Source organism: Lampetra fluviatilis, chromosome 33, assembly GCF_964198595.1.
Source record: "Lampetra fluviatilis chromosome 33, kcLamFluv1.1, whole genome shotgun sequence".
Classification (NCBI taxonomy): Eukaryota; Metazoa; Chordata; class Hyperoartia; order Petromyzontiformes; family Petromyzontidae; genus Lampetra; species Lampetra fluviatilis.
In genome coordinates this window covers 11,559,238-11,630,760 of record NC_136307.1, presented here as the reverse complement: position 1 = coordinate 11,630,760, position 71,523 = coordinate 11,559,238, and the positions used below count along the sequence as shown (strand labels likewise).

Below are 71,523 nucleotides of genomic sequence, written 5' to 3'. Positions count from 1 at the left end.
CGGCCACGTGATCCGCATGGCCTGATTACCGCCTCCCCCGTCGAGTTCTCTACGGCCAAATCAGCGCAGCCAAACCCTCTGCTGTAGGACAGAAAAAGCGCTTCAAGGACCACAGCAAGGACCTGCTGAAGCGTTGTAACATCAATCATTCTAGCCTGGAGCCCCTGGCGCTGGACAGGTCCACCTGGTAGTCCACCTGTGCCAGAGGGGTTCAGAAACTGGAAGACACCATCTCACAGAGTAGATGTGAGAGACGCACCCAGAGACACCAACACAAAGCTGGGATAACGTCACCCGACATCCAACACACGTGTCCCAGCTGCAGCAGAGTGTGTGGCTATCGCATTGGCCTCCACAGCCACATGAAGTGGCACGAGCACCAAAGGCGCTAACCCATCCCAATCCCTCATCCACAAAAGGAGCAACGTCATCATCGTCTTCGATGGACAGCCAAGGAGGTTGTAGTTGTCTCGGTGATAGTGTATATGGGATGCGGTAGTGTAGCGGTTTGCTCGCTGCACTACGAACCCGGCGACCTGAGTTCGATTCCCGTTCACGGCCAACACCATTACCTGAATCGGCCCAGGGCCTCCCCTAGGTGGACTTAAAGCCTCAAATGGTGAGGTGTAAATATCGACACTGGGGAGACAAAGGCGGGCGGGCGTGGTGCTGGCCACCAACCTCCTCGTGTGCCGTGTCGGCCTTTATAGGTGCTCGCTAATGACACTTTCCCCAACAGTCTGTTACAGGCTATACGGAGGAACTTTGTCTTTGTTTGTCTATGATCGTGTTGGTGCTTGCCATGGCCATGATGCTGGTGACCAGCGCTAATGGTTCATTAGGAGCTGGGACATTACATCACATTCGGCGGTGATGGTTCACGCCGTCCCCGATGTTTGGGGTAAACAGGCAGGTGCTGAACAATCAATCAAAGGTGAGGCACAAAACGTGGCTTGTGGAATCAACACTTGCTTACAAGATCGGCTACAAGCGAAGTCCACAGTTATACCTCAAAATACGAAGTAGATGCGTTACTGGAGCTTTGCATATCGAAACTTCGTATTTTCAATACCTTATAACATTAGTACTCTGAGGATGCGTTCCCAGCCTGCGTAACTTACCATTTAAAACTATAAACACATTAAAATTTAAAATAAACTGACACAAGTTAAAGATACGTAATGTACTGTATCGTAAAATATATGTTACACTCACCAGTAGTGTTTGGTGCAGTCACGAGGTTGTATTGCCACAGCTCCGTCATAGCGCGTTGCTGCGCTTTGATTGGCCGAGGCGAATGCAAACAAACTTTCTATGACCCATCGCGATACGCAAAGGTCAACAAACATAATTACATTCCTATTCATGTAATATTGCAGATTGCTATATTTTTTTATTCGTTTCAGTGTACAACATTTGTTATTTTAATTAATTTGTTACGATTAATATCATACTAAAGTAATACATCCAAAATTCGTGATATTGAAACTTCGTACATTGTATATTCGCATGTCCAGGTATTACCGCATTCCCTTATAGACTACACTTGTATAGTCAAGAATGATCACACTCAGGATTATCTTGTAACAGTAAAAGTAATTAGTTATGAAAAACATGGAATGCACAACCGTAACACGCAGCTGTACAGCAGCACAACCATGGATCCCCCAAACTGCACAGTACAATAAAACAGGCCTCTTTAAACATGAGTGTAGTGTGGCAGTTTTACACCCAAGGCGGACCGACATGCTTGTTTGTGTTTAGTTTGTTATCCTTCCCCCGCATCTCCGACGAGCACAGTTGGCTACGTACAGTGCGAAAGAAGTTCAACATACATGTGCAGTGTCAATGATTCGGAGACGAGGTTTGTAGGAGGCGCTTTATTAACGTTCACGGTCTCGTCCACACACTCTCCACAGGCGCTTCGCCTCGCCTGTACACAACACTAGCCGTCTAACACTGACGGTGCTGACTGAGACAGCCAACAACTATCCTGCAGCGCAATATCTAGCGAAGACGGCAGCGACGACGACGGCGACGAGTCCAATCCCAGGACCGGCAGCCTCGAGCTCCTTTTATGCTACCAGCGCGGCCTGGCCCCGCTCTGACCACGCCTCCCTTCTCGAACCTACTGGCAGGTTCCAGGGGCCTCCAGATGTGGTCGTCCACAACCCTTGCCCTAGTTCTTCCGCTCTGCCAACACAGCCGTGCACACGCTCACCGGCGTGAGCGCTGTGTCTGTCCACCACGACTGCCGCTGGTGTCCACCAGCTGGCGCTATGACACTACACATGCAACATACACCGGCCTGACCAAATACAGTTATCTTGAAATCTCTCCATGGACTTTCCTCATCTCGTTCACAATCTTCTTTCTCTCTGTCCCTCCTTTTCCGCCTGTGCCCAATCATATTGTCGATCTTTGTCCCTCCTTTCACACTTCCACTAGAATCAACGTCTCCTATACACTAAGCAGTCCCCCTGCTTAACCACGTTTCTTTCCCCTCTTAAAGCTCACCTCTTCTCTATGTGTAATTCCCTTTCTCTTCTCTCCCCTCGCCCCTCTACTCCTTCCCATGCCTCCCCTGCCCTTCCAAATACAACAGCAGCAAGGTGTTCTCAGTGATGCTCAAGCTGGAGAGGACGGTTTGGACCCTCAAATGCTATTCCCATTTATAGAGGGGGTACAGCTGCTCCCCCCACTGCCCCCCCCCCTTTTATGTCACGGCCAACCCTCCATGAGTGTCCGCCCGTTCTGTGCTGCGGGCGCAGCTCGTCGTGGAGGCGCGGATCTACGGGGTGATGGGCGCCGACGGAACTATCTCCAACCTCACCAATTGGGACTACAACAGCGCCATCTTCTTTGCAGGGACCGTCGTCACCACCATTGGTACGCTGGGGAGCCCTCGGGGCGAGGGCCATCCATGCTATGAACCTGGCCACCTGAGTTCGATTATCGGTTTTGGGCATCCTATTATCTTATATTTATAGAGCACCTTAGCTCAAGGCACCTCACATAGTTTGATAGCGGTAACACAAATCAACTGATTTAGATGGCAAGGGGTGTGCAAAGGGCCGAAGAATGAGGGATGGGAAGGAGTGGAGGGGGGAGAAGAGGAAGGGATTGGGCAATGGAAAAGAGGCGAGGCTTTAAAGAGAGGAATGCAAGGAGGTTAAGGAGGGGGATTTCTCAATGTGCACGGGAAGTGAATTCTCGTGGAAGGGTGCAAGGAGGGAGAAATATCGAAAACGGGATTGGGCACAGGGAGGACAGAGATACATAAGATTGTGAGCGAGGTAGGGAAAGGCCATGGAGAGATTTAAAGACGAGTATACGGTATTTAAAAAGACAGTGGTGTAGTAAACGTGAAATCAGTGATGTTGAATGAGGAGAGGTGAAGTGTGAGAATTAAATGGGAGATTCTAAATAACGAGAATTGGGGTTTCCCATTTTTCTGACAACAAAACAGGTGTTAAGTTGTTAAAACACCAACTGCCTTTTTGGCATACCTCTGGTCTAACACCGTTTCAGACGAGGCTCAAAAGAAAGCTGTCTCTGGTGTGGACCAATCAGTTTCAAAGACGATGCATATATTATCAGAGTATGTTTTTTGTTTGCATTCTGACCACAAGTATTGTGGTTAATGCAGACATGATTCGTTTTCAAAGGTTTCAGTTTGGTGTTTTAACTTCTTAACGCATTATGGGAACCTCATTTGCCAGTAAAAATATGATAATTGGTTCTTTACCCTTCTATCTGGCAACAAAACTGACACCTTTTTTTTTTTACAAGGAGTCATGTTTGCATAGACCGCAATACCTGCAGTCATAATACAAACAAAAAAACATAACTCTGATAATGTGCACTGTCCTTAAAGTTGATTGATCCACACCCGAGACAGCTTTCCTTAGAGCCTAGTCTCATATGGGTTAGACCAGATGACGCCAAAAGGTGCGCCTTTTGGCGTCATCTGGTCCAACCCATATGAGACTAGGCTCTAAGGAAAGCTGTCTCGGGTGTGGATCAATCAACTTTAAGGACAGTGCACATTATCAGAGTTATGTTCTTAACGCATGTTTTGTTTCCAGAAAAAAGGGGAAAAACCTATTCTCATATATTGGTACTGGCAAAGGAGGTCCCATGATTCAAAATAACTTTTCCAGAAACATTTGTAATTGTTGGAGGGAAGTGAGGGTATAGGCAGGGAGACCGAGGAGAAGAGAATTGCAGCAGCAGTCCAGATGGGTAAAGACCAGACACTCAACCAGGAGGAGTGGGTCTTTGGTAATGCAGTTAGAATGTGTTGTTGTCCTTCCCCCGCGTCTCCGATAAGAACGGTTGGCGGGAGACTCGCCACTGCATTGTGTCGCTTGTTCTGTAAATTTACAAAGACAATCCAACATTGGATGCACATGGCCATGTTTCATGAATCCGAGGCCCCTGGAGCTGCTTTGGGCCTAAGCAATGCCGAATTATGGTTTTGTATACAACCCCTCCAACCTCCAGGCTATGGGAACCTGTCCCCCGCCACCGTGGGGGGCAAGGTCTTCTGTATCATCTTTGCCACCTTCGGGATCCCGCTCAACGTGGTGGTGTTGAACAAGGTTGGCCAGGTCATCCTGCGTGGCCTCGACTGGATCGCGGAAGTCTTGAGAAAAAAGGGGCTCAAAAAGGTACGGACGGGGGTGCCTTAGTGTCCAACATCCACCTACATTCTCTCACGCACAAACATTGTATCATCCGCCCACACCCAACCACCCAAACTCCACTACTGACTCAGCCCCAACCACTCAAACTCCACCACTGACCCAGACTCAACCACCCAAACTCCACCACTGACCCAGACCCAACCACCCAAACTCCACCACTGACCCAGCCCCAACCACCCAAACTCTACCACTGACCCAGCCCCAACCACCCAAACTCCACCACTGACCCAGCCCCAACCACCCAAACTCCACCACTGACCCAGCCCCAACCACCCAAACCCCTCCACTGACCCAGCCCCAACCACCCAAACTCCACCACTGACCCAGACCCAACCACCCAAACTCCACCACTGACCCAGTCCCAACCACCAAAACTCCACCACTGACCCAGACTCAACCACACAAACTCCACCACTGACCCAGCCCCAACCACCCAAACTCCACCACTGACCCAGACCCAACCACCCAAACTCCACCACTGACCCAGTCCCAACCACCCAAACTCCACCACTGACCCAGGCCCAACCACCCAAACTCCACCACTGACCCAGTCCCAACCACCCAAACTCCACCACTGACCCAGACTCAACCACACAAACTCCACCACTGATCCAGCCCCAATCACACAAACTCCACCACTGATCCAGCCCCAAACACCCAAACTCCACCACTGACCCAGCCCCAATCACACAAACTCCACCACTGATCCAGACCCAACCACCCAAACTCCACCACTGACCCAGCCCCAACCACACAAACTCCACCACTGACCCAGCCCCAATCACACAAACTCCACCACTGATCCAGCCCCAAACACCCAAACTCCACCACTGACCCAGCCCCAATCACACAAACTCCACCACTGATCCAGACCCAACCACCCAAACTCCACCACTGACCCAGACCCAACCACCCAAACTCCACCACTGACCCAGACCCAACCACCCAAACTCCATCACTGATCCAGCCCCAATCACACTAACTCCACCACTGACCCAGACCCAACCACCCAAACTCCACCACTGACCCAGACCCAACCACCTAAACTCCATGACTGACCCAGACCCAACCACGTAAACTCAACTACCCATTCCTCATCACCTTGACTTCCAAAACCGAAGCCGAATTCTGCTCCACTGCCCGAGCTCCTCCACACCCAAAACTCCATACCACCTCTTCTGCTCCTCTTCCAGAGCTCAATCCGGCTCCTGACCACGATGGCCTTCGTGGGCCTGGGGTTCATGATCTTCGTGCTCTTCCCAGCCGTAATCTTCATGGCCGTGGAGGGGTGGAGCTACACCGAGAGCTACTACTTCTCCTTCGTCACACTCAGCACCATCGGCTTCGGGGACTACGTGGTCGGTGAGGTCACCACTTCCTCGTCGTGAGCCGTGGGCCGTGGGCAGGGGCTACCACCAGAGATCGGCCGAGTGCTAATGATGTGGTGGCTGCGGTTATAAATCGGGTTAGAGTTCGGGTCAGGGATGAAGTTAAGGTTAGAGATACCCCAGGTCTCATAGGGTGAAATTTATTAACATGTTTGGTTTGACGGCCACCCCCATTGAAGACCACCAGTGCCCCTTCCTCCCGCCTGTCTTCAGCACTGGTTTCACGTTGTGTACTAGTGTGTTTAGTATTAGTAAGGCACTGGTTTCACGTTGTGCACCAGTGTGTTTAGTATTAGTAAGGCACTGGTTTCACGTTGTGCACCAGTGTGTTTAGTGTTAGTAAGGCACTGGTTTCACGTTGTGCACCAGTGTGTTTAGTGTTAGTAAGGCACTGTTTTCACATTGTGTATCAGTCTGTTTGGTGGCGCTAACTCTCCCCGCACATATAAAAATCCTAGCCATGGCATAGCCTGCGCTCCCCTACCCCTCCAACTTCCACTCAATAACTCCGGTTCACATCCCAGTCCCTGCGTGATCCCCCCTGCCATGCACGTTCTCCTTTATTTATAGCCCACTGCTCCTCCTCCTCTCTCCTCCCCATGGACACTCAGAAACAGAACGCGGTGGTAATGAGCAGCCCGCAAGGCTCCAATTTGGCAACAGAGCGGGTCCCCAGTTCCAGGTTCATTCCGAGGTTTTCTGTTCCGGCCCACAGGAAGCAACCCGAGCGTCCACTACACGCCGCTCTACAAGACCATGGTGGCCATGTGGATCATCTTTGGCCTCGCCTGGCTCTCCGCAGTCTTCAACGCCATCACCGCTCTGCTGGAGCGTGTGGGCGAGGACCTGGCGAGACGGGACCGAAGGGACCTCGGCTCGGAAGGGGGCATTGCTATTGTGGACCCTGGCCACCCTAGCCATGGAGATACAACGGGAGACCATGGACAGATGGGGGAGATGGGGAAAGAAATCCACCAGGTCACCAATGCTGGAGGAGAAACAGGAGGAGGAAGCCCTATTCCAGGAGTGAGCACAGAGAAAGGGGCCATCAAGGACCCTGGTCCAGGAGGTGGTACGGAGAAAGATGACCTCAAGGACCCTGGTCCAGGAGGGGATAAAGAGAAAGATGACCTCAAGGACCCTGGTCCAGGAGGGGGTTCAGAGAAAGAGGACCTCAAAGACTCTGGTCCAGGTAGGGATACAGAGAAAGGGGACCTCAATGCCTCTGGTCCTGGAGGGGGTGTGGAGAAAGGGGACCATGGTCCTGAAGGAGGTATGGAGAATGGGGGCTCTGTGGGCAGTGATACCCCTGACAAGCCCAACCTCGCTGAGGCACAAACAGAAAGGGACGACATTTAAGCATGGACATAAGAGGTGGAAACCACGTGGGTGGAGTTCCTAGCGTGGGAGGCAATTGGGATGCACTTGCATGCGATCACATTTCAGTCTTCCTGCACACTGGATGTGCTGCCGGGTTATCACGGTTTATCTCGCTACTGGGTCACCCCAGAGCTCAGACGGGCCACTGACGTTGAGCCACGTCCAATCAGGGTGCACCTAAAACATCACGCAACCACAGCCACCTGGTCATAGTTGCCAAGGCAACGCGGCCCCTCAAGAGGCTCTGCGCTTACAATGGCGGTGGTAGCCAGGCTCGGTGACATGGCTGGGTGGTGTACCCCACGACTTATTCTGAAAATAAACTGATGTCCACGTTCACAGTCAATTGCACAAATGATTTGGTGGGTGAGAATCAAGTTGAGTCCGTGCTGGTCGAATGGTGGAATATTCCGGCGACCACGAGCCACGGGAACACTGAGAAGAGATGAGGGCGGGCAGATCACACCATTGGCAGGTCGGAAAACAGAAAACAAAACTACAGGGGGTCCTCGACATACGACGTCTCGATGATATTAATTGTTTCACACTCACGTCGATGACTTGTTGAGGAACCCAACGTAAATGTCCCCGCACACACGTGGTTATGGAATGTTCTACATGGTTCAGCCGAGTCGACAACGTACTGGACCAACTCGTATTTCGTGCATGCACCACCATCTTCTGTCCCATCGTGTCGTCTCGCATGCGTAGTGAGCGCTCATTGAAGATTGGCGCGGACTTGATCACAAAATATCGCCGCAAAGCTTCAACAATGAGTAGCAAGTGTAGTGCTAGTGCAGGTGGTGAGCATGTGAAAAACTGCAGTAGTAATATGCTCGATGTTAAAATGAAAGTAATAATGTGTAATCTAGATTTGAAGCTTTCGTGACTGCAGGAATCCATACTCTTTGGTTCTTTCGGTAAAGTCACGTAGGTATAAAATAAAATAAATCACGACGTTTCGGGCACAACACAAGCGTCCGTCATCAGGTTGGAAAGCATGGTCTGCTGCTGAGGCAGACTGTTTTAAAAGGTTTGAAATGGGTGTAGCCCAAGGGTCATAAAGAAGTGACCGGGGCTAGTGATGTTAATGTGAGAAATTAGCATGTGACTGTAAGATAGGAGGAGAGCGGCCTCCTCGACGAGGGCACGGAAGTGGCTATGTTAATGTGAGAGATTAGCGTGATGTTAATGTGAGAGATTAGCATGTTAATGTAAAATCGAAGAGTGGTGCAATCCAAAGGCATGAGAGAAACCCAAAGGGTGCAATGCAAAGGGCATGTGACTATCTGAGTGCAATGCAAAGGGCATGTGACTATCTGAGTGCAATGCAAATGGCATGTGACTATCTGAGTGCAATGCAAAGGGCATGTGAGTATGAGTGCAATGCAAAGGGCACGTGAGTATGAGAGTGCAATGCAAAGGACATGTGAGCATGAGAGATCTAAGAGAGAAGCATATAGAGACACAGAGTCGGAAATAACAGCTGACATAGGCAGTTAGGATGGAAACATTACAGTCAGTTAAGACGTTACCTGGTTAATAACGTCCTTCCAATGATTGCTCAGATTGTACCCATCCTATCGGTTGAAGTTGTGTCTGTGTTTATATATCTGGATGGCTTCATGAACAAATCTCTGAAGGTAGCCGGTAGGTTTGCAGAGTACCTCCGTCTTGGAAAAATCTATTTCGTGTGAGCCCACAGCATTAAAACAATGATCAGCAACGGCAGAGGTATTGGTCCTACCGTGTTTCAAATCTGCCTTTTGTTCACAAACGCGGTCAGAGACATGTCGTTTCGTTTCCCCAATGTAACCATAACTCAGTTTGTAGACACCAGGGTATTGCATGTCAGGAATCACATCCTTTACATATGGGATTAAATCACGGATTTTATGTACTGTGTTGAAATGAACCTGGATCTTGTGTTTGTTTAAGATTTTGGAAATATTTTTATAACCCCTGCTATGTATGGTAAAGTGATGGTTTTGGTTGGATCCTCAGAAGGTTGTCTCCCCATGGCTGGGGAGACAGCTTTGCGGATTGTACGGTCCGGGTATCCGTTCATCCTGAGGGCTTGGTGTACGTGCTCCAGCTCACTGGCTAGGTGGTGCTGGTCAGAGATGCAACGGGCCCTGTGGTGTAGTGTTTTGATAAGGGAATTCTTCTGGGCTGGATGGTGGTGGGAGTCAGGCTTTAGATAGGCATCCGTGTGGGTGGCTTTCTTGTAGACCGAATGTCCCAACGAGCCATCAGGTCTCTTGTCGATCAAAACATCCAGGAATGGTACCTTGCCATCCTTTTCCACTTCCATGGTGAATTTGATAGCCAGGTGTATGGAATTGATGTGGTTGAGAAATTGATTCAGTGCTGGCAGGCCATGTGGCCAGATGACGAACGTGTCATCTACGTATCTCTTCCACAAGGACGTAGGCGATAAGGAAGAACCCATCGGGGTACCCTCATTTTGTTTGTAAAATGTACCAGTCCAGGTGAAGTATGTGTTGGTAAGGCAGTGCCTTACCAAAGTTGGTACATCTGGATTCAGTCCTTGTTGGACCAAGTCTTCAATTATTGCAATGGTGTCAGGCACGGGTACATTGGTGAACAGACTACATCGAAACTGACAAGCAAATCATCTGGAGACAGTGAGATGTCCTTGATTAGAGAAACCAAGTGAGCTGAGTTAAGTACAGCTGAGGTGGACTTGCCCGTGAAAGGAAGCAGGGTCTCAGACAGAAATCGGGCCAGTTTGTAGGTGGGTGAGTTAATGGAGGTGACGATAGCCACTTCCGTACCCAGTTACACGCTAATTTCTCACATTAACATCACTAGCCCCGGCCACGTCTTGATGACCCTTGGGCTACACCCATTTCAAACATTTTAAAACAGTCTGCCTCAGCAGCAGACCATGCTTTCCCACCTGATGACGCACGCTTGTGTTGCGCCCGAAACGTCGTGATTTATTTTATACCTACGTGACTTTACCGAAAGAACCAAAGAGTAATAATGTGTAGTATAAAAGTTTAACGTGCGCTTGATATTGAGCACCGTTTTAATCTTCCTCCAACGAGTGTTGTATGAGAGTGAAGAATGCCGATGGAATAGAAGATAAAGCGAAGCATGTTTTAAAGCATTCAAAGATCAAAATTTCTGGCATTATGGAACAGGGATCTGCACACCAAGAACGTGTGATCAGCTTAGCTCTCGTTCACGAGAAAACCCTGAGGTTGTATGAGGACTTGAAAAAGGAGTTGGGAGAAGAAGCAGAGAAAGAGAAACCATTCAAGGCCGCCCATGGATGGTTTTACAGATTTCAGGCCACGGTATAGTTCCAAGAACGTACAGATTTGGTGAAAAAAACAAGCTTTCGCATACATGTCCACGACGTAATAATATACGAGCTATACAAAGCAGCGATCCGACACGTCTGCGTGGAATCAGAAATCTCCCGTGTTTGTATTCTTTGCGGTTGTAGTTGTTTGACCGGCTGTATCTGCACGTCTATTTGTGTCGGCGCACTTTTTTGATGTGCAATTGTGGTTCAAGTTGTGTACGGTTGTGGTTCTTTGAGCTTTTTTTTTGCGGTGTATGGTTGTGGTTTATAACATTACTCTATCTCGTATGACAAACGATAACATAAACAAGATTACTTTCGACTATATTATCAGCGTTAATAACATTCCTAACATGGTTAACATTACTACTACAGTAAATCCTCGTTTAACGCGGTAGACGCTTTCCTGCAAAATGCTGCGTCAAGCGAAAAATTGCGTAAAGTGAAAATTATTTCCCCATAAATAATGTATCGATGAAGTTTGGCGAGATACGGAGTACACAGTGAGATGGAACAAATAACTGAGGGTACGCAGCCGCGTTGCCGTATCATTCCGTGTACTGTATCGCACTGCTCAGAAACCGCGTTATAACGGGCGCATTCTATATTGTGCAAAACATATTCCCCAATGGAAGAACCACACGTTAGTGTGAAAACGCGTTGTGTAAACACGTGTTAAGCGAGGACTTACCGTATGCCATCACATGAACAACATTGCTGTGCTTACCTCTGCCACGCGTGCTTTCTTCTCGCGTGGCTCCCACTGCTGCTGGGCTAATTTCATGGAGGTGGACACCACCCGCATTCAAAATATGGGTGTCCACCTCATCACACGTGGAGTTCGCTCTTCTTGCCGAGAAGTGGAGCTGCAGATTCTTGGAACAGGAAAAGCATCGCGAGTGAAAATTGGCACCAATTTCCCCGTTGCAGCCGATTAGTTAGCTGGTGGAGCGGAGTGATTACATCATCCAAAGCAATGGTCGTGACGACATCCGTGCCTGCAAAAACGGCAAGTTTTTTCACTCTGATTTTCGTGTCGTATGCAAATCACTTCATGCTGAGATTACATCATTTTTTCTGCACTCAGGCCCAGGATATGGGCTCACATTCGCTGTTCCGCCACTACATATTCCAGCAGATGTATGGATGCGCCAATGGCAGAACAGCATGTTGGTGATTACAAGCTGCACCAAAATCTAGCAGCACTCTTGACCCACTCGAGAAAATAAGTTACCCAATAAGATGATCTGTCCTGAATGGCCAGCCAACATCTGGGAAAGGTCAGGACTCATTATCTTTGCCTTCATCATTCTCCACCTACTGTTGATGAGAAGGCACGCTCACAAAACCATGCGACTCCGACACCTCGCCAGCACCAAGCTGCCAGGCTACCCCTTCGGTCTTTTAACCACTCCCTGTTGTTTGATGCCATCCTGCCCGAGTAGATGAATCTCCATCCCGCATGTAAAAGGAGCCAGGATCAGTCCACCAGTCCTCCTGTATTCCATAGAGATCCAGGTGGGACCGGTCCAGCTCCCGACTGAGGAGTGGCAGCCTCTCCCCCTCCCTCGTCCGAGCCGAAACAAACCCCAGGCGACGCAGGTGACGGAAAGCGGAAGCCCGCGGGACGAACACGACGATGGAGTGCTGGGAAATGTCACAAAAGTTTATTTCTTCAAGTAAATATGAAGCGAACACTAGGGCCCCCACAGCGCTGTGACATAGTCGCACAGCGTGCGTATAAAAGGCAGACGCTAAGTTAAAATGGCGAGAAGAAGAAATCCGACCGAGGGCGTGGACATCGGGCTTCATGGTAAGGGGAGGCGGCGTGCTCAAGGCAACGGTCTGAGCGGAGATGAGATCCAAAAATAGAGTACTCTTACTTCTCATTTGTTGCATTTGCTCATTTGTTATTCAATTCTTACATTGCCACTCTTAAGGATCAGGCTGTGTAAACATAAACCTATATATCCACCACTGAACAGGACGATCCTTCTCCAATACTGCAAACACTGAACGCTCTACAGACACCCGACGACCCGGTCTGTTTTTGGTTTGTATTGCCTAGGTGAGAGTTTCAAGTGTGCACCACGGGATGACGCGTCAACGTAAGAATGCCTCGACAGATCCTCCGGAGTCCGCGCGTCGTTCTCTCGCCCATACCTCCCGAACCGGAGGCTACGCAGCCTCCACACAGCCCCCCCCCCACACACAGCCTCCACACAGCCCCCCCCCCCCACACACAGCCTCCACACAGCCCCCCCCCCACACACAGCCTCCACACAGCCCCTCCCCCCACAGCCTCCACACAGCCCCCACCCACAGCCTCCACACAGCCCCCCCCCCACGTAATCCAGACACAATAGACGACAGAAAAACAGCACATGTTGCGACCGTGAAACGCCGAGGAAGCAATGACAGCGAATCCCAGCGGAAGCTGAAAGGGATTCTGGGTGACGCACAGGTTCCTAGCAACGACGCCTTCCAGCCGTCTTCATACGACGACCGCGTTGGCGCCTTCCTCTCCCGGTGGACGCACTCCGGGGGGAGATTCCACGAACTCGCGTGTGGTACCGCCGTCCCCAAGCCCCCCGCCTGAGCACTGTATGGAGTGGGCGCGAGGATCCTGCCCGCTTGCCTGCGCCGCGAGGGCACTCTGCGCGATTGTCACAGCGGGCCTCTTAAAGATGTCAATGCGCGGCGCTCGCGTCAACGCGTCGTAGGGGACGCGGGGAGGGGCATCTGGAGTCTGCTCCAAGTTCGTGCAACGGGCGAGGAGGATGAAGCAGATACGTGCGCACACACAATGGGCAAAAACATTCGCACATCGAAGACTTGACCATCGTGTCCGGTCGTTCGCTGATGGAGCATGTGTCGAAAAAAAACGTGGAGCCCCCCCCCCCCCCCACAAATAAAGGTGGTGCGCAAGGGGGACGGGGGTGACCTGCGGCCAGTGCAAATCAGGTTTTGGGTGGAGGATGGGTGCTTTTGGTAAAAAAAAACGCCGTATGGGGTGTGGGGGCACACGCTGCAGGGGGTACACTCACAAACTGCACTCATTCAGGTAGAGGGTCCCACCCACTGTAGCGGTCGGGTGGGGGGGGGTGTGAGGGACGCCGCAGGCGGAGCCCGTTGGAGACGCGCAGCTAACGACCACGTGCCGAGAAGGCCCCCGTGGCGGCGCAAGACCGGGGGGAGCGGTAGGGGAGCGGGCCCCACGGGGCTCCTCGGACACAAACACCCGTCGCACAGACAGCCGAACGCTCGGGGGCACACGGACCGCGTCCGAGATGAGGCCGGACACGGCACCGACGTCAGATGGAAGGATGGGCGCGAGCGTTTCTCGCCGGGGGTCGGGATCCCAGGAGTGACGGCGCAGGGAAAACAGCGCCAACGATGGGAACCCAGGCGTCGGTGGTTACGGAAGTTCTGGTTAGGGATGCCCTCGTGCGGAGCGAGCCATCACGTGCCCCGCAACGCAGAGGCCTAATGCAGCAGGGATGGTCGCGCGCTCACAGTTGCGCCTGTTGCTCCGTCGGCTGCGTCGGCTGCTGCGTCGGCTGCTGCGTCGGCTGCTGCGTCGGCTGCTGCGTCGGCTGCTGCGTCGACTGCTGCGTCGACTGCTGCGTCGACTGCTGCGTCGACTGCTGCGCCTGGGCCCGCGGGCACCGCGCGTGGGGGTCCCCATCGGGCAGGGCGGGCGCGGGGCCCCAGATGCGCACGGTGCCGTCGTCGGAGGCGCTGGCTAGCATGGAGGGCACTCGCGGATTCCAGCTGACGCAGCTGACTGCGCGCGTGTGCCCCGCCAGCACCGCCACCGGCTGCTCCTGCTTGCGGTGCCACACGTACACCTTGTGGTCTGTGCGCACGTACAAAGACAAAGATCCCCCCCACCCCATATAGGCGTCGGGGCAAGTGCTGTTGGGGAGCAGCACCCGTGAAGGCTGCAACGGCACACGAGGCGGTGTGGCCAGCACCACGCCCAGCCACCTTGGTGTCCCCAGCGTTGACGTTTACACAGTACCAGGTATTCATTTAAGGATGAGTCAAACGTGGGTACGTTCACGATAAGGTTCAGTTATTCAGCACTTATATTAGACATGAGCGAAAATCGAATTCGGGGCATCTGGGATAACCATTACGTGCCACCGCTACCCACAATATCAGCAAAGACAAAGATCCCCCATCTAGCCTTAACAGACTGTTGGGGCAAGAGCTGTGAGCACCAATGAAGGCTGGCATGGCACACCAGGGGGTGGGTGGTCAACACCACGCCGGGCCACCTTTATCTCCCTAGTAGTGATGTTTACACACTGCACCAGGTGCTCATTTGAGGCTGAAATGACCTAAGAGCGGCCCAGGGCCGGTTCAAATAATCACTGATCTAGCCGCGAGCGGGAGTCGAACTCGGGTCGCCAGGTTCGTAGTGCAACGAGCTAACCGCTACCCCACCGCTCCCCACAATGTCAGTACACGCGAGCACACTCACCCCCCCGGCCCCTGGGGGGGGAGGGTGGGAGAGGGGAGGGGCAATGACCCCCCCCCCCACCGTGTATCCACCATGCCGGGACCTGCCTTCACTGCCGCTCGCCACAAAGTCCTCGTTGGGGCCCCCAAAGCACGAGTGGATAGTGTAGAGGCCCTGTGTGATACCCTGGTACTTCCTGACGAGCGCGCGCTCATGAAGGTCCCACAGGTGCACGCCCTGCACACACGTACACGTACACGCGCGGGACACGCACGCAAGTGTATATGCACGAGCGTGTGTACCAGGGCACAAAGATCCCGCGCAATGCCTTCAACAGACTGTAGGGGCAAGTGCCATTAGCGAAGACCTATAAAAGACCGGCACAGCACACGATGGGGTGGGTGGGTGGCCAGCAATACTCCCGGCCAGGCCAGTAATACAGATTTTTACGCCCTGTACCAGGTATTCATTTTATAAGGCTGAGTCACCATAGGGGAGGCCCAGAACCGGTTCAGATATTCTTCAGATGTTAATAATAGTGTTAACTTGTCACGCGACTTGAAGGCGGGAGGGATCAGACAAGTCAGATGGCAGCTACACGATGAGCTGCCGCCAACAACTGCCGACGCTCTGCAGTCCTCTATATATAAAGATGTTTTCAGCCTGTGGGAGGACACCAGAGCGGACAGGCCGTGAGCAGGAATCGAACTAGAACCACTGCACTACCAGTACAGGCAGACCTCGCTTAGCGCAATCACGTGGACAGCTGATTTGTTATAGCGCTCTTTGTCCTGGAGAAAATTATTACCTAGAAAAATGTCATTAAAAAAATCTAGACAGCACTTACAAGTGAGAGCACGCAGCAGCGCCGACCGAGAAAACGTCACCTCGCCCCCATCGTCCGCTCAGCCAATGAGAGCGACGCACACACGCTCTCAGCCAACCAGAGCCCACCCCCCGCGATTCGATTATCCCCACAGGGTTTTAGACCGGGGGCAGGTCCTGGAGCTCTTCTCTGAGAATGATCTGAGCCTCGGAGCGTAGCGGCAGTGGTGGGGGAGCTGTAATTATATTAGTAAATATGATGTACTGTACTCAATGATGTAATTAAAATAAATTATTTGTATTTAGGAAATAATATTTACCATTTGTATATGAGCGCTATAATCAATACCTCAATGCAGCCCTCATATTTCTCATACGAATGGAATAACCTTGTCGGGAATGCGTCGCCATGAATACAAATGTATGAGTGCTTTTAGTGCTATTTCGTACAAACCCAAAAGATCCCTGTATATCCTTTAAGACTGTTGAGGCAAGTTCTGTTAGCGAGTCGCAACTATGAAGGCTGGCCCGGCTCATGAGGGGTTAGTGTGGCTAGGACCATGCACGGTCGCCTTTGTATCCCCAGTGCTGACATTTCACACATCAATCCAGGTACGCATTTTAAGGCTGAGTAAGCCTAGGAGACGCCTAGGAAAAGGTTCAGACTACCATTTATTGGCCGTGAGCGGGAGTCGATCTCGGGTTTCAGGGTTTGTAGCGCAGTGGGCTAACAACTACGCCACCGTTCCCCACATCGCAGTATAAACACGCACAACACAAGTACGCATTTCCTACTCGGGCACACTGCTGTGCGTCTTGTCTCGGCACGAAGTGAGAACCGGTTTCCCCCTTGCCTTCTGCATGCAGACTCGGCTCAGCCAGGCCACACAGCGTCATCGCGTGCAACAATCAGTGTTCCAAATCGTCCCTCCAGTCTACCCAGAGGGTAATCCTCCTCCTCTACAGCACCCATTCCAGTCTGCACCTGTCCTCTGCATTCACACTCTGGGCGGTGTCGGGTGCCCACTTCGAACGTCACTGGACAGCAACCTCTGTGGAAACGGGATGGAGGAGGAGGGGGGAGGATGGTGGGGAGGTGGAGGGGGGAGCGGTGAGGAGGGAAGATGACACCGCTGGCACGCTCACCTGTGTGGCCACGTTGATTAGTGCCAGCCGGTCATCCTTGGACACGCTGAAGGTCATGATGGGGTGGTCCTCCTGGATCCTGCGTGCACAGCAGACACAGCCTCCGTCGCGCACGTCTCCGGCGTCACCACGCCGGAGACGTGCGCTACACCCGCAGCGAGCATCCGCACCCGGTGGCACCGACCAAGTGCGCAGCCCCGTTCAGTCGCTTCCCGGCAGGGCCAGGGCCCTCCCTCCGTCACACAGTGGCGGTAATTTTGACCGCGATCCACCATGCCGCTCGGTGCGGGTTGGCGAAGGCGAGGAGAGCATGGATGCGGGAGTACGGTACAGTACAACGATGGGTTTTGCTGCCAGTGCTGCCCAGCAATGTAGGTCCTCGGGTGCCTGCGATAACCCTCTGCACGCACGGTGGTCACACGAGGGCCAAATCGCGCGGTCGTCTTGGAAACCACGTGTGACGAGTTCATGTGTTGCTGCTGCCCACGTGCCGTGGTCGGTTCAGTTGCGAGTTCACTCTGCCAGCGCCGTGGGACTTGGGTTACGTTTGTGTGCGAGGAGCGACGCCCATCCAGCAACGAATGACGATGGTGATGAATGAATGAGCCCATTCTTTCGTCAGATCTCACAAGCCACGCGGGATTCAGCCTGGACTGCAATAACCGCGGTGCAGAGATCATCATCCTCACAGTGGACTTTTAGCGAGCCATCGAACAAAGATGGTCACTGCACCTGCAGCCGTCTGGAATGCTCTTCCGATATATCAGGAAGCCAATGGAGCTATAAGCACTTTTAAATCTAAATTAAAAACTAATTTCTGTCGAACAGTTTTTAGGACAGCTGGGTACGTATGATGTGAAATAAATGCAACATACATCAAAGCCATTTTATTATTCTCGTATGGCCAATGAAGAGCAGCCACTAAAGCACAATTACAGATGCACATTCACACACAGAAAGTAGTTTTATCTCATGCACACACTTACACACTAACACAGACACCCTCACCACACAGCCATATACAAACACTGCCATAAACGCACACAAAGACCCCCCCCTCCCCCACCGTATAGCCTGAACAGACTTAGCTCCTATGAAGGCCAGCACGGCACACGAGGGGGTGGGTGGCCAACACCAAGCCCGGCCGCCTTTGTCTCCCGAGTGGTGATGTTTACACACCGCACCAGGTACTCATTTGAGGCTAAGTGGACCTAGGTTCAGATAATCGTCACTGGTATTGACCGTGAGCGGGAATCCAACTCAGGTCGCGGGGTTCGTAGCGCAGCGCTCCAGCCGCTACACTACCGCTCCCCACCCACATATCCACCCACCATCACAGACCAGAGACGGTTTCTAAGTTTCCACTTGTATACATTAGGACTCCGCATTGAGGCTACGAATGATGGCAATGGGGGTACCGAGAGGAGGGGGAGAGAGTGGGTGGTGGTGGTGGGACGGAGAGGCGGGGGGGGGGGTACCCACAAGGCCCGGTCCGTGACGTCCTCGAAGTTGTAGCTGCAGATGCGCTGGTGCGTGTCTGACGCCAGCACGGATTTCCCGTCGGCAGAGCACCAAACGCACTGGATGCGCACGCCCTGCCACGACTCCAGCACCGTCCCGTTCAGGTCCTGTCGTGCGCGGACAATCGAACAAATAACAACGATCGTCTTGTCAGGGTCGTTGTCACGATGAGGGTGTCTTTGTGATCGGGTGCCTGTCGCGCCGGGGCGAGTGCACGCCAATCGGCGACAATGCAACTATGCAGCTCGCAACGAGCGACTACGCAGGCCGCGACCACGTAGCCCGCGGACGAGCGACGACTCGAAGCGCATCGCGCTACGCGACAGCGCACACCGCCGACACTTACCACTGGCCTGGAAGGCCGTCGGCGGAAATCAAACTTCATCTCTCCGTCAAGGCACAAAGTGCTCCTCTTCCATGCTACTACACCAAGGGTATACATACGCGCTTATTCTAGTACACGACATATAGGTCCGCATTATCGACGTTTGCGTAACATATATATGCGCGCGACAGAAGGATATGTTATGTTTGCTTGATACATACAGGCTATACGTACGCAATGCACGCACAGAATATAAACATAGGATGTAAGTTCACGATACATGATATACGTACACAATATATGTACAGGGTATATGATATATGTACAGGGTATATGATATATATGCCACCGCACCAGCAGGGCTGGAATACCTACACTCGCACCGGTATAACTGAGCACGGAAAATCACAGATGCACACACACAGACTCGTGGACTCGCACACACAGACTCGCGCTCACCAACTCACAGACTCGCAAACGGACTCGTCGACTCACACACTGGTAGAACTGTCCACGCTGGCCGCCTGTGCAGAAGCGACGGCTGTCCGGGAACCAGGAGGCGCACACGAGGCTGTCATCGTGCGACTGCGACATCTTCACACGCAGCACCCCGGTCTGCAACGTCCACAGCACAACCACATCACCACTCATCATCACAACACAACCACACCACCACTCATCACCACAACCACATCACCACTCACCACCACCACACAACCACACCACCACTCATCACAACCACATCACCACTCACCACCACCACACAACCACACCACCACTCACCACCACATCATCACACACAGCAGCACAACTGCATCACCACTCACCACCACAACACAACCACACCACCCCTCATCACTACCGCACAACCACATCACCACTCACCACCACTCATCACTACATCACCCCCGCACAACCACATCACCACCACAACACAATCACACCACCCCTCATCACCACCGCACAACCACATCACCACTCACCACATCACCACTCACCACCACAACACAACCACACCACCGCTCACCACCACAACACAATCACACCACCACTCACCACAACACAACCACACCACCACCTACCACCGCTGCACAACCACATCATCACTCACCACCACCGCACAACCACAACACCACTCACAACCACAACCACAACACCACTCATCACCACCACAACACAACCACATCACCACTCATCACCACAACCACACCACCACTGCACAACCACATCACTACAACACAACCACACCACCACTCATCACCACTCCACAACCACACCACCACCCATCACTACAACACAACCACACCACCACAACCGCATCACCACTCACCACCACAACACAACCACACCACCACAACCGCATCACCACCACAACACAACCACACCACCACTCATCACCACCACAACACAACCACACCACCACAACCGCATCACCACTCATCACCACCACAACACAACCACACCACCACTCATCACCACCACAACACAACCACACCACCACTCACCACCACAACACAACCACATCATCACACACAGCAGCACAACTGCACCACCACTCATCACGCACACACACCTGTGTGTTCCACAGCCATAGCTCGGAGCAGTCATCGGGCCCGCAGGCGATGAGGTGCGTGTCGTCCGGGCTCCATGCGAGGTAGGAGACTCCGTACGTGTGTCCCTCCAGTGTGTGCGCCACCTTGAGCTGATGGCTCTCCTGCCACGCGCACACGTGCCCGCTCAGCGCCGGTGGCGCGCAGGGGGAGACTAAACTAAACTATAAACTACTTTTTTATTTGACCAGGTAAGGCCCACTGAGCTGTAAAGCCCCATCTTATTTCAACTGACGAAAAGACAAATAGGGGGGAACTCGGCTCTTTCAACTCGCCGAGTTCTGGCCGTTCACCCCGATTCTGTTAATTTCCGGCTGTCCATACACGGTCCATTGGGATCTATGATAGGAATTCGCCTTCCTAAATTATATTAGTATTTTGATTATTGAGTGAGTCGAAACTAAACACTAAACCATTTTTATTTTACCCGGCAAGGCCCACCGAGCTGTATACCTCTTTTTCAGAACCGACCTGGCCACAAACGATAGCTGAACAAAGTGGCTTATCATCATGTGGACATTTGTTGTAGGCAAATACTCTTAAACACAAGTTGATTCTAAATGTGGAGGGAAAAACTGGACCCGTACAAAAACCCACATGACCACGGGGAGAGAGAGACACACAAAACCCCAACTATACAGGCGTCAGGGTCGGGATTGAACCCACGACCTCCTGTAAACCAGGCGAGGTAGTTAACAAGACGCCCGCGACCCGCACGCCATACTGCGCCACGTTCAGGAAACTGTTCCTATGTGTCAACCCCGCAAACGCGGAGCCAGCCGATCGCTTACTCAGCGCAACAAGTGGGGGGAGGGGCAGACTGAGAACTGGCCCCCACCTGCTCCACCAGCCAGATGATGACGGTGGAGTCCTTGGAGCCCGTGGCGAGCCGCGTGCCGTCGTTGGAGAACTTGCAGAACCACACCTCGTTGCAGTGCTCCGTGAGCACCTGGCGCGTGTGGCTCGGGAAGTTCTTCCTGCGGGAAGGAACGCGCACCGGGGTGGCGGCGGGGGAAGACACGCGGCCGCGGGGTCAATGGTGCTCAAGGATGGGGGGCGGGGAGTGGGAGGGGGGGGGTGTAGGACGACAACCCGAGTAAGATCACAACCGGGGTCTTCAACAAAATAAAAAAAAGACTGCCTACTCTACCTGGCTCATCTATACGTGACTTCTTGACGGCCAAAGTGACTGTCAAAGAGAACGCAGAGAGAGCGAGACGAAGACCCTGAGTTGGGGCCTGGGTGAGGGTCACGGTGCACGGGTCGGACTCTTGTGAAACACTGCTGGTTGGACAGGTGGAGAGGGCGAGAAGGTCTCTGGGTGATCTTCTCGGCGTGTGTTTGATTCGTACGCGTTGCTCCCAACGGATCCACGCTGCTTCTGCTGCAGCCCCGAGAGGTGCTAGTGGCTGCAGCAAGGTTGCGAGATCAAACCCGTGTTTGGGGTTTACGCCGCCATCGTCGCACCCTCCGGGGTTGATAAAATGAGCACCACATTTGGTATCAACGGTGGTTGTCCTATGGGGTAGACTAACCCCCACCAAAGGAATTTGAAATTTGCACCTCTGGCTAAGGGCAATAAACAGGAAATGAGCACCAATGCCTCAATGCTCTGACTTCGACAACCCCACAAAGGCAGTGTGCCCCGATGTGTCCCACGGCGCGGTGTGTCCCACAGTGTGGTGTGTCCCGCAGTGTGGTGTGTCCCGCAGTGTGGTGTGTCCCGCAGTGTGGTGTGTCCCGCAGTGTGGTGTGTCCCGCAGTGTGGTGTGTCCCGCTGTGTGGTGTGTCCCACTGTGTGGTGTGTCCCGCGGTGTGGTGTGTCCCACTGTGTGGTGTGTCCCACTGTGTGGTGTGTCCCGCTGTGTGGTGTGTCCCGCTGTGTGGTGTGTCCCGCTGTGTGGTGTGTCCCGCTGTGTGGTGTGTCCCGCTGTGTGGTGTGTCCCGCTGTGTGGTGTGTCCCGCTGTGTGGTGTGTCCCGCTGTGTGGTGTGTCCCGCAGTGTGGTGTGTCCCACAGTGTGGTGTGTCCCGCAGTGTGGTGTGTCCCGCAGTGTGGTGTGTCCCGCAGTGTGGTGTGTCCCGCAGTGTGGTGTGTCCCGCAGTGTGGTGTGTCCCACAGTGTGGTGTGTCCCACAGTGTGGTGTGTCCCACAGTGTGGTGTGTCCCACAGTGTGGTGTGTCCCACAGTGTGGTGTGTCCCACAGTGTGGTGTGTCCCACAGTGTGGTGTGTCCCACGGTGTGGTGTGTCCCACGGTGTGGTGTGTCCCACAGTGTGGTGTGTCCCGCGGTGTGGTGTGTCCCGCAGTGTGGTGTGTCCCGCAGTGTGGTGTGTCCCGCAGTGTGGTGTGTCCCACTGTGTGGTGTGTCCCACAGTGTGGTGTGTCCCACGGTGTGGTGTGTCCCACAGTGTGGTGTGTCCCACAGTGTGGTGTGTCCCACAGTGTGGTGTGTCCCGCTGTGTGGTGTGTCCCACTGTGTGGTGTGTCCCGCTGTGTGGTGCGTCCCGCAGTGTACCCCGCAGCGCACCGGCTGCAGTAGTGGTCGTGCAGCAGGCAGGCGTCCGGCAGATCCAGCTGCAGGCGCGAGTTATGGTAGAGGCAGCGCTGCTGCTGCAGTTCCACCGCCTGCTGCAGCAGCGTGTGCAGGCGGCGCGGGGGCAGCATCACCGACGGCGGCAGGAATGCTGCGCTCGCCGCGCCCACCGGGAACAAGCGCACGCACACAGGTCAGCGCCCGTGGACACCATGGGGTGAACGGTGGTGGAACAGGAGGTAGTGGAGCAGCCCTGCTCGTGCCACAGCCCTGCTCGTGCCACTGCTGGTGGAAATGGTCTCCAGATACCCGCCAGAGCCGCGGTTCCCTAACCCGGCTGGACCGGCGCACCACTGCCAACCCTCGATGCAATGTGCGCACCACCCTGCACCAATAGCAGCTAGATCATACTCTTTGTTAGAGCAAAAAGTTTTGCTGGCTGCCTGGCAGGCTGATGAGTGGGCGGGCAAGTGCGCGGTGGTGACATCACCCGCATGCCACAGCGTTGAGTAGGGTTCGTGCGCGCTGTCACGGCTCCCCCCTGCACACCCACCTTCCACCCGGCCGTCTATCGTGCGCACATGCGTGTGCCGTGCTGGCCAAGCTCAACAGGACTCTTAATCGTAGTTAAATTCCTCATCTGCTACTGCTGCTCCGCTGGCAGTGGTGCATAAGCACAAATAACAACAAAAATGCAATAATAAAAACACTGGAGCCTTAAAAAGAAAATCATATACAATTGCCGACAGTTTGGGCAATGGCTCTACATCATAGTGCATAAACCATCCTCTACAGTTCTTTGAAGATAGATTGCGTAAATATAAATGTGTGGTTAAACTGTTAATGTAGTCATATAATGTCATCTACTGTATGACTACATTAACCCACCCCCCCATAGTCTTCACACCTGAGAGGCTCAAGTGATGACATCACCTTTACTTCCCTGTTTAAGACCGAAACAGGAAGACTTCTTTACAATTCTGGCTATGGCCTGATGAGGGCGGTTGTTGTAATCACCAGCGAAACGTCACGCTACTCGAATTGTAAATGCTGTGGGTTTACTCTCCAACACACCGGTGTGCTGAACTCGCAACTAATTGGCACGTTTTCTTTACGTGACAAACTTTACTAAGTGGCTGTGTCGGGTGGTGGCGGGCTTAACGACACATTTATATGTTTCTTTCGGTTAAGTCACGTCTAAAGATAAAATAATAAATTAAATTAAATAATAGAATACGACGTTTCGATTGCAACACAAGCAATCATCATCAGGTATAATGAAATAGCGACATAAAATCTAACCAGAAAACTATAGACAGACATATTAGCAGACAGATATCACCAAGATACATAGCGAGAGCAACACAGGTAACAGAGAGGGGTGATCGTCTCTGTGGGGTGGCCTTAAATAGACAGATGGGGGGGGCGGAGGCAGAGAGAGGGAGGAGGGTTAGAGAAAAAATTAGCATATCAATGAGTGGTCAACAGACGTGGTGCTGCGAATGCGATGGCACGGCAAGCAAGCCTGAAAATCAGGAGAAGGACACACTAAAATTAAATAACCTAGTAAAATATCGAAATGTAATGTAATACAACACAGAGGGTCGGTCAACACACAATTAACGCATAGCCTGGTTGATTACGTATTTCAAAGATTGCTAAGTTAGAATTTAAGTGTGAACAATCTAAAGAGAGGACACAGGCAGATAAAACAAGTCGCCAGAGAGAGAGAAAAAAGATAAGCTTAAAACTTCCCCGTAGAAGTGGTTCAATCTTAATTTTAGAACTTTCGTGACTGCAGGAATTATTATTTGTTTCTTTCGGTTAAGTCACGTCTAAAGATAAAATAATAAATTAAATTAAATAATAGAATACAGTATTCTATTATTTAATTTAATTGATATAATAGAATACAGTATTCTATTATTTAATTTAATTTATTATTTTATCTTTAGATGTGACTTAACCGAAAGAAACAAATAATAATTCCTGCAGTCACGAAAGTTCTAAAATTAAGATTGACACATTTATATTTACGTGATCTAACCCAAAAAACCTTTGTGCTATGGAAACTATTGGTCGCGAAAGCCTCCTACGTGTTAAAACTTCTACAGCTCTACTCTCATGGCCTTGCGGGGCGCGCCAGTGGTCCGCAGACTGCACGTTGAGAATCACCGCTATACAGACGGTCATTTGGCCTACTCTTCCACGCTGGACAGAGCGGTGGGGAGTACCCACATTTCACCCTACCATACCGGACCTGCCGATCAACTGTGGGAGACTTTTGTGAGAAAAGGTGGTGGAGGAGGGCGAGAAGGTGGGGTCCCATGTGAGAGGGGACGCTGGGCGAGAGAGTGACAGGCCTCACCCTGCAGTTTCTCCAGGAGCCGGCATCTGGAGGTCGGGCCCTTGCCGTCCCAGGAGGCCTTGTCCCTCAGCTCCTCGGCGGTGCTGCACATCAGGTACCTGGGGAGTGGCACAGGTATCCAATCGACACTCAGCGGCGTCCACCATGGCTGCGCTGCTCCAGGTGGACAACGGTAATGGCCACGTCACCCCGACACAGCACTATCAGCGTGAACAAAGTCACCGCATGAATAGCGTGCGCGGCGTCGCTCAGTGTGTGTGTGCGTGGTCATAGGGTGTGTGTGCAGTGTCACTTGGTGCTTGTGCGCGTGCGCTGTCCCTTGGTGTGTGCTGTGTCACTCGGTCTAAGTGCGGTGTCCCCTGGCAAGGCGTGCGGTGCCCACCCACCCGCTAAGCTCGTGGATTCTCTCCGTGTTGTGCTTGAGTGGCGTGAGGTCCTGGCGTAGCACGGTGAGTGCTTCCAGGAGTTTCCCGTCCTCCAGGTGCTCCAGGTACTTCTGCTCAAGCAGCAGGAACTTCATGTGCTGAGGGCATGGGACCCACGGGGGGCAGCATCGAGGACGGCAGCCGGAAGAGCAGTGGGGGCAGCATTAGGGCACCGAGTTACGAACACAACCACGCGTCTCACCGGACACGGCATTACGTCACCCCAACACTCCACTGGCTCCCAAGCCAACCCAGTATCAATTTCAAGATCGCACACTCACCATCTCAAACATCCTGTGGACCCACTCCTGCCAAACACGTCCTACGTATCTCACTCTACTCCCCTCCACACACTCTTCCCTCTCCGCTCTACCCTCACTCTACTCCCCATCCACAGTCTCCTACCTCTCCCCTCTCATCTCACTCTACTCACTTCCATGCACTCTCCTACCTCTCCCCTCTATTTTCACTCTACTCCCCTTCACACTCTCCTACCTCTCCCCTCTGATTTCACTCTACTCACCCCTCCACACACTCTCTGACCTCTCACTTCATTCTATTCCCCTCCACGCACTCTCCTACCTCTCCCCTCTCATCTCACCCTACTTTCTCCATGCGCGCTCCATTGCAGTAACCAATGTTTTACATCTTAGCCCCCAGTAAACCTTCACTCAGTGTGACGCCGCTCATTCTCCTCTGCTGCCCCCATCGTCTGTCTGGAACGTCCTCTCCCTGGTTTACATGCTGCCAACTCGCTACCCCTATTCAAGGCCAAACCCAAGTCCTCAGATGTGGTTGCATTTACCCCCTGTACAAGTCCAAGGAGTCTCCTGCTTACCACAACTCCGTTTGGTGAATTCATCAGCAGCTTCAACTCACCGAGGTCCTTCTCAGCCTAAAACAAAACACAGCAACAATAACAGCCGCTATTCACCACGAATTGGCGGTGACATCACCATCGTGCTTGTGCTAGCCTAGGGGCAATTTGAAGCTATCACGTGAAGTGTGGAAGGCTTGCTGCTGGCAGGAGACCACGGGACAACCCCAGGTTGTTATGGGTTGACTGACTTGAGTTGACTGGCAGATGCACCACCTGTGCTCCTCACTGTGCCATATTGCTGCGTTTTAAATGCTCTGCACCCCACTGGTTGTGAGCTTCACTCCTCTGCCCTCCGCTGGAGTTGGATGGAAACTGCCTCCAACTGCCCTGTAGTATTCTTCACAAACCTCATCCAGACGCCGATTTTGACACTGCTGGCAGCAGTCATCGGCAAGTTCACTCAGCTCCACATCCTACTGGACGATATCAGTCCATATTTTGTCTAGACCATACTGTGCCAGTTTAACACCCTCTATCCAGCCAAACAGAAGCTGCTTGGCCATGCAGTGGTTGGGCAATGGGTTACATGAAACAGACAATGCAGCCTTGGCTCCTGTGGGAGCACACTTACGGAACTTTTGTTCAAATTTGCGAGCTCCTCTCACAATCCAGTTTGGTGTGTGGTGGTGTGATGCCCGTGCGGTGCAGTGTCCGTGCCGTGTGCCTGTGTGATGCGGTGTCCATGCGGTGCGGTGTGTCCATACGGTGCGGTGCCGGTGCGGTGCTCATGCGGTGCGGTCCCCGTGCGGTGTGCCCATGTGCCTGTTGGGTGCACCGTGTCTCGCGAGCGAGCGTGCTGGTTGTGCAATTTGGCAGTCCGTGCCTTTTCCCACTCCCCGTCCATCGCGTGGCTCCGGAACCTGGATGCAGCCGGGTGCTCCAGTCGACAGCCAGACTCCTCCACGAGCCTCTGCACCGTTTGTCTGTGGGGGGAGGGGGGTGGGCAACCATGGCACGTGCAGCGTCAGCCCCCTCCCCTGCCGGGCGGTAGGGACTACGCACGTGGCCTGTAATCCATCATGGAGGAGGCGATGTGTGCGAGCAGAGGTGCTACAGCCTGGCTCGCCAGAAGGTGCTCCGATATCCTTCCACAAGCGAACACTCATCATCAACTGGCCGATACCACCTTCATATACAGAGGACTGCAGAGCTTTAGGGTGAATTTGGTGGTGGCTGCTGCTGCCTTCCCACTTGTATGGTTCCTCGTGCTCTCTTTGAGTGAACGAATACGGAGCGGTGGCTGCGTGTTACAAATTTAAATCATTACGGGTGGCCACTGCAGGAGCCTCTCCCAGGATCTCTCCACCTGCCAAGGACATTAAGTTTGCGAATTCCCCATGGTGGGGGGAGGTGGGGGGTGAAGCTATGTTGAAGTTGGTGGCCACGTGGCTAGAGAGACCCACGTCAAGGAGCAAGGGGCCTACGGGGTCATGATATGAATTCAGGGGCTCAAGTCTATATATGGATCTTAATGCGTTCAAGGCTGATCTGGTGGCAGTGGTTGGTTTGTGATGCACAATTGCAAGGCCATGAGTTCAAATCCTTGTCAGGGGCTGACTCAGCCCTTCGTCAACATCACCAGCCACCATCAATCCACTGCTGGTTTAGGGACATCAAAAGGCCACGTCCCTCTCATGGTCCTGCGATGTAACAATTCGACATACCCCCCAGAGCGCAGCCTGAAACCCATCCGTGCAGGGTGGATGAAATAAGCACCGTATTGTTGCAATTCAATTGTGGCTCTCTTATGTACGTCCACCTTCGGCTCACTCTTGGCTGAGGACAAGGAGAGTTGGCGATGCCACGCTCGTTATGGTCGATCAGCAACGTGAGTGTTTAACTTGAGCTGTCCACAAGTGTGCGTGGAAGGGAGGCTATTACACCGCCCCCCATCTTCCTATTCCACGCGGCCCTTCCGAGCCTATGGGGGAGCCCAGCAGGTTAAACATTCATTGGACTGCGCACGCAGCGGAATTCACGAGCACACACACCACACACAGCTCCAGAAAGGCCGTTCACAATATGGTGACCTGCTTTGGCAGTAGCCCTGCTCCTCGTGTGCGAACGTGCCCGCTACCCGAAATGTAATCTACGCAGTCACCGTCCATGGTCCTACCCACTGCCAGACGAAGCCCCCCCCCCCCATTGTCACGACAATCACACCGCGAGACGCCGCTTCTCCACTGCTGGATTCCGCTGACCAGGGCAGCATCCCACCCCCCGCTCGCCCCATCACTTGGCGGTCGCGAACCCTGGGGGAGTGGGGGGAGCCTTGGACTCACGTGAGGCCGAGCCCCTGCAGGTGCTGCCCGACCAGACGGATCACGTCCTCGTCCGTGCGGCTCATCCTGCGTGGCCGCGGTCTCCTCGGGGCCCCCTCCCCCGGGGGGTGCCCGGGGCCCAACGCGCCCTTGACGGCCCCCGGCTGCAGGGCCGAGGGACAGGGGCCCTGCATGGCCCCTGCCGCCGCCGCCGCCTCTCGCCTGCGCCGCTTGCGGGGCGGAGCGCCGCTCCTCGCTCCTCCGTCCTCCGAGTCCGAAGACGAGGCCAGAGTGGAGCCTCGCCCGCCCGGGGCGGCGGGGAGGAGGAGGTGGAGGGGGGGAGGATCAGGGCCAGACCCGGCCCAGGATGAGCCTCAGAACGCGAGCCAGCTCGGGACGAGATCGAGACTCGAGCCAGCCCAGAGCCGCCACTAAAACACAACCAGACCTGGACCCGTGCCAGTCCAGAGCCGGGCCCAGACCGAGACCCAGAGCCAGCAGACGAGTCCCAGAGCTGGGCCAGACACAGGGAAGAGTCGCCGAGTGGAACCAGGTTCCAGATTCAGAAGCGCACCTAGGCCAGAAGCGGGTGGGGGGAGTGCGAAGCCACCGAGAACCAACAGCCCAGACCGAACCAAACGCGACCCGGATCGTAAAAGACCGATAACCAAGTCTCGTTGAGTCGAACCCAGAGCCGAACCCAGAGCCGAACCCAACAGCGAACACAGCGCTAGACCCGGTCACCGAGCCTCTGAGCCAGACCCGGACCAGAAAGGATCCAAGGAGACCCGGACCCAAAGAAAGCCGAGAGAGTTCCACCCGGAGCGGAGCTGGCGGGACCCGCGCGCGCCGCCCCCCCTGAAACCCCCCCCCCACCCACCACACACTCCGCGGCTCGCTTCATATTCTCTAGTGCGCACGCGCGGTCGCCTCGCGCAATCGCCGCTCGCCATTGGTTTAGACGTCTGCACGCGGGATCACGTGACAAACAGAGCCAATGAGCGAAGGGTGAGGGAGGAGGGGCGGGGGGGGTGCCACTATCCGTGCTGGGGAATGTAAAGCGGTGGTGTGAGGTCACGTGACGATGCTCGCGTGCTTCCCACGTGTGCGGGGCGAGCCGCCCCCTGGGACTCGAGGCGACACTGCTGATGAGACGCTGAGAGTCGAACCCAGCCCTCGCCTATCACAACTGGCGGCTCAGCATTGGTCCAATGAAGGGCGACACTGCTGATGAAACACTGAACGTGAAAGCCAGTCCTCGCCTATTATATCTGGAAATTCACCGACATTGGTTCAATGAAGTCTGACACTGCTGATGAGACATTGAATGTCAAAACTTTCCCAAAATCTGATCGTGGTGAATCAATGGTGCTGAAACAATGCACTCTTGAAATGGCCGTGTGGCTGATGTGGTGTGTCAAAACATACTCTCCGCAATTGTCTGTCCCCCAGGGTGGTGCAGCAGTGCTCACCGGAGGTTCCCCGCGCTCCTCAGCCGCTCGCAATATCTGGGAAATCCACCTCCCTCCCACTCGCCCAACCATTCAGGATGTGCCCTCGGTAAAGGTTCGCGTTGATTACATGTAGCTACTACATGTGTAGCTACACATGTAGTAGCTACGGGCCCCGCACTTTCAAGGGCCCCGCGCTAAATGCTATCAAGCTATCAACTCCGGTTCAGTGATTCTGCACTTGCTCTATTACTATAGTACTATACCGCCTTCAACTTTTATGAACGACTGGGTGTTTAAGGTTAGCGATTTGTCGTATTATCTGCCTGTATAGCAAATGAAAAATACAATTTCTTGACTGTGCAAGTAAAAAAATGTGTGTTTTTATTTATTTATTTAGGGCCCCTTGAAAACATATACTTCGGTCCACGCGTGTCCCCAGTGTGTCGCGTGCACGCGCCTGGACGCGGTGTGTGTTACTACTACTACACGTGTGTGTGTGTGTGCGTGAGCGCTGTGCATGTGTTGTGTGTAGTACGTACGCGTGTTATATCTAGACACAGCAGAGTGGTTCTCAAAGTGTGGTCCCAGCACCACTGGCGGGTCCGCGACCGTCCTCAAAGTGGGGGCTGTGATGGGAATGCAGCTTGACCCGCACAGTGATTGCCTGGCGGCCCTTTGGTTGGCGTAGACCCAAGGCCGGCGTCGTTGTTGTCTCCTGCATTGGCATCAGCTGCCCCGCACATGCAGCTGCTGGTGCTGCTGAGACACTTGGAATACGACCATCTCCAACCTTTATAAAGAGTTTGCCTTTTAGAGGCTAACCCCCCTTTTCCTGATGACGACCGCGTGTGTTGCGATCGAAATGTCGTGGCTTTTTGTTTTTAAATATATTTTTCCGGCTACAGTCTACATTATAGACTGTCAGTACACTCACCGATGTTAATAACCAGGCTACAGTCTATATTATAGACTGCCAGTACACTCACCCAGCTTAATAACCAGGCTACAGTCTACATTATAGACTACCAGTCCACTCGCCAAACGTAATAACCAGGCTACAGTCTACATTATAGACTGCTAGTCCACTCGCCAAACGTAATAACCAGGCTACAGTCTACATTATAGACTACCAGTCCACTCGCCAAACGTAATAACCAGGCTACAGTCTACATTATAGACTACCAGTCCACTCGCCAAACGTAATAACCAGGCTACAGTCTACATTATAGACTACCAGTCCACTCGCCAAACGTAACAACCAGGCTACAGTCTACATTATAGACTACCAGTCCACTCGCCAAACGTAATAACCAGGCTACAGTCTACATTATAGACTGCTAGTCCACTCGCCAAACGTAATAACCAGGCTACAGTCTACATTATAGACTACCAGTCCACTCGCCAAACGTAATAACCAGGCTACAGTCTACATTATAGACTACCAGTCCACTCGCCAAACGTAATAACCAGGCTACAGTCTACATTATAGACTACCAGTCCACTCGCCAAACGTAATAACCAGGCTACAGTCTACATTATAGACTGCTAGTCCACTCGCCAAACGTAATAACCAGGCTACAGTCTACATTATAGACTACCAGTCCACTCGCCAAACGTAATAACCAGGCTACAGTCTACATTATAGACTACCAGTCCACTCGCCAAACGTAATAACCAGGCTACAGTCTACATTATAGACTACCAGTCCACTCGCCAAACGTAATAACCAGGCTACAGTCTACATTATAGACTACCAGTCCACTCGCCAAACGTAATAACCAGGCTACAGTCTACATTACAGACTGCTAGTCCACTCGCCAAACGTAATAACCAGGCTACAGTCTACATTATAGACTACCAGTCCACTCGCCAAACGTAATAACCAGGCTACAGTCTACATTATAGACTACCAGTCCACTCGCCAAACGTAATAACCAGGCTACAGTCTACATTATAGACTACCAGTCCACTCGCCAAACGTAATAACCAGGCTACAGTCTACATTATAGACTACCAGTCCACTCGCCAAACGTAATAACCAGGCTACAGTCTACATTATAGACTACCAGTCCACTCGCCAAACGTAATAACCAGGCTACAGTCTACATTATAGACTGCCAGTACACTCACTCCGATTAAGAACCAGGCTACAGTATTATTTTGTATTATTTTTATTCACTTTATTTGTATTATGTTTATATCTACGTGAATTTACCTAAAGAACCAAAGAATATGATAACAAACTAAACACAAATGAAGTTAGGTTAAACTACCTTGATTAATCGACCCTAAGGGGCCGTCCATAAATGACGTCACGCGATTTTGGAGGAGTTTTGACCCCCCCCGTCACACGTCGTCACAAAAAGTTCAGACCCCCCCTCAAATATGACGTCACAAAGCTCTGCCCCCCAAAAAAATTCAACATGCTTCAAATCGCTTTAAACTATTGTCATTGTAGTGCGTATATAATGTGCCGCTGCATTCTGATGTTGTAGGAGAAACATTAAAAAGTCTATTTAATTTAGTAGAACGTGTTGTCTATTTATTTAAAGTTGCGCATTTTGATGTGACGTCACATTTCTCACCCCCCCCCCCCTCGTCACACATCGTCACAAATGTCTGACCCCCCCCCCAGGTGCGTGACGTCATTTATGGACGCCCCCTAAGATCTAATGCCACCCCTAAAAAACGTATACCTGCGTTTACATCGTTATTGTTCCGGTAATGAGTCATTGTGTATGAGCAATGTTTGGAGAGACAAGTGAACGCGTTTTGCCACCAGGGGGTGCTGGGTAGTCCGCAGAAATGTTTGCATCAGCTGAGTGGTCCACGTGCTCAACAAGTGTGAGAAACACCGACGTTGCTCACCTCCGTGTGTGTGTCGTGGTGCTAGCCACCCACCCCTCGTGTGCCGTGCCGGCCTTCATAGGTGCTGCTCGATAACGGCACTTGCCCCAACAGTCTGTGAAGGCTAAACGGGGGATCTTTGTCTTTGTGGATGTGCTGTGTGAACCTCATCACCGTCTTGTACACTTCTGCCTTCCAGGTTTGGTTGATGGGAAAAGTGCACAAGACGGTGGTGAGGCCGGTGCTGTTGTATGGAGGGGGCCGAGTGCTGGGGCACAATAAAGAGGGCGGACCACGCTATGGCAGTCACAGAGATGAGGATATGAGATGAGGATGTGCGGTGGATGGGGTGGGGTTCGGGGTGACATTTAGATCTTCGGGTAGTTCCACTGCTGGATTCTATTTTTTCCGCCTGAGGACGACCGCTTGTGTTGCGATCGAAACGTCGTGTGTTTCATTTTATTTCACACCTCCGTGACTTTACCGAAAGAACCAAGGAGTACGAGAGGAAGACTCAAGGTGGTAGAAATCACAGAGAAGTTGAGAGAGAAAAGGCTCTGGTGCGGTTCGGTCATGTGGAGAGACCGCAGGAAAAGTGTGTGTGGCTCAGAAGGTGCCAGCGATGCAAGTGGAAGGAAAGCGATCGAGAGGAAGGCAGACAACGAGGTGGGTGTTGTGTGAACCTAGCCTGGCACAAGCGCCGTGGTGACGGCACTGCCACTTTGTGGTGAATGGCGGTGTGCGTGTTGTGTACCAACATCGGTGACGAATATCTGAACTGGTACTGGGCCTCCCTAAGATCGACTCGGCCTTAAACGAGTACTGTACTGTGCACCTGCTTCGGTGTGTAAAGATCAACACTGGGGAGACGTGGGCTGGCCACCCACCGCTTCCGTGTGTAGTGTTGATCTTCGTAGCTGCTCGCTCACAGCACTGTGTCTCTGTAGTCGTGTACCCTTCGGGACGCTGTCGTGTTCATGCTGCTGAGGATTGCCGATGACGGCGTGGTCGCGAAAGCTGGAAATGTTGACGTCCTCACTTTACGACAGCGATAGCTCAACGAGTCATCGTCGTCGCTGCTCTAATCGATGACAGCTCACGGGTCAGCATCGTCTCTGCTTTAATCGATGACAGCGGCCAAACAAGCGCAGTAACAACATCGACAGCGATGAGCGAACGAATGGGCGCGCCCGCGAGCACCTCCAACACGTGCGCACGCGAGCACCTCCAACACGTGCGCACGCAAGCAGCTCCAACACGTGCGCACGCGAGCACCTCCAACACGTGCGCACGCGATCACGCGCGCGTCAGCTCTCGAGAACCAGGGACCAGGGCTCGAACGCGGCCCATGGAACCCCCCGGGGGCGGGGGGGTCACATCCGAGAGGCCGAAATTGAAGGCGTTGGCACCCGGGGTTTGGGGTGGACGAGTGGGACATGAGGAGTTGGGGACGGCGAGTTGTTATGTCCGGGGTGAGATCTTTTCGCGGTGGGAGGGGGATAAAGATGCACTTGACCGGAGCTCAAAACCTCAACCTGTCAACCCCTTATCAGTGCCTCCCTTGTTACAGACACATTCAGATCTTATTGGTCACCCCGTGCTCCTTATAAATCTCAACGTGCATCCTAAAAAGTCCAATCACAAGGGAGAAACGCAAACAAATAGAAAACACATTTTTTGCCCGCATTGAAACGGCTATACGCCGTATAGACCTGAAAACTCAATTTCCCTGTACAAGAATACGGGGTAAACCGTATGGGTTGACAGCTATGAAAAACTCCCGGTGCGGTGTGCAAACACCGCCGCTGGAGAAACAAAGGCGACGGCGGCCGGGCATGGCGCTGGCCAACCCAAATCCTCGTGCGCCGTGCCGGTCTTCGTAGGGGCGACTCGCTAACAGCACTTTCCCCCCAACAGCCGATTCATGCTGCACGAGAGATATTTGTATGTATGGGTAAGGAGATGATGAAGGCGTGTGGGGGCATGGGGGGGGGGGTAAAGACACCTGAACCCGGCCCTGCTTGTGGTTTTGCCCCCCCCCACCCAGTTTAATAGTTGTGGAACAGCTGCAGCCCCGCCACCTCTTCCCCGAGCGAGTGAATAACTGGGGCTCGACTCTATATGTAATCACCACCGCCACGAGGTCAAACTAGGGCTTAATATTAGCAGGAACTCTCATTGGCTGAGCTCCATAACGTGTATATATAGTTTCCCTGCCCCATGCTATTGGGGGCTTTGAAGCCGCGGAAAATATTTCATGAAACAATGTAATCCCTGGGCCAGAGACCGGACGGGATCTGAATCCTCGAGTCCCAGACACGCGAGGCCCGCTAAGTCCCAAGAGCAGTACACGCGTGCGAACTGCACCCCCCTCCACCAGCGGGGGTCCACCCCATCACGGCGGAGATGACCCCCGCATTAGTGAAGGTCCCCGGTGGCCCGCGCGAGGCTCCCGTCGTCTCTAGCAGAGCTTGGCGGACGCGACGCCGTCGAGGCGGGTCCCGTTGAGCGCCGCGGGGCTGGAGCAGGAGCCCGAGTCCTCGGGGAAGAGCTCCACCTGGGCCCGGCTGAGCCACTTGACCAGCGGCGCCAGCTTGCAGTCGCACGCCCACGGGTTGCCGTGCAGGTAGAGCACGCTCAGGTCTGCGCCGTGTCACACGCGTGTCGGGGGCAGGCAAGACAACTCAGCAACTCGGCAACCCACGCGCTACACTGCCCGACCAGGCAACTCGGCAACCATGCAACTAGGCAGCCAACGTCTACGCAGCCAAACCAGGGAACTTAGCATCCAGGCAACTCGGCGACCAGGCAACCGACGTATACATAGCACAACCAGGCAACCGCACTACCATACAACCAGGCAACCAACATCTCCACAGCACAACCAGGAAACTCAGTAACCAGGCAACTGGCATCTGCGCAGCCCAACCATACAACTCTGCAGGCGACATCGCTACAGCTAGCCAGGCAACTCGGAAACCACCAGGCAACCGACATCTGCACAGCTCACCAGGCAACTTGGAAGCTGGAAAACCATTTTGTCAGCCAATCAGATAATCAGGCAACCAAGCAGTTGGATAGCAATCTGAACAGTCCACTCGCGTAACAGTAATGTAGCCGTGACCTTGTATGCAGTTGGTGGGTGGGGTTGGGGTGGAGTAGGGTGAGAGGGGCACGACAAACACTCACGACACGGTCAAAATGTTGCACCGAGCATCAGGAGCACGGAGTAGGGCGAGGTGGAGGATGTGGCTGGTGCCGGAATCGCCCCCGGCGCCGCGTGTCCCGGACTCTTCCCGCTGCACCCGACCCTGGCGTCGTAGCGGCTACCACAGCGGCGCGGCTGTTGAGTGCGCAGGCGGTGCAACTGCACCGTGCATTGGGCAGGGGGTCCCGTCTCATCCCTTCACCCGCGGCACTTACCCCTGTACCCTGAACCTTTGAAAACATCAGCCACACCCCTGACCCTGACCTTGACCCATCCCATGCGCTACCTCTGACCCTGCCCTTGACGCATCGCACGCACTAGACCTACTCCTGACCCACCCCAGACACGAGCTGTATGCCCTTTGACCTTGACCCATCTCAAGCACGAGCTCTACTCTCTGACCTTGACCCTGACCCATCCCAATAACTCACCCTATCCCGAACATTCACCTATCCCACCTTAAATTAAGCACTGCGAATCGCAGACCACGTCACGTGCCATTCTGATTGGCTGTGGACATCTCTTTCACACCCCCCCCCCGGGTGGTGGCGGTGATGATGATTGATGATGCGCGTTGTGCGATTCACGCGCGGACCTCTGAGACGCGAGATGGCTCCACCGTCGAGCGAGCGCAGATGTTTGTTGTTGTTGAGCGTGAGATGCGTGAGCTTGGGGATGTGCTTGAAGGTGTCGCGCGGAACGGAGGCCAGGCGGTTCCCGCTCAGGTAGAGCTGCCTCAGGCCCTGCAGGCCCACGAAGGTCGCGGCCGCCACGCTCGCCAGATCGTTGTTGCTCAGCACCAGCATCTCCAGCTTCTGCAGGGGCTGGAAGAGGCCGTCGGGCACCTCCTTGAGGCGGTTCCCGTCCAGATTGAGGAAGTCCAAGGTGTGAAGGCCCACGAACGCTTTCGGCGAGATTTTGTGGATCTTGTTGAAGCCCAGGTCGAGAATCTTGAGGGAGGGCACGTGCTTGAACAGGAAGCCCTGCAGCTCGGCGAGGTTGTTGAGAGGCATGTCCAGGTCGGACAGATCCTTCAGGCCGTGGAAGGTGTCCGATGAGAGGGAGGCGATCTGGTTCTTGCCCAGCAGCAGGAATTTGAGGCGGTAGAGGTTCTGGAAGGCCTTGGGCGGGATCTGGCTCAGGCTGTTACCGTAGAGGTTGAGCATCTGCAGCTTCTTGGTGTCGGAGAAGGTCTTGAGGTGGAAGCTGGAGATGCCATTGTTCTCCAGGTTCATGCTCTCCACCCCAGGGATCTTTTCGAACACCTCGGCACTCAGCTTCTGCACCTTGTTGTAACCTTGAGGTGGGGGAATGGGGAACACAGTGCAGATCAATACAGCCACCACACCAGTCCCCTCCAACAAGTGCTCCCACCCACCACACGGTGACATCACGCACACATCCTCATCTGTTGTCACAAAGGCTGAACTCCCCTCATTCATATTCTTGGGTCTTTCGGTAAAGTCACGTAGATGGGTTCAAAGAAAAGAACATTTTTATTATTAAATATGTATTTTTACCTATCTACGTGACTTTACCGAAAGACCTAAGAATAACACATTCCTGCGGAGGGAGCTGGTAGGTACGTTGGGTTGCTCGGTCAATGGCCAGGGTCAACGGCGGCGTGGTGTATTCCGCAAATATGCCCGACTGTGAGGGCGGGCACAAGCCGGCGTGAGTAGGTTAAACGTTAAGTTTTATAATGGCACCACGGGGTGACCAGCCCCTCCCCACCCAGTCCCACCCCTCCCACCCCCCACCCAGCCCCACCCTCCCCACCCAGCCCCTCCACACCCTCTACACCCAGCTCCTCCCCACCCTCCCTTCCCCACCAAGCCCCACCCTCCCCACCCAGCCCCTCCCGACCCTCCCCGCCCCACCCAGCCCCTCCCTCCCCACCCAGCCCCTCCCTGCACGACGGACGGACGGACACAATAATCCCCTGCGGGCTGGTGGAACCAGTGGCTTCCTACCAGTATGAATCCCTGCAGTCACGAAGGCTTTAAGTCAAGATTCCTCTCATTCAGCCATGAGTCTCATCTCACTCTACTTTTCTCCACGCACTCTCCTTCCTCTCCCCTCTTATCTCACCTACTCCCCTCCACGCAATATCCTACCTCTCCCCTCTCATCTCACTCTACTCCCCTCCACGCACTCTCCTCCCCAGCAACCAAGGCTTTCTGTTGAAGCCCCCCCAGCCAATCTTCGTTTTGTCGGAGGTCGCTCATTCTCCTGTGCTGGCGCCACAGTCTGCGGCTCCCATCTCACAGCCACCCGTGCTGTCGGCTCACGTCCAGGCTCAAGGCCCCTTTTCCCCACCTCCGCCTATGACTGACTGCCTCCTGACTGCGTCTCTCTCTCTCTCTTACAGTAAACACGTCCGCCGTTTGTGGTCAGTCTTGCTTAAGATGCGGTGACATTGAGTGGCTCGAGAAAGCCACGCACTTGTCTCGCGGGGCCATCAATCCACTCGAGACACTGCGCCCCGCTTAGAGGCAGCGCGATATTCCAGCGGCCTGTCTGGATATGAAACCGGGGCTGCCTGGAAACTCAACACGTTAGCGATTTTCGAGTCGCCCCCTAATTCACCTGAAGTTTGTAGAATAAGCTGAACCTTGGTCGGAGCGGTGGCGCAGCGGTTTAGCACACACGCAGTGAACCCATTCAGCAGGGAGTTCAATTCCCAACCACGGATAATAATATCAGTGGCGAGTGATATCTGGACCGGTCCTGGGGGGATGGGGGTCAGCCCCCCTTTCACCAATACGCATTGGCAAGCGTGGTGAAGTATGGTTATCTGATTGGCGACCGTCCGGTGACGGTGAGACAAACAAGGCCACCACGAGGTCACCACGGGACCACCACGGGACCACCACGAGACCACCACAAGACCACCACGAGGCCACCACGGGACCACGACGAGACCACCACGAGACCATCACGGGGCTATCACGGGGCCATCACGGGGCCCGAGGTCGGCGCAACGACGCAGACGGACCCATTTTGAGGACCCAGGAGTCGGGAGGGAGGTCTCCGGGCACCGCGGCGAGGTCCCGGCCGCGGCAATCCACGTCCGAGCCTGCGTGGAACGTGGACATGGTGCAGTTGCAGGCGGCCGGGCAGCTCAGCGGGCCCTGCTGCTGCACCGCTGCCCCGCACGCCAGGGCAGCCAGGGCAGCCCACACGGGGAGCAGCAGCATCAACCGCGCCATGGTGCGTGCGGCACGAGCAGCGGAACTTTCCCCGGTCACTGCGAGCGCCGTGAAGTTCGGTGGCGACCACGAGAGGAGGTACAACCTGGGGGTGGTGCTGGTGGCGCCGCGGAGCGCGGCTCTTCTCAAGGTGGCGGTGGTCCTTCAATGGGGGTCCCTCTAAAGGGGGTCCCGAGGCGAGCTCAGGTCTCTCGGCACTGGAGGCCGAAGGGACGGGATCCTGGGTCCCAGCGCTGCTGGGTTCAGGGCGCGATGCAAAGGAATATAAAATGTATAAAAAAAAGAGTTCAAAGTCACGGAGAGCCCGGCGTAGAGGGAGGCTTCGGGAGGAGAGAGTGGACGAGTGAGACGAGAGGTGTCAAGAGAAGGATAGAGCCGAGATGGAGCGCAGAGATGGAGGGAGGAGAGAGTGCGAGTCGCGGTGCGCGCCCAGTTTGGACTCGCGAGCAGATGTCACATCGCAGCTCGTCACGCCGAGCCGTGGCCCCTCGTCACCGGGCTCCAGTGTTCATTCTCCCGGCCGTGTTTGTCTCTCCCCCGCGAGCCGGCACGCAGTCACGCGGGACCCCTCAATACCCCCTTGATAGACTCTGCGCTGCACGGGCCGCGTGCCCGCTGCCCCCCCCCCTTACCTAACACCCACCCCCCCACCCGCCACGCCTCACCCTGCAGGACCCCGCTCCCCCCCCCCGCGTGTTTGTGTTGGGGGGCCATGAAAGCGCTCTCAGTGCCGCCACGTGGCACGGGGTCTCCACATTCCCCCCCCCCCCCACAAGGCGCGCGCTGTGCTCGCCTCGTCACCTGCACCGCCTCGCCACCACCGGGCGACGGCTCTCACAGCCCCCGCACACTCTCCCTCCCTCCTCTCTCACGCAAATTCGTGAAGCGTTCCTCTCTCTCAAACTCTCTCTCTCTCAAACTCTCTCTCTCTCTCGCTTTTACACCCTCCTGCTCTCACACTCTCACAGCACCCGCACACTTTCTCTCAAACTCTCTCAAACTCTCTCCCTTCCACACTCTCTCGCTCTCAAACTCTCCCACACACCCTCGCTCTTACACTCTCTCGGGCTCACACTCTCCCACACACTCTCTCCCACACATTCTCACTCGCTCACACTCTCACACTGTGTACCATGCTCCAACCTCTATGCTCCCCCTGAGTTCACGTAACCCGCACAGACCAGCGTGGCGAACACCCGCACGCTCTGGTCACAAACAACCCGCATGGCGTGCGGTGGGGGGAGGCCCTCATCCAGCAGTGGAGTGACAGAGTGCGCATGTATGGGGAGCGGTGGTGCACTGGTTAGCACACTGCGGTACGAACCCGGCGACCCGAGTTCAATTCCCGCTCACGGCCAACATCAGTGACCATTATCTGAACCAGTGCTGGGCCTCCCCTAGGTGGACTCAGCCTCAAATGAGTAGCTGGTGCGATGTGTAAACATCGCCGGGCGTGGTGCTGGCGACCCACCCCCTCGTGTGCAGTGCCGGCCTTCATAGGTGCTCGCTAACAGCACTTGCCCCTGTTAAGGCAATGCTGGGAAGCTTTGTCAGTGTGAGTAAATCTGCACCCGTGTGTTGTGCGCGTCTCTCCTTTATTTTGCCACGAAATGGCCACGTGTTGTCTCGCTCAATGAAGCCAATCCCGCTCGCAGCTAACATCAGTAGCGAGCGAAATCTCAACCGGTCCTACCCCCGCAGCCCCCCTTCCTCACCCACCCCGCCCTCTTCACCAACTGTCCAACGTGGTGAAGTATGGTCAAACGCATCCCCATGACCGACACGCCGCGGCAGGGCAAACCTGACGATCGCACCGTCGTTACTGTCACGGCACTCGACCCGTGTCACCGCATTCGACGATCGCGTTAAATGTCACCGTGGCGTCCCCAAAATGCTATATCAGTGCACCCTGACCATCACCTTTGAAGTATTTCTTGTTTAATTTGCGAAGCTTCAAACCTCCCGCGCTCGCCAGTGTGGAGCGCACGTCCCACGCAGGAGGCGCGTGGCGTTCGATTGATATTCGCCTTTCGCTGATTGTCAACGCCAATTAACCCTCAGAGACCGCCCCTCTACCGATGGGGGGGGGGGGGGGAGTTCCTTCTTCACGGGGGCGACTGCCACCTCCAGATGAACCCACGCGTGAGGAGGCCCGGTGTGGAGTCGTGAGTCACGGATGAGGATCGACGTCCACTCCGTGAGCTCCTGACGCCGCGTGCCTCTTGACGAGATCACTCGGTGATGGAGTCGCCTTCACAGGGGCCACCGCGGACGGTAGTAGAGGAGGTTCCCCACCCCCCACCCTCCCCCCTCTCCCCGTCTCCCGCGGCTCAGCTGACCGGCGGGGTCCGCGTCTCGCTCCCGCGGGGTCTCTGTGGGCGGCAAGGGGACGCGAGGTTGTTAGTGACCCCCCCCCCCCCCAATCCTCCCCGTGAAGGGGGTCTCCTCACCTTGCTCGTCTCGGAGTCCCTCGACCAGGACTGGGGCCCAATGGGCGTGCGTGGTGTCACGTAGGGGCCTCCCCGTTGGGTGGACTCGTGGGTGACTTTCGAAGCTACAATGGGCGACTCAGACGAGACCCATCGTAGGTCAAGAGGTCATGTCCACGTGTTCCATCCCGAAGACACAGAACTGAACTCCTTTCCAACTCCAAAGGGAGGTTTATTTTTAAATTGCCACCACGTATAGACCCTCATCAACGCCTGGACGTGAATGCACAACACCTGTGCCATCTTGACCCGCAAAGCCTGAACAGAGACTCTTTAACATCTGGGCATACAGATTAAAATTTTCATGCTTGGGTGCTTGCTTTAATGCCTCATCATCTCGAAGCACCTGACCCTACATTTCGTCTCAAACATTCCATTGAAGGTTCTCCTAAATCTGGCGAAATGTTGGGATTGTGGTCTGGGGTTTGGAGACCAAACGGATTGATTTATATTAATTTATTTTCTCTATGTCATGATAATTTTCTTGTATTGTGCATTTTTTAATCGTTATTTATGTATTAATATTTTAGTTTGAGATTTGCTAAGGAGTGGAGTTTCGTTTTTGTATCATTTGTGTAAGGGACTAGCTAATTGATGTGCAGCGTTGTGGGATGCAATTGCATGAATGGCGCTCTATAAAATGAAATTATGACTATTATTGCCGGTGGGCAGCAGTCCCTATGCGTCACGAGGTGTTACGCAGCGCCATCCCGCAACTGGGTTTAGTCGCACGACCCCGGACAGCACAGGGGGCCCTCAGAAGCAGCTGGATGCCCGAGGCCACAAAACACCGCGTGGCGCCGCCTGTGGTAGCTACGCTGCACGTGGCTGCCTGTGACCCAGCACTGTGGAGGCAGCAGCGCAGGTTGGTGGATCACCGCATGCAGATTTCGTAAAACTCCCTTCCCGTAGGTGGGTGTGGAGAAGGTGCCATACCCTTACCCGCCAGGAGAAGGCGGTACAGCAAGTGGACTAATCGTAATCTGTTTCCATCTGTACGGGGATAGATTACGCAAGGCGTGGGTTTTCTCCAGGTGCTCCGGTTTCCTCTGATGTGAATAATAAACACGACTCATTATTAATTTGCTAAATTAAAAACCCATTGCTAAACCCTTCTGAAAAAGACTATCACGCATCAGCGTGGCTCTCCTGGATAAATAAGTAAATTATTAACAACAAAACCCTGGCCCATTGTAGAGCACTGGTCATCGGAGAATCGCCCGGGGCGCATTTCCCCTTTTGGCCGCACGTGAGGGGCTTCCCAGGCCTCTTGCCTTGAGCGTGAGGCCCTGACTCATGGAGAAGCTGTAGGTGCAGGCCACGTGGCTGTTGCGTGGGGCCGAGCGCGAGGCCCTGGGCAGGTGGAACTCGGTGGGCGGCGCCGCGGCATCCCGGAACATCGCCAGCCTCTGCCTGAGCACCGTCTGCAACCGTGGCTCTGCGAGGCGGGCAGGCGGCGGGGGGGGAGGGGGGCGGCACAGGTAGCGGTGGTGAGGGAGATGGAGCGCGGCGTGGGTCGCGTCGGGGCCTGCGGTTGCTCCGCGGTGGAGACTGGAGGCCGCGGCTTTCACGTGACAGCTGGCGGTCGCTTCATCGAGCGGAATCAAGCATCGCGTGACGCGGCATGCCGCGTCGCGTGGGCAGGAAACGACGATTTGTGCAGGTTACACGGCACGTGACATACAGACGACGTTTCGTCGAGCGTGATGGATCGGACAAAAAACTGTACAAAACGAAACGGCACAAACGAGAGACAACATATGCTCTGTTGGCACCTCCGATTAGCGCGGTTGGCTGTGTACCGTGCGAAAGAAGCTCCAGGCCTCACGACCGTGGGGGAAATCCAGGTTTCCTCATTCTCCAATCTCCAATCGCCGGGGGGTGCGACGAGCGACCACTTCAGCCACACACCGCCCTTTCACCACCCCCCTCCCCAGCCCTGCTCCTTTGACAACCCACAATACTCCGGTTTTCCACTCCACATTTAGAAACATGTATCGTTTAGAGTATTTGGCTGCTGTACATTTCTGCGTGATAAGCCACTTCGTTAAGCTATCGTTTGTGGCCAGGTCGCTTCTGAACAAGAGCTGTATAGCTCAGTGGGCCTTGCCTGGTAAAATAAAAAAAAAGTTTAGTTTAATTTAGGTCATGCACAATTGGCTGGCTGGCGGTCGCTGTGCAGTACGCCCATTGGCTCTCGATAGACCTGGAGCGACAAGCGGGGGGGGGGGCGGTGGGTCACGGCGAGCGGGCGACGCACCAGGCAGGCCGCTGGCGCTGTGCGGGATGCGGCCCTCGCGGGCAAACCCCGCCCAGAAGGGCAGGAGCTCGTGGAAGACTGCATTCTGGGCCTCGTCGAACACGCGCGGGGCCAGCTGCTCGGGCCGGGCCAGGCACGCCTGGGCAGCCGCCCTCACGGCCTCCGCCTGCTCCGGAGAGATGTCCACCTGGGAGCACGCGCCAGGGTTAGGGGTGGAGTTGCCGGACGAGCGACGGGACGCCGCCGTGTTGGGGCCTCCACTCCTCGTCTACTCACAGGTAAGTAAACGGATAACAGCTAGAGGCGCAGCCTCGCAATTGCTCGTTCGCATCACCGCCGGCTGAAAACCCCCCACTAGAGGGCCAGCAGAGTCCTGACATGACTCGGAAGGCAGGGAGCGCAGCAATAAAGAGGATCTCGCCCATCCTGATGTCAGCATTTCACCGATCCCCAGGTGCGACTCGGAGCATCAGGTGCCAGTTGCAGCAGCTCAAACCCATGCAGACAAATCATCAACACCTCGTCCCCCGCAGACGCGCTCCGGAGGCCTCTTCTCTGCCTCATCTGCGCTACCCACCCACCTCTGTGCACCGTCAACATGACACTACACAGTCTGGAGCTTTCTTACTCTGCGAAATCGCCCAGATTGGCTCATGGGGTTGTGGGATCACCCAAGGATGAGAGATCTTGAGTTGCCCTCACGACATCCTGATACTCCTGCTTCTCCCACCCCCCGATCCCCCATGCCCCCCCCACCTGAAGCGTGGGCTCGAGGCGAGATTTGATGAAGCAGTCGAGGATGATGCGAATCTTCTTGCGCAGAAGGACGTGGTCGGGGTCGGCGTGGTGTGCGTTCTTGAACTTCTGCACCTCAAGGTAGAAGAGGAGGTCTCGTTCGGCGCGGGGCCGCCCGGCCTCGGCCCCAAGCTCTTGCAGGCGCTGTAGGAAGCCGAGCAGCTCCGGCGTGAGGCCACCCTCTGCGGCTTGCGCCAGCGCCGTGCGGAACGCCGCCTTGTCGGCCGCGCTCGGGTCGGCCCGTGCCGCCCGGCCTCCCAGGGGCCCTGCCCGCGCCCTCCACCTCCTGGCCAGCAGCATGGAGGCCGCCCCGCGGATGAGGCCATCCCAGGCCTCGGGGTCCTCCAAACCCACGCCGCCACCGCCACCACCGCCGCCGCCGCGGCGCTTGAGCTCCGAGCTCATCCCGGCCCAGAAGGAGCTCAGCGATGGCCACAGGATCCCGCCGAGGGCCTCGGCGGCCCGGGAAGCCGTGGCGTCCGTGAGACCGGCGGCGCCGGATCGGTCGCACTCGGCCTGCAGCGCGCCCAGCAGCTCGTCGGACAGAGGCACGACGGCGCGCGAGGCCGGCGAGAGGTACGACTCGGTCAGGGCGGTCAGGGCGCAGCGTCTCGCCCGCGCTCCCCGGGCCGCCAGGTGGTCCCAGAGCGCCGACAGCATTCCCAGGCAGTGCCGCAGCGTGGCCGGCTCTGTCTCCTTCAAGAACCTCCCGAAGGCCGCGCGCATCATCTTGTTGTGCAGCAGGGCCCGCAGGTGCGGCACGGCGTCGGCCTCCACCAGCGCCTTCAGATCGAAGTGGACGCCGCCGCTCTCCTCCACGGCGCCGGCCTCGCGCGGAGGTCGCGGGCGAGGCCGGGTTCGCCCGCGTCGCCCGCGGACCCGGCTGGGGCCCGAGGTCCCCTCTGCACTCCTCCTGGCGCTGCTCCTGATGACAGGGAGGTGGGGAGGGGGGCAGGGGAGCGCAATGGGGGTCGTGGACGCACACAGGTGTCTCAATCATCGGTGCAATGACCATGGTAGAGATTCAGTCGCGCTTGTGATGGCCTACGATTAGGACCGTTGGCTACGTATGGTGCGACGGAAGTTCAACATACATACATAGACGTTGGGGTGATTGACTTTTTATTTGCGCTTAGGGTGAAAGCATTTCTACATTTGTTCCATCTGCCTGTAACGCGCGGTGGGTGGGGAGAGGGCGGTCACGGTAACTATCATGAGGATGAGCCGATACGAACGAATTTCTCTGCTGAGGTCACACTGCTATTTTATCCTTGCACATGATGGCAGCAGCGACATGTGCGGGAGTTAGAAGTCACTGTGGAGGTCTGTTGGCCACGATGAGAGGGCTTCAGCAGGGAGAGAGAGTTTGTGTAGTTCTGCTGTTCCTCCTTCATTGACGGAGGGCAGACTCCAGTGGTTGACTTTATGGTCCATATTTTGTCGCGATTAGGGACTCGCGCGAGAGAAAGCCGGACAAAACTTTCGGAGGGCTTTGTGCCCAAACCTTTGGAGATACAAATCACGGTAGAAACGACCGTTTGCAAAGGATTTTTGTCCCAACGGCCGCTCGGAGCGCTGTTTGGACAGCGTCGCAAGCAGCCGCACGTGTAGATGCCCTCCACCATCCGTGTGTGCGCATGATTACATTTCGACTGGAGCACGGTGAGCAGAAAGCTAAATGAGCATTACTACTATAATAGCCCAGAAATGTGTGTAACGCGCGTGACGTCACTCCACATGCCGCACCTCCCCCCCCCGTCATTAATAATAAAATAATCATGAGCGGCTGCGTTTTTACACTCACGCGGAAGAAGGTCGAGCGGAAAGATATATTTTTTGCAAAGTCGCTTTACAGAAAGTGAGGTCAAAAATACGTCTACGCAGCACAGTGCTACATCCGTACGTGACGTCACTGCAAAAGAGCCCCCCCCCCCCCTCCCATCATTACTATCATAAGCAATAAAACATTTTACGCAAATTCGCTTTCAATTAGACGTTTCTTTATTTAAAGTTAATGAAATAAATAATTATCCGCAACAACAAAGTGTATTTGGTGTAAATTTCGATTTAAAGCTTTCGTGACTGCAGGGATTCATCTTCTTGGTTCTTTCGGTAAAGTCACGTAGAAGGGAAGTAATAAAATATTATGTTTTATTTTTATTATTTTATTACTTCCCTTCTACGTGTTTTACCGAAAGAACCAAGAAGATGTATTTGGTGTCTTTATTTATTTCTTCAGCACTTGAAACAAAAGGTAAGTCAAATTTTTGCTTCTAAATTATGATCAAATATATACATTTCTCTGTGATTTTCCAGACATTGTATCGAATTCAAATTGATTACAACCCCAGCGAGCGAAAGCAGAATAAACTAACGTATCAGAGCAGTGATTTGGAACTAATTGAAGGTGAGTTTTAAATGCAGAAGTGAGGTGTTTTATTACGTAGTTTTGTGCAAGAATCACTGTACAAGAGATTCACACTAAATATCGTATACCGACGGTTTCATTTTTTAAGTTAAGAAAAATGTATTTACGTGCAACAATTCCTAAAGAAAATTACAAACACACAAGAAAACGTGAATGTACATCTTTAATATTACAGCGTCTGTCCTAGGACGGGCAAAAGGCTAACTGAAGGTCAGTTAAATACAGTGCTACAGTGACATGAAGTGAGGTGTTTTATGACATAGTTTGTGCAAGCATTACTGATATTAATACAATACTACAGTGAAATCCAGTGAAGCGTTTGATGACATCGTTTTGTGCAAGATTCACTCCCATTAATACAGTGCTACAGTGAAATGCAGTTAAGTGTATGATGCCATTCTTTCGTGCAATATTCACTGCCATTAAATTTACACAAGATACAATGAAACTCTGCTAAAAAAATTCGTAAATATTACAGCTTCTGTCCTAGGACGGGAAAAGGGCTAGTTCACTGTATTCATTGAAAACATCAACACACACCGTCGCCTCCACCGTGACCTCACCTCTCACCGTGACCTCACCTGTTGGAGCGGCCGGGTTCCGAGTCGGAGAGAACCTCGTAGGAGTCCCCCAGGTCCGCGCAAAACCTGCACCGCACATCCACATGTATGTAAATGTTTGTATGTTGTACCTATGTTGAACTTTTTATGCACCGTACATAGTCAACCGTGCTACTCGGAGGTGCGGGGGATGGACAGCAAACTAAACACAAAAAGCATTTATGAATAAATTAGTTTTCAATTTAGATTTATAAGTGCATAGCTCCAGTCGCATCCTAATATCAGAAGGAAGAGCATTCCAGACGGCCGCAGAAGAGCATCTGAAAGCACATGATGCAGTGACCGTCTTTGATGGCTAGCCAAAAGCCGCCACTGCGAGGATGACCGGAGTTCACGTGATGGTTTATGCTCCTAACGAGATCAGTAAGATATTGTGATTTATTTGTGGCAAGCACATCCACACACACATTCACACAACTGCCATCACATCCTCCATCGCGTGGCTGTGTGGCGCCATCACCACCTGCAATGTGGCTCAAGCAGCCACTATGAAGATCAGCAAGAGGAGGGGTTTGGACCAAGGTCATAGCTTGGCTTATGGTTCGAGTTTGGATGAGGTCTAGGATCAGGGTTAGTGTTTGGGTCAGGGTCAAGGATGGGGTTAGAGTTATGTTCATGGATCGGGTTGTGGTCAAGGTCTATTATTAGGTCTAGGGTAGTTGAGATTTCGGGTCAAATGTAGTCAGAGATAGAGTCATATCGAGGGCTAGGGTCTGGTCTAAAGTTAAGTTAATTGTCAAAGACAGTAGTTTTTTTATGGTCAATTCTAGGGTTCAGGTCTAGGGTGAGGGTTCGGGTCATTGCTACGGTTTGGTAGAGGGTTAAGTCTCGAGTGAGCGTTGATGTCCGCTCGAGGCTGAGCGCCATCTCTCCGTGCACATGGAGGCGCCGCGTCACGTGGCACTCACTGGAGGAACGTGTGGATGTCCAGACGGTAGAACTCGACCCAGGCCTGGCTCAGGCTGCGCGTGGCCTCGTTCAGGGCCCCCTCAAACATGCCCAGGTCCACGGTCTCGTCGCCCCGCCCGGCCTGCAAGGCCCCCCGCAGTGCAGACACCAATGCCTGGTCCCACGGCTCACAGCCTAGGCCGCAGAGACACGGGAGGTCCACGCCGCATGCACTCTTAAGAGTCTTGACGCGAGCGCAAGTTACGTTAGCGGGCTCCTATTAAGATTAGAGACGTCCCATTTCCTGGGTTTTCTCGTGCCCCAGCCGGGTAACTCCCTCTGCATGGAGCAGGGGTGTGGTGACACGGGGACACGGTAACATGGGAACAGCGAGATGGAGAGACATGAGATTACGGGGGCATGGGGATAGGGAGACAGAGAGACATGGAGACGTGGCGACATTGGGGCATAGAGATAGGGGCACACATTGGGACGTGAGGAAACAGAGACGTGGAAACATGGGGAGACGTGGAAACGCACGTGGCGCGGGGCGCACCTGTGCTGCAGGGCGCGTTGGGAGCCAGGTAGGTGTTGTAGATGTCCCAGGCCGCCAGGGCGCTGGCCCTGGGCCGCTCCCAGGGCCCAGGGGCCGCCCCCTCGGCGAGCCGCGCCATCTCCAGCCACAGCAGCAGCCGGTGCAGCATGGATCGGTCCTCCCACCTGGGCACCCACGCCAACACGCCACAGCGGACAGGACGGCGTGCAGGTGAGTCTACCTGTGCACAATCCTTCCTCTCCACCAGTGTGTCTGTCTGTGACCTGTCCACGAATGAGGTCTACTGGACATCTGTGAAACTCCTGGACATCTGTGAAAAAGAGCTTTATAACTCATCGGATTCCTCCAGTATAAATACATATTTTAAGTTAACCTGTCCACTAGCATGTCAGCTGGAGGTGGAATCGTGGGTGAAGGTGTAAGTGGAGGGAGGGGTTAAACTCCCACTGAATATCTTCCGGGTCACCGGTGGACTGGAATATAGCACGTGACCAACAGGCGCAGCCATTGCGAGAAGTCAACTTAATTTGGAGTGCTCGGTGCTAGTCGCAGTGTCTGGGCCACTCCAGCCCATGATCCTTGGGGTGCAGTTGCGCTGCCTGCACACTCGATAGCTACCCCACTGGCTGCAGATGTAGGTACAGGTGGACGTGCTGATTAATAGTAATCAGCTCATCTCTCAAAGAGAGAAGACGACTCAGAGGCGCTCGGAGGAACCACAGACGAGTCACGTGGTGACTGCTTTGCCAACAAATTGGTGCCAATTTTTATTACCAAGCTCTGCAGTCCTCTATACATTAAGGTGTTTTATCGGCCGGAGCAACCGGACAAAACCCACGCATGCAAGGGGGAAACACTCTATCCCATACAGAGAGAAGAAGCTGAGTCCACATTTTTTGCTGAACAGCATTTCAACGACAGAGTGAGGATATGGCTCCTCCTCGATGCCCACGGGAAAGGAGTTTTGCAACATTTGCGCGGTGATCCACCAACCCTCGCCACCTTTAGCGCTAAATTACAGGCCACGTGCATCGTAGCCGCCAGTGCCCGGCTGAAACGAGTGGCCCATTAGGATGGCAGGAGCCACGGAGCTGTGTCCGTGGGCTGTGGCACAGGTGAGCCCGATCCCCCCGTGCTCCCTCCCTCACTCGGCCAGGTAGTACAGGAAGGGACCCCCCGCCTCGGGGTCCATGCGCAGCACGAGCAGGAAAGGCTCGGCGAGGTGGGGGGGGGCTGGCGCGGAGGGGGAGGCGGAGACGAAGCGAGCGGAGCCAACGCGGCCGTCCATGGCGCCCGGAGAGCTGCCCTGCACGCGGGGCGACTCATTAGTACACAGACTCACTAGTACACAGACTCACTAGTACACAGACTAACTGGTACACAGACTCATTAGTACTCAGACTCACTAGTACACAGACTCACTGGTACACAGACTCACTGGTACACAGACTCACTAGTACTCAGACTCACTGGTACACAGACTCACTAGTACACAGACTCACTGGTACTCAGACTCACTGGTACACAGACTCACTAGTACACAGACTCACTAGTACTCAGACTCACTGGTACACAGACTCACTAGTACACAGACTCACTAGTACTCAGACTCACTAGTACTCAGACTCACTGGTACACAGACTCACTAGTACACAGACTCACTGGTACTCAGACTCACTGGTACACAGACTCATTAGTACACAGACTCACTGGTACACAGACTCACTAGTACACAGACTCACTAGTACACAGACTCACTCACTGGTACACAGACTCATTAATACACAGACTCACTAATACACAGACTCACTGGTATACAGACTCACTGGTACACAGACTCACTAGTACACAGACTCACTGGTACACAGACTCACTCACTGGTACACAGACTCATTAGTACTCAGACTCACTGGTACACAGACTCACTACAGACTCACTGGTACACAGACTCACTGGTACTCAGACTCACTGGTACACAGACTCACTACAGACTCACTGGTACACAGACTCACTGGTACACAGACTCACTAGTACACAGACTCACTAGTACACAGACTCACTGGTACACAGACTCACTAGTACACAGTCTCACTGGTACACAGACTCACTAGTACACAGACTCACTGGTACTCAGACTCACTGGTACACAGACTCACTACAGACTCACTAGTACATAGACTCACTGGTACACAGACTCACTGGTACACAGACTCACTAGTACACAGACTCACTGGTACACAGACTCACTGGTACACAGACTCACTAGTACACAGACTCACTAGTACACAGACTCACTCACTGGTACACAGACTCACTGGTACACAGACTCACTGGTACACAGACTCACTGCAGACTCACTGCAGACTCACTGGTACACAGACTCACTACAGACTCACTAGTACACAGACTCACTGGTACTCAGACTCACTGGTACACAGACTCACTACAGACTCACTAGTACACAGACTCACTGGTACTCAGACTCACTACAGACTCACTAGTACACAGACTCACTGGTACTCAGACTCACTGGTACACAGACTCACTACAGACTCACTAGTACACAGACTCACTACAGACTCACTAGTACATAGACTCACTGGTACACAGACTCACTGGTACACAGACTCACTACAGACTCACTAGTACACAGACTCACTGGTACTCAGACTCACTAGTACACAGACTCACTACAGACTCACTAGTACACAGACTCACTGGTACACAGACTCACTGGTACACAGACTCACTACAGACTCACTAGTACATAGACTCACTGGTACCCAGACTCACTAGTATACATACTCACTGGTACTCAGACTCACTGGTACACAGACTCACTAGTACACAGACTCACTAGTACTCAGACTAACTGGTACACAGACTCACTAGTACACAGACTCACTGGTACACAGACTCACTAGTACTCAGACTCACTGGTACACAGACTCACTAGTACACAGACTCACTGGTACTCAGACTCACTGGTACACAGACTCACTAGTACACAGACTCACTAGTACTCAGACTCACTGGTACACAGACTCACTAGTACACAGACTCACTAGTACTCAGACTCACTAGTACTCAGACTCACTGGTACACAGACTCACTAGTACACAGACTCACTGGTACTCAGACTCACTGGTACACAGACTCATTAGTACACAGACTCACTGGTACACAGACTCACTAGTACACAGACTCACTAGTACACAGACTCACTCACTGGTACACAGACTCATTAATACACAGACTCACTAATACACAGACTCACTGGTATACAGACTCACTGGTACACAGACTCACTAGTACACAGACTCACTGGTACACAGACTCACTCACTGGTACACAGACTCATTAGTACTCAGACTCACTGGTACACAGACTCACTACAGACTCACTGGTACACAGACTCACTGGTACTCAGACTCACTGGTACACAGACTCACTACAGACTCACTGGTACACAGACTCACTGGTACACAGACTCACTAGTACACAGACTCACTAGTACACAGACTCACTGGTACACAGACTCACTAGTACACAGTCTCACTGGTACACAGACTCACTAGTACACAGACTCACTGGTACTCAGACTCACTGGTACACAGACTCACTACAGACTCACTAGTACATAGACTCACTGGTACACAGACTCACTGGTACACAGACTCACTAGTACACAGACTCACTGGTACACAGACTCACTGGTACACAGACTCACTAGTACACAGACTCACTAGTACACAGACTCACTCACTGGTACACAGACTCACTGGTACACAGACTCACTGGTACACAGACTCACTGCAGACTCACTGCAGACTCACTGGTACACAGACTCACTACAGACTCACTAGTACACAGACTCACTGGTACTCAGACTCACTGGTACACAGACTCACTACAGACTCACTAGTACACAGACTCACTGGTACTCAGACTCACTACAGACTCACTAGTACACAGACTCACTGGTACTCAGACTCACTGGTACACAGACTCACTACAGACTCACTAGTACACAGACTCACTACAGACTCACTAGTACATAGACTCACTGGTACACAGACTCACTGGTACACAGACTCACTACAGACTCACTAGTACACAGACTCACTGGTACTCAGACTCACTAGTACACAGACTCACTACAGACTCACTAGTACACAGACTCACTGGTACACAGACTCACTGGTACACAGACTCACTACAGACTCACTAGTACATAGACTCACTGGTACCCAGACTCACTAGTATACATACTCACTGGTACTCAGACTCACTGGTACACAGACTCACTACAGACTCACTGGTACACAGACTCACTGGTACACAGACTCACTAGTACACAGACTCACTACAGACTCACTAGTACATAGACTCACTAGTACATAGACTCACTGGTACACAGACTCACTAGTACACAGACTCACTGGTACACAGACTCACTCACTGGTACACAGACTCATTAGTACACAGACTCACTGGTACACAGACTCACTGGTACACAGACTCACTAGTACACAGACTCACTAGTACACAGACTCACTCACTGGTACACAGACTCACTAGTACACAGACTCACTCACTGGTACACAGACTCATTAGTACACAGACTCACTGGTACACAGACTCACTGGTACACAGACTCACTCACTGGTACACAGACTCATTAGTACACAGACTCACTGGTACACAGACTCACTAGTACACAGACTCACTGGTACACAGACTCACTCACTGGTACACAGACTCACTACAGACTCACTGGTACACAGACTCACTGGTACACAGACTCACTAGTACACAGACTAACTGGTACACATACTCACTGGTACACAGACTCACTGGTACTCAGACTCACTGGTACACAGACTCACTACAGACTCACTAGTACACAGACTCACTGGTACACAGACTCACTACAGACTCACTAGTACATAGACTCACTGGTACTCAGACTCACTGGTACACAGACTCACTACAGACTCACTAGTACACAGACTCACTGGTACACAGACTCACTGGTACACAGACTCACTAGTACACAGACTCACTGGTACACAGACTCACTCACTGGTACACAGACTCATTAGTACACAGACTCACTGGTACACAGACTCACTGGTACACAGACTCACTGGTACACAGACTCACTAGTACACAGACTCACTGGTACACAGACTCACTCACTGGTACACAGACTCACTACAGATTCACTGGTACACAGACTCACTGGTACACAGACTCACTAGTACACAGACTAACTGGTACACATACTCACTGGTACACAGACTCACTGGTACTCAGACTCACTGGTACACAGACTCACTACAGACTCACTAGTACACAGACTCACTGGTACATAGACTCACTGGTACACAGACTCACTACAGACTCACTAGTACATAGACTCACTGGTACTCAGATTCACTGGTACACAGACTCACTCACTGGTACACAGACTCACTGGTACACAGACTCACTACAGACTCACTGGTACACAGACTCACTGGTACACAGACTCACTGGTACTCAGACTCACTGGTACACAGACTCACTACAGACTCACTAGTACATAGACTCACTGGTACACAGACTCACTGGTACACAGACTCACTAGTACACAGACTCACTGGTACACAGACTCACTAGTACACAGACTCACTAGTACACAGACTCACTCACTGGTACACAGACTCACTGGTACACAGACTCACTGGTACACAGACTCACTACAGACTCACTAGTACACAGACTCACTACAGAATCACTAGTACATAGACTCACTGGTACACAGACTCACTGGTACACAGACTCACTACAGACTCACTAGTACACAGACTCACTGGTACTCAGACTCACTAGTACACAGACTCACTGGTACTCAGACTCACTGGTACACAGACTCACTACAGACTCACTAGTACACAGACTCACTGGTACTCAGACTCACTACAGACTCACTAGTACACAGACTCACTGGTACTCAGACTCAATGGTACACAGACTCACTACAGACTCACTAGTACACAGACTCACTACAGACTCACTAGTACATAGACTCACTGGTACACAGACTCACTGGTACACAGACTCACTACAGACTCACTAGTACACAGACTCACTGGTACTCAGACTCACTAGTACACAGACTCACTACAGACTCACTAGTACACAGACTCACTGGTACACAGACTCACTGGTACACAGACTCACTACAGACTCACTAGTACATAGACTCACTGGTACTCAGACTCACTAGTATACATACTCACTGGTACTCAGACTCACTGGTACACAGACTCACTACAGACTCACTGGTACACAGACTCACTGGTACTCAGACTCACTGGTACACAGACTCACTAGTACACAGACTCACTAGTACACAGACTCACTACAGACTCACTAGTACATAGACTCACTGGTACACAGACTCACTGGTACACAGACTCACTAGTACACAGACTCACTACAGACTCACTAGTACATAGACTCACTAGTACATAGACTCACTGGTACACAGACTCACTAGTACACAGACTCACTGGTACACAGACTCACTCACTGGTACACAGACTCATTAGTACACAGACTCACTGGTACACAGACTCACTGGTACACAGACTCACTAGTACACAGACTCACTAGTACACAGACTCACTCACTGGTACACAGACTCACTAGTACACAGACTCACTCACTGGTACACAGACTCACTGGTACACAGACTCACTGGTACACAGACTCACTCACTGGTACACAGACTCATTAGTACACAGACTCACTGGTACACAGACTCACTAGTACACAGACTCACTGGTACACAGACTCACTCACTGGTACACAGACTCACTACAGACTCACTGGTACACAGACTCACTGGTACACAGACTCACTAGTACACAGACTAACTGGTACACATACTCACTGGTACACAGACTCACTGGTACTCAGACTCACTGGTACACAGACTCACTACAGACTCACTAGTACACAGACTCACTGGTACACAGACTCACTACAGACTCACTAGTACATAGACTCACTGGTACTCAGACTCACTGGTACACAGACTCACTACAGACTCACTAGTACACAGACTCACTACAGACTCACTGGTACACAGACTCACTGGTACACAGACTCACTGGTACACAGACTCACTAGTACACAGACTCACTGGTACACAGACTCACTCACTGGTACACAGACTCACTGGTACACAGACTCACTGGTACACAGACTCACTAGTACACAGACTCACTGGTACACAGACTCACTCACTGGTACACAGACTCACTACAGACTCACTGGTACACAGACTCACTGGTACACAGACTCACTGGTACACAGACTCACTAGTACACAGACTAACTGGTACACATACTCACTGGTACACAGACTCACTGGTACTCAGACTCACTGGTACACAGACTCACTACAGACTCACTAGTACACAGACTCACTGGTACATAGACTCACTGGTACACAGACTCACTACAGACTCACTAGTACATAGACTCACTGGTACTCAGATTCACTGGTACACAGACTCACTCACTGGTACACAGACTCACTGGTACACAGACTCACTACAGACTCACTGGTACACAGACTCACTGGTACACAGACTCACTACAGACTCACTGGTACACAGACTCACTGGTACACAGACTCACTACAGACTCACTGGTACACAGACTCACTGGTACACAGACTCACTGGTACACAGACTCACTACAGACTCACTGGTACACAGACTCACTGGTACACAGACTCACTACAGACTCACTGGTACACAGACTCACTGGTACACAGACTCACTACAGACTCACTGGTACACAGACTCACTGGTACACAGACTCACTACAGACTCACTGGTACACAGACTCACTGGTGCACAGACTCACTAGTACACAGACTCACTGGTACACAGACTCACTGGTACACAGACTCACTACAGACTCACTGGTACACAGACTCACTACAGACTCACTGGTACACAGACTCACCAGTACACAGACTCACTGGTACACAGACTCACTGGTACACAGACTCACTACAGACTCACTGGTACACAGACTCACTGGTACTCAGACTCACTAGTACACAGACTCACTGGTACACAGACTCACGAGTGCAAACACAAAGAAAAAGATTCCCCGTATAGCATTTACAGACTGTTGGGGCAAGTGCTGTTAGTGAGCACCTATAAAGGACGATACAGCACACGAGGGGGTGGGTGGCCAACACCACGCCCGGCCGCCTTTGTCTCCCCAGTGACGATGTTTACAAACTGCACCAGATACTCATTGAGGCTGAGTCGACCTAGGCAAGACCCAGGACCAGTTCAGCTAATCGTGAGCGGGAATCGAACTCGGGTCGCCAGGTTCGTAGCGCTAACCGCTACACCACATACACACGTTGACTCACTCGTGCACAGACACGTGAAGTCACGGACGTGCGTGATTGGCTCGCTCATGTACTCTGACCCCTGGACCCATAGTGGAGGGGGGTGGGAGTCCAGGGGGGACCCCGGGGGACCGCTTACATGGGGGATTCGTGGGGCGGGGTCGGGGTCAGGCAGGGGGATGTGGGGGACTTGAGGCCAGAGGTCACCGGGGCCGCAAGGTCGCGTGTCCGGCCTCAACCTGGAACGACACCGGGGTCGCATCTTTGTTCAGTGGGGACGCGAGAACATGGGCACACAGGGACACGGGGACACAGAGACATTGAGCACAGAGACGCAGGGGCAAATGTTGCATCGGTGAGACACTGTCAAATCAGAATTCCTGAGTGTTCCTTGGCTCATGAGGTCACGAGACACGGGAAAGAGGAGCGTGTAGACATGGAGCCCCCCCACCCTCCTCCAAGAGGTGAACACGGGGACATCGAGGTACAGATGGGGCCAAGGGGACACGTGGGTCAGGGGGAATTGTAAGCAACGTGGAGGGGGGGGGGGGTAGGAAGAGGGAATGAGGAGGAAGGGGCGTGGGCCCTGACCCCAGGAGTCGTCTCCGCTCGCGGTGCACGAGGAAGCGTGGCACCCAGTAGACACGCAGGCGGCGCAGCGCCGCGTACTGGGCCCCCGCCAGGAGGGGCAGCCCGGGCCAGGCGCCCCGGCCTCCACACGCCGCCAGCTGGGCCTGCGGGAACCCACGGCGGACGTCGGGGGGGGGGGGGGGGGGGGAGTCAGTGATGCGGTCCCGGCCCCTACCCCTTCCCTGACCGCGCACCCCCTTGATTTAGCAACTCCCCCTCGTCGTCCGTGCCACGGTGGGGTCTCAACGGTCCCCGTCGGAGGGCCCCGCCCCTCCCCGGGGTGGAGTACCTGCGCGTCCGGGGCGACGTGGAACTTGTGCGAGTCCTGCAGGTCCCTGCGTGGGACGAGGGGGGCGTGGGGGGGGGGGGAGATGGGGTAGGGTCAAGGGTCAGCCACTGTTTCTCCCATCCCAAGGAAAATCCTCACTCGACCCCCGATCATCAGCATCATCATTCACGACCTATCCGCTGCTGGCTAAAGGCCTCTCCAAGCCACCGCAAGCTGCCGCGGTCCGGCGAGCTCTCCCGCACCCGAGCTGATCTCATCCCATCCCCACCACCCTGTGGAAGAGTCCTAGAAAGCATCATCATCATCGTCGTCATCACCATCACGTGTGGAGTCTCACCTGTAGAGTTGGGCGTGCAGCTGCCGTGCTCTGCGGGCCCCCCACGGCCCTTCCCCGAGCCCCCCACTCCCCCCGTTGTCACCGTCGGCTTCGGGCTCCACGTCCAGGCACTGGTTGAGCTCCTCGCTCTGGAGCCAGAACTGCAGGAGGTGCCGCCCCGGCGTGGCCTCCAGGAAGCGCTGGAACTGATCCATGCCGCGCTTCTGCAGGGGATGGGAGCGCCGTGTGCCATTCCACGTTACTGTGGCAGGGCCCAGTCACGTGGGTGAGAAGCACACTCACTTCCTGCCATTAGGAGTATGAATGGATGTGTGGGTGAATTTATGAATGGGTGAAAGACTGAGGGACGTAACTGCTTAATAAATGGATTAATTAATTATTGAGTGGGTAAATTAATTAATTAATGAGTGGGTAAATTAATTAATTAATGAGTGGGTTAATTAATTAAAAACATTTGTGGGTGAGTGAAAAAGGTAATTGAATAACTTGATCAATGAATGCCTGAGTGAATGAATTTATGAATAGATGAATTGATGACCAAGTTAACAATTGGCTATAAGGATGGACGAACGAGTAGATGAATGAAAAAGTGACTGAACGAACAAATGAATGAGTGCATTCATTTGTGACCTCACCATCGCCCCGTGACCTCACCGTGCCCAAGGTGCGCTCCTTGACCTCCTGCAAGGTGACGTCGTGCACGGAGGCCGCCCCCTCCCCCTGCCTCCACCCCTCCCCCTCGTCTTCGCCGCCCCCTTCGAAGAGCAGCACGGTGAGACACGGCCCCTCCGGGGGGGCCCCTCTCGTTGGGGGCCAGAGCCCCCCTCCCTCCCCGACGTAGCCGCGCCTGCGTGGAAGTGCACGGAGCACCCGCGTCAGGCTCTCTCCACTGCCGAGTGGAGCCACGTGTGGGGCTCACCTTCCCAGACAAGCTCACCTGCACCCTCACCTGCACCCTCACCTGCACCCACACCTTTACCTGTACCTTCACTTCCACCCTCACCTGCACTCTCACCTGCACTCTCACTTGCACCCTCACCTGCACCTTCACCTGCACCCTCACCTTCACCCTCACCTGCACCCTCACCTGCACCCTCACCTGCACTCTCACCTGCACCCTCACTTGCACCCTCACCTCACCCTCACCTGCACCTTCACCTCACCCTCACCTCACCCTCACTTGCACCCTCACCTGCACTCTCACCTGCACCCTCACTTCACCCTCACTTGCACCCTCACCTGCACTCTCACCTGCACCCTCACCTGCACCCTCACCTGCACCTTGACTTGCACCCTCACCTGCACCCTTAAATCACCTTTACCTGAAACTTCACCTGCACCCTCACCTGTATCTTTACCTGCACGCTCATCTGCCCCTTCACCTGCATCATCACCTGCACCCTCACCTGGACCCTCACCTGTAGAGTTACTGCGCTGTGCCAGTCGTCGTTACCTGTGTGAGCCCCCCCCCCCCTCTATGTTGCTCACGTGGAGTCGGGGGCCGGAGTCTCCTCCCGCGGGGCGAGCAGCTGATCCCTCCACTCGGCCAGGTGAGCGGCCGTGACCCCATCGTCCCCCCAGCCCAGGTGCGAGCTCCCCCCGCGCCCTACAGGGAGAACAGGGGCAGTGCGGTGAGAGGGGGCTGTGCGCGCCTCACCTCACCATCGCTCACCATCACTTCGCCACCACTCACCTCACCATCACTCACCATCACCTCGCCACCACTCACCTTACCATCACTCACCATCCCCTCGCCACCACTCACCTCACCATCACTCACCATCCCCTCGCCACCACTCACCTCACCATCACTCACCATCCCCTCGCCACCACTCACCTTACCATCGCTCACCATCCCCTCGCCATCCCTCACCTCACCTTCACCTGCCACGCGCTACCTCACCATGCCTCGCTCACCATCACCTCACCATCACTCACCATTACCTCACCATCACCATGCCTCGCTCACCATCACCTCACCATCACTCACCATTATCTCACCATCACTCGCCACGCACCACCTCACCTCACCATCGCTCACCATCACCTCACCATCACTCACCATTATCTCACCATCACCACGCCTCGCTCACCATCACCTCACCATCACTCACCATTATCTCACCATCGCTCATCTCGCCATCACTTGCCACGCACCACCTCACCGTGCCTCACTCACCACCTCACCATCACTCGCCACACACCACCTCACCTCACCATCGTTCACCATCCCCTCGCCACCACTCACCATCAATCACCATCCCCTCACCACCACTCACCTCACCATCAATCACCATTACCTCGCCACCACCTCACCTCACCATCACTCACCATTACCTCACCATCGTTCACCATCCCCTCGCCACCACTCACCTCACCACCACTCACCACACCACCTCACCGCACCTCGCTCACCCCCCCCCTTCTCCCCCCCCGCCCCTAATACCAAAGTTGTCGGGAAGGCTGCGCGCTCGGCTGGGGAGCCGCGGCCCCCTCCCCGTCCCCCTCCCTCCGCGCCCCGACGGGGACGACGCCGGGGGGGACGAGGGGCGTGAGGGCGACGAGGAGGAGGCGCGGGGCCCCGGGCCCAGCGAGGGGGGGCGGGAGCCCAGGCTGGAGGCCCCCTCCGACTGGCGGCTGAAGCCGCGCACCCCCCCGCGCCCCCCCTCGCGACGCTCATCCACGCGCCTCAACAGCAGCGTGCCCAGGCGGAACTCGAGCCACAGCCGTGACCTGGGGGGGGGGGGGGGGGTGGAGGAGGGGGGGGGGGCATTTCAACAGGGGGTTGAATCTAAGAACCTAAATCTAGAATCCGAGTTGTGAGTGGGGAGGAGGGGGGAGGGGGGGGGAGGCGCGTCACACAAGGGGGGCGTTTGGGGATAATTCGAACCACAGGGAAAGGGGGGGAGGGGGGGGCATTTTGGTCTAGGCCTCGGGAGGGGGGGGGGGTGCAGAGGGGGCCTCTGGAGTGAGAGTGAGAGGGGGGGCTGTCATTTGGCGACCTCTCATTCACGGTGGAATCCATGTTCCAAACAGGCGCCATGTAGCGGCACCCTCCTGTGGAGGAGTCTTGAGACTCAGGGAGACTTCTCGAGGGCAAGCGAAGGGTGTTAGGGACCACTCGCGGAGCTGTCACGCCGCGCGAAGCGATGGGTGCCTCATTCACACACCTCCTCACACCTCATTCACACATTCCTGACACCTCATTCACACATCTCCAACGCTTCGGAGCCGTGCGGGGCAGAGGATAAACAACGACGGTGATGCGCCAGGAAAAATAAAGTAATTATTCATTTTAGTGTCACCGTTCGTGCAAATTGCATCTCACAATCGCTGAGGCACCACAGACCAAACCGGAAGGTTGCCAGGTGGTAAGCCGGTGCCAACAATTGCTCTGCAGTTCTCTATATATTAAGGTGTTTTCAGTCAATTCGTGAATATCTATGCATGGAGAAAGCCCACGCACGCGAGGGGGCAACACTCTATCCCATCATACCGAAGGGACAGCTGCTATCAGTCCACACTTGGCTGTACTGCACCCTGCCGGCATGTATGTGATCCACCATCCCTCGCTGCCTCCAGAGTGCTGGACTGCAGGTCACGTGCCCAGTCACCACCGCCGGTGCCGCACGCGCCGTTGGGATTGCCGAGTGGCGGCGCGAGGCGCGAGGATGGAGGGAGACGAGGAGCTAGGCTGGACACCGCGTGGACGCTCCGCGCGCTACGGCCTGTCAGAGATCGACGTGCACGGGGCTGCGACGTCAATCCACTGCCGGATGACGGCCTGCCCACCCATGCCTGTGTGGTTCGTGGAGGTTATTTGACCATACTTCCCCACCTTGCGGAGTACGGTACGGACGATGCCGTTTGCTGTGCCGCCCTCTCTTGACGACGTGGCCACGCGGCAGCCTATAGCACCTGTTGAGCATGATGGTCGCTCAGTAAAGCTGACGACGGGGACAGCAGTCGCCAGGAGGTCCCCGACGCTCAAGAGGAGAACCCTCAGCTGGGCGCTGAAGCGTTGGAGAGGAGGAGGGGAGGGGGGGGCATGCCGGGGGCATTCAAGCGAGCGACGCGGAGCGTGCAGATCCCGCTGCCGCGTACAGAGCGACGCTGTGACCCCGTGACCCCGTGACCCCGCGGTGTGGCCGCTGACCGCAGGAAGAGCGGGAGCCGCTGGGACTGGAGCCAGGCGAGAATGCGGCCCCTCTGTGCCTCGGTGGCGCCGTACGGGGGGGTCGGGGCCGGGCCCCCTTCGTCCGCTGCCCCCTCCTGCTCCTCCTCCCCATCCTCCTCCTCCCCCGCCTCCTCCAGGGAGCCCGTGAGGCGGTCATACCTGAGTCGCAGCGGGAAGGCCTGCGGACGTGAGGGCGGGCAAGCACGTCACCGCACAGATCCTCATGGGCAGGACATTCCACATTCCAGTGACGGGGGCCAGGACGGTGGGATCGCTACCCAGGGTGCTGCCGGTGCTACTGAGCCAGGGCCCGTGGGCCGCAATGGGAAGACAAAGCTGACATATGGCACAGCGGCGAGCCGGCGCTTTTACCCAGGAAATTGTCGGACTTGGGCCACCAGTCGTGACGACTCGGAGTGGCTCGGTTGGCTTCACTCCGCAGGGCAGGGGCAGCGTAGAGCTGTAGAATAATGTGCCGCGTGGCTCTCAGCAGGGGTGGGGAACCTTTTTACTGCCTTGGGCCATTTGGATATTTATAACATCATTCGCGGGCCACACAAAATTATCAACTTAAAAATTAGCCCGTTATATTTTGTCAAACATTTAATGAACTCACCCCTAATGCGATGGCTGGAACTGCTTCTCTTTGGGCGAGGCGTGCGATGTTAGCTGGTGTTGATGTTGTTGCTACTCGCAACTGCTTTTCCAGGTTTGCTCCTAGATTTATTGAATTTCGAGTCCCGCCTGCGGTTGCCTTGGCAGGGCCACACCAAATGATTTCGCGGGCCTCACACGACCCTACAGGCGGTGGAGCCCTGGGCCCAAAGAGCTGCGTCGGCACGGTTGAGGTTGAACCCCCCCTCCCCCCCCCGTGGGTGGCGAGAATACTCACGGGCAGGGCCAGGTAGTGGTTGAAGTAGTCGAGGAAGAGGTCGTCAAAGGTCAAGAGCTCCTCCAGGGCCTCGGTCCCTGCGTCAGCCTCTGGGACACGGGGCCGCGGGCAAATGAGACACGCAAACATGGGGACACGGGGAGAGAAGACACGGTGACGTACACACACACACACACGCCGTGTACACACACACGCCGTGTACACACACACACACACCGTGTACATACACACACACACACCGTGTACACACACACACGCCGTGTACACACACACCGTGTACCTACACACACACACACACGCCGTGTACCTACACACACACGCCGTGTACCCACACACGCCGCGGTGTTGGCTCAAGCGGAACGCACCCATGTCGCAATAATTCAGCCACCCCCCAATCGGCCTTCGTTCAATTGCGGGGGGGGGTTCAGATTTTTGGGAGCTTCTACAAACACAGCCCGAGCCCCCCCTACCTCTCGAGACCCCCCCCCCTCTTCATCCCCCCCCCAACCCGTGCCCCCCCCCCCTCCTCGGTGCTGAATTCCTGAGGCCAGAGTCAATATTGACCGCGCCCTGCGCTGCCAAGGACGCGGCTGCGTGCAGAGCACGTGCGCGCCAGCCCCCTTCCTCCTCGACGCTGCACGTTACCACGCACACGGATACACACGCAGAGGCAAACACCCCCCCCCCCTGTATCGTCTTAGCAGACTGTTGGGGCAAGTGCTTTAAGCGAGTATGAAGGCCCGCACGGCACATGATGGCGCGTAGTGGGTGGCCAGCACTACGCCCAGCGGCCTTTGTCTCCCCAATGATGCTGATTTTTAAACATCGCAGAATCGACCCAGGGGAGGGCCAGGACCGGTTCACGTGTTCACCCCTGTTATTGGTTGTGAGCGGGAATCGAACTTGGGTCACCGGGTGTGAAGCGCACTGTGCTAACCACTGCGCCACTGCTCCCCACAACAGATACACACACAGAGATACACACACAGATACATTTTTACGTACATAAAAACATACATATAGATACACATACATATAGATACACATACATATAGATACACATACATATAGATACACATACATATAGATACACATACATATAGATACATATACATATAGCTACACATACATAAGTGGCGGTGTCGTCACCATAGCGCTTGTGCCATTCTAGGTGCCATTTGAGGCCACGCACATGTAACACACATGGATTGAATGACTGATAAGACTCACAGATGTACTCCCCACTGTTCCAACTCTCTGCACTTTAGCCAACCCGTCGCTCTGCTCATTGTTGCGATCGTCACTCCTCTGCCCTCCGTTGTTGCTGGAAGGGGACTGCCTCCAACTCCCTAGCAGCATCCTTCACGAGCCTACTCCACAGAGGCCGATATTGACACTGCTGGTACCAGTCAAGGGCAAGTCCAATACGCGCTACATCATTCTATACCGCATCGGTCCATCTCTTCTCAAGCCCCTTGCCCACCCGTTTGGCCTCCTCTGTCCGACCGAACAGAAGCTGCTTGGGCATGCGGTGGCTGGGCATGCGGTGGCTGGGCATGCGGTGGCTGGGCATGCGGTGGCTGGGCATGCGGTGGCTGGGCATGCGGTGGCTGGGCATGCGGTGGCTGGGCATGCGGTGGCTGGGCATGCGGTGGCTGGGCATGCGGTGGCTGGGCATGCGGTGGCTGGGCATGCGGGCTATATGGCCCAGCCAACGCAGCCTTGCCTACTGGAGAAGCTCACCGATGGGAATATGTCCAGATCCGTCAAGGATCTGTGAACTCACGCAACACAGTCTGGGTAAGTCCAGGACGGATTGTAGGCAGGATCGCCTGAATGTTTCAAACCGGCGCAGATGTCCCTTTAGAGGGTTCCACGTGACGCAAACATGGAGAATGGAGAGCATAACTGTGGCCGAGAAGACTCGCAGCTTTGTATGGAGCGACGTGCGAAAGATGTTGAACGTACATACATACATGCCAGGTAGCTTCCACACAGAGTTTTTTTATGATAAAAAGACATTGCCGCTCGATTGATTCATGTACATGTGGAATTATAACAACCGCCATTCGCCACTCAGTGGCGATGACGTCACCACGGCGCTTGTGCCATGCTATGTGCACTTCGAGGCCAACTTGCTGTGTTTTTAACTAATGTGCCCTCACAGATACACATATCAACATAAATACACACAAACAGATACACATATCAACATAAATACACACAAACAGATACACATATCAACATAAATACACACAAACAGATACACATATCAACATAAATACACACAAACAGATACACATATCAACATAAATACACACAAACAGATACACATATCAACATAAATACACACAAACAGATACACATATCAACATAGATACACACAAACAGATACACATATCAACATAAATACACACAAACAGATACACATATCAACATAAATACACACAAACAGATACACATATCAACATAGATACACACAAACAGATACACATATCAACATAAATACACACAAACAGATACACATATCAACATAGATACACACAAACAGATACACATATCAACATAAATACACACAAACAAATACACATATCAACACAGACACACACAAACAGATACACATATCAACATAAATACACACAAACAGATACACATATCAACATAAATACACACAAACAGATACACATATCAACATGAATACACACAAACAGATACACATATCAACATAGATACACACAAACAGATACACATATTAACATAAATACACACAAACAGATACACATATCAACACAGACACACACAAACAGATACACATATCAACATAAATACACACAAACAGATACACATATCAACACAGACACACACAAACAGATACACATATCAACATAGATACACACAAACAGATACACATATCAACATAAATACACACAAACAGATACACATATCAACACAGACACAGACACGCAGATACATATATCAACACAGACACACACACACAGATACACATATCAACACAGACACACACACGCAGATACACATATCAACACAGACACACACACGCAGATACACATATCAACACAGACACACACACACAGATACACATATCAACACAGACACACACACACAGATACACATATCAACACAGACACACACACAGATACACATATCAACACAGACACACACACACAGATACACATATCAACACAGACACACACACACAGATACACATATCAACACAGACACACACACGCAGATACACATATCAACACAGACACACACACGCAGATACACATATCAACACAGACACACACACAGATACACATATCAACACAGACACACACACGCAGATACACATATCAACACAGACACACACACACAGATACACATATCAACACAGACACACACACGCGTACATTTCACACACGACCGAGACAGACGTACGCAGCGCACACAGGAATCACAACTACGCCTCAATGACCATTAACGCGCGTCTCCTGCACTCTCTAAATAACCTCTAACACCTCCAATTCACGCCAATAACAACAACCCTAGCGCCTCTTAAACCGTGGAGTGCACCGAGTTAGCTGGCCCTCGCCCCACGCCGCACCCTCCACCCACTCCTACACCCCCCCCCCCCCCAGACAATCCCTTGGGCTCGACACAGCGCTGAGCCCCAGGGCCTTAGTGGCAGGTCCCAGTTCACAGATCCAGAGTCTACCCTCGCAAGAATCCAGCCAATGTTATCTGTTTCCCAAATTCATGAACATAGATTCCAGATATCAGATCCCAGCTTTAAGAATTGCAGGTCCTGTACGTCAGATCTCGCATCCCAGATCTCAGAAGATCGATCTCGGATTCTATATTTAAGTTCTTAGATCCAACCCCCTGTTGAAATGTCCTAGATTCTAGGTTGTACACAATTTGACATCTCAGACCCCAAATCTCCGATCCTAAGAGTCTGCATTGACGCCAGAGCCTTGGTCCGCTCTCCCATGAGCGACCACGCAGACCTTGCACACACAACTAGACGTTTCGGGGAAGCATCCTCACGCAGCAATATCGAAGTGACTCGTCTCGGGGTCACTAAACCCCCGAGGCGCAGGGACCCCTGCTCCCCGGCCCCCCGTGTTGGACCCCGGGGTCCGCGGGTCCCCCGCTCGTAACGCAGGGGGAGGGCCGTTGGTCGAGCGAGGGCAGATGTGGCTCAGCAAGGCCTGTCCGGGCACGTTCCCTCTACACACACGGCGCCGAGTGCCGTGTACTCGGCGCACACAGAGTACACACGCTGGGCGGAGGACAAAGAACGCTCAGTGCTAAGTGACAGAAAGACAGCCAGAGGCACGGAGACACGCGGACACAGAGACGCGGAGACGCATAGACATACACGCAGGGGGATGGAGATAGAGACACGGCAGGAGATAGACACACCACGAGAAGCGAAGTGAGACGAAGAGAGTGAAATGGAGATAAAGACGGAGAGACGTTAGGGGGGAGAGTCGCATGGGGAGAGAGACACTTCGGAAGAGAGAACGCGTGCGTAAAATCGGCACCACCTTGCGTGTTCACGCGGCGTGTACACGAGGAGAGCGCACACGCGCGGCGTGTACACACAACGCTCAACGCGGCACGGCGCGCAGCCGCAGCCTGGCGTGAGCGTGAGGGTTATGAACATCAGAGCGCGCGCTGTGGAGAGAGATGCGCGCAACCTCCACCGCTCTGCCACCGCACCAAGCATGAACAGCACCCGCCCGCTACTGTTGCGAAGAGAGACGGTTGTTCCGAACAGCACCCGCCGTTCGGAAGAGGCAAAGTTGTTCCGAACAGCACCCGCCGTTCCCAAGAGACAAAGTTGTTCCGAACAGCACCCGCCGTTCGGAAGAGACAAAGTTGTTCCGAACAGCACCAACCGTTCCCAAGAGACAAAGTTGTTCCGAACAGCACCCGCCGTTCCCAAGAGACAAAGTTGTTCCGAACAGCACCCGCCGTTCCCAAGAGACAAAGTTGTTCCGAACAGCACCCGCCGTTCCCAAGAGACAAAGTTGTTCCGAACAGCACCAACCGTTCCCAAGAGACAAAGTTGGTCCGAACAGCACCCGCTGTTCCCAAGAGACAAAGTTGTTCCGAACAGCCTCTTTGTTGGGTTCCCTGTGCCTCCTGATGAGTGTGGTGCTCGCGTGTAAAGCGTCGACGGGGGTCGCGGTAGCACGAAGGACACGGGGCCCACTCTCTCAGCCAGACACCGCACGATGACGTCACACGTGATGGTGATTGTGGTGTTGACGATGAGGGTGAAGGACGATGATAGGGGTGGTGGTGATCGTAGCCTTGATGAGGATGGAGGCCGATGATAGTGGTGGTGATGGTGATTGCAGTGTTGATGATGAGGATGGGGAATACAAGGGGTGGCAATGACAATGAGTGATGATAATAACGACTCTGATCATGATCACCATGATGACGGTGGTGATGTTAATGAAGATAGTGGTAGCCGCAATGTGAATGGTGGATGATGATAGATGTGAGATATAATAATAATACTGGTGGTGATGTCCATGGTGTTGATGATGATGGTGACCGCTGAAGACTCGTACCGCACCACTCACCACCCATGTCGTCGGCGCGCCGGGCTGAGCGGACTGCACCTCTGTCTGAGCCGGGCCCTTCACGCCCCGTGAGCCCCTCCCCCCCGTACCCCCAGGGCCCCGGACCCCATCCCGCGGGGCACGTCTCTGCGCCCCCCCGCACCGGCGGAACTCGCTTACGCAAGAAGTTTACACTCATAGAGCACAAACACACACTTGAGCTCATAGAACACTCACACCTGGGTTCATAGAACACACACACTCACACACCTGGTCTTATAGAGGACACACACACCTGGTCTTATAGAGGACACACACACCTGGGTTCATAGAGCACACACACCTGGTCTTATAGAGGACACTCACACACCTGGTCTTATAGAGGACACACACACACCTGGGTCTTATAGAGCACACACACACACCTGGGTTCATAGAACACACACACACACCTGGTCTTATAGAGCACACACACACACCTGGTCTTATAGAGGACCAACACACCTGGGTTCATAGAGCACACACATACCTGGACTCATAGAACACACACCTGGGTTCATAGATATCACCCACACACACCTGGGTTCATAGAGAGCACACACTCACACCTGGAAACACTCTATCCCCGTACTGCCGTCTCCTGGCGAGCCACTGTATGACACCTCGAAGCCCTCGGGAAGGGAGTTTCACAACCTTTGTGCAATCCACGTCCCGCCTCCACAGTGATACATTACAGGAAGCAACGCCCGTAGCCACCACCCCCGTCCACACACCCGTACCTGTCAACCCATGGGCTTACCCCGTATTCGTGTAAAGAGAAATTTAGTTTTCAGGTCCATACAGCGTACAGCCTTTTCAATACGGGCAAAACTAAATGTTATCTATTTGTTTGTGTTTATTCCGTGTGATGGAACTCTGTAGGGTGGTCGTTGGGATTTATAAGGGTACGCAGACCTGGAATAAAAAGCTTTTCTTATTATTTCCGTTTGCTTACTGATGAAAACGTCACGCAGTCGCAAATTTATTTTTTGAAAGGGTCCTGCTAAGTTGTTTTGTTTCTAAAAGAAAGCATGCATTGCCAATTAAGTAACTTGCGGTGTCGTTTGGAAAAAGTTGGACCGTGACGCCGGCACACGATGGCCCACTCTCGTTCGGATGATGCTGCTGGATCTATAGTAATGTAGTGCTGTAAATAACAGATTAATAAACTCATTTAAGGCACACACTGGTTTATTGTCTTTCGTTCGACACAGTC

General features: G+C 53.8%; 4 protein-coding genes across 6 annotated transcripts; all 4 read right to left on the bottom strand.

Moving 5' to 3' along the window:
* Nucleotides 1-13,160: 13,160 nt before the first annotated feature.
* On the bottom strand, nt 13,161-31,269 carry LOC144944071 (WD repeat-containing protein 26-like). 3 transcript variants are annotated; one of them, XM_078872125.1, is made up of 14 exons: nt 31,171-31,269; nt 29,199-29,691; nt 27,740-27,839; nt 26,875-26,931; nt 25,998-26,134; nt 25,612-25,709; nt 23,238-23,394; nt 21,548-21,686; nt 20,673-20,813; nt 19,595-19,714; nt 18,736-18,881; nt 17,254-17,332; nt 15,390-15,519; nt 13,161-14,673 (listed from the first exon to the last, which is right to left on the bottom strand). In XM_078872125.1, exons 2-14 carry the CDS (start codon nt 29,369-29,371, stop codon nt 14,327-14,329), a joined length of 1,824 nt encoding a protein of 607 aa, XP_078728251.1. In that variant the 5' UTR covers nt 29,372-29,691; nt 31,171-31,269; the 3' UTR covers nt 13,161-14,326. The 3 variants fall into 3 exon arrangements, with proteins under 3 accessions (XP_078728251.1, XP_078728253.1, XP_078728250.1); XM_078872127.1 differs by lacking the exon at nt 31,171-31,269 and adding an exon at nt 29,922-29,937; XM_078872124.1 differs by lacking the exon at nt 31,171-31,269 and having other exon boundaries at nt 29,199-30,028.
* A 4,325-nt stretch (nt 31,270-35,594) lies between these two features.
* Nucleotides 35,595-40,403, bottom strand: LOC144943862 (uncharacterized). The gene is made up of 3 exons (XM_078871698.1): nt 39,685-40,403; nt 37,282-37,983; nt 35,595-36,121 (listed from the first exon to the last, which is right to left on the bottom strand). Exons 1-3 carry the CDS (start codon nt 39,896-39,898, stop codon nt 35,940-35,942), a joined length of 1,098 nt encoding a protein of 365 aa, XP_078727824.1. The 5' UTR covers nt 39,899-40,403; the 3' UTR covers nt 35,595-35,939.
* A 640-nt stretch (nt 40,404-41,043) lies between these two features.
* Nucleotides 41,044-61,008, bottom strand: RGS22 (regulator of G protein signaling 22). The gene is made up of 16 exons (XM_078871697.1): nt 60,940-61,008; nt 60,547-60,716; nt 60,272-60,464; nt 59,618-59,820; nt 59,281-59,326; nt 58,953-59,095; nt 58,501-58,600; nt 51,083-51,240; nt 49,935-50,098; nt 49,399-49,573; nt 48,452-48,517; nt 45,404-46,367; nt 44,648-44,834; nt 43,637-43,825; nt 42,349-42,452; nt 41,044-41,103 (listed from the first exon to the last, which is right to left on the bottom strand). The coding sequence occupies exons 1-16, from the start codon at nt 61,006-61,008 to the stop codon at nt 41,044-41,046; spliced, it is 2,991 nt and encodes a 996-aa protein (XP_078727823.1).
* Nucleotides 61,009-63,619: 2,611 nt separating this feature from the next.
* On the bottom strand, nt 63,620-64,876 carry LOC144943860 (uncharacterized). Its single transcript, XM_078871696.1, has 2 exons — nt 64,687-64,876; nt 63,620-63,973 (listed from the first exon to the last, which is right to left on the bottom strand). Exons 1-2 carry the CDS (start codon nt 64,813-64,815, stop codon nt 63,620-63,622), a joined length of 483 nt encoding a protein of 160 aa, XP_078727822.1. The 5' UTR covers nt 64,816-64,876.
* Between the last annotated feature and the right edge of the window lie 6,647 nt (nt 64,877-71,523).

What these genes read in the sequence shown, in the direction of transcription:
- LOC144944071 (XM_078872125.1), bottom strand. Translation starts at nt 29,371, where the DNA reads ATGCAGGGCCCCTGTCCCTCGGCCCTGCAGCCGGGGGCCGTCAAGGGC. An exon ending in TGGACGGGGAGTGGGAAAAG is followed by an intron (nt 26,932 to 27,739) that starts GCACGGACTGCC and finishes GTTTTGTTTTAG; the next exon opens with GCTGAGAAGGACCTCGGTGA. An exon ending in GCTCCTGGAGAAACTGCAGG is followed by an intron (nt 23,395 to 25,611) that starts GTGAGGCCTGTC and finishes CGGCGAGCGCAG; the next exon opens with CATTCCTGCCGCCGTCGGTG.
- LOC144943862 (XM_078871698.1), bottom strand. Translation starts at nt 39,898, where the DNA reads ATGGCGCGGTTGATGCTGCTGCTCCCCGTGTGGGCTGCCCTGGCTGCC. An exon ending in CTCCTGGGTCCTCAAAATGG is followed by an intron (nt 37,984 to 39,684) that starts GTCCGTCTGCGT and finishes CCCCACCTCAAG; the next exon opens with GTTACAACAAGGTGCAGAAG. An exon ending in AGCCATCTCGCGTCTCAGAG is followed by an intron (nt 36,122 to 37,281) that starts GTCCGCGCGTGA and finishes GACACGGCGCAG; the next exon opens with ACCTGAGCGTGCTCTACCTG.
- RGS22 (XM_078871697.1), bottom strand. Translation starts at nt 61,008, where the DNA reads ATGATGCAGGTGAAGGGGCAGATGAGCGTGCAGGTAAAGATACAGGTG. An exon ending in GAGCGGAGACGACTCCTGGG is followed by an intron (nt 58,601 to 58,952) that starts GTCAGGGCCCAC and finishes GTGTCGTTCCAG; the next exon opens with GTTGAGGCCGGACACGCGAC. An exon ending in TTCCTGTACTACCTGGCCGA is followed by an intron (nt 50,099 to 51,082) that starts GTGAGGGAGGGA and finishes GTGGGTGCCCAG; the next exon opens with GTGGGAGGACCGATCCATGC.
- LOC144943860 (XM_078871696.1), bottom strand. Translation starts at nt 64,815, where the DNA reads ATGTTTGCGTGTCTCATTTGCCCGCGGCCCCGTGTCCCAGAGGCTGAC. An exon ending in ACCACTACCTGGCCCTGCCC is followed by an intron (nt 63,974 to 64,686) that starts GTGAGTATTCTC and finishes TCACGTCCGCAG; the next exon opens with GCCTTCCCGCTGCGACTCAG.